Source organism: Triturus cristatus, chromosome 7 (genome assembly GCF_964204655.1).
Source record: "Triturus cristatus chromosome 7, aTriCri1.1, whole genome shotgun sequence".
In the NCBI taxonomy this organism is placed as follows: Eukaryota; Metazoa; Chordata; class Amphibia; order Caudata; family Salamandridae; genus Triturus; species Triturus cristatus.
Genome location: NC_140590.1, coordinates 27,613,547 through 27,685,635, shown reverse-complemented (window position 1 = coordinate 27,685,635; position 72,089 = coordinate 27,613,547).

Genomic DNA, 72,089 nt, shown 5'->3' with positions numbered 1-72,089 from the left:
TCACTGGCTAGTGACCCAGACTCTGTCCCCTCTGCTTTGAGATTCCTTCCATCCCAGATCCAGGCTTGTATCTCTTCGGACACTTCTCTTCACGGCAGCAGCAGTTCTTTGCAGGCTTCCATTGAAATCGACAACCCGACCCGACACCAAAAGACACCTATGCACCCGGCTTCCCTGGGTGAGGTAACTCGAGTACTCCGGTGCTCCCATGGGTGCTGGCCCTAGAACTTCTTAAGTCCAAAAGGGTTTTGTCCTGACTCGATTAGAAGTGTCCCTAATCTTTAAATTTCTAACCGTGACATTGCCCATAGAAGATAAGGGGAACCCGGGGTTGTATTTACACACTGCATACAGTCCCTGTGGGTCACCTGTGTCACTACCTTGGGTGGTTCCTTGGGGTTCCAGCGATTCTACAGGCTCTAGGCCTTGTGTCTAGTTCAGTCGTGGTTCTTATACCACTTTTTGGTATATGGTTTTGTACGCCCCTAGAGCCCAAACGTGTATTTGTGCTATTACTGATGATTGCTATCTTGTAACTTAAGTACTTCGAACTCCAGTCTCATAAAGAGACTAAAGGTACCTGAGGTACATATAATATCAAGTTTAGCTACAGTAAGTTCTTCTGAACTTAGAATTGTGTGTTAAGGGATAGCACACCCTTTCTACAACTCAAGAGAGTTTGGTAGGCCACACTAGTGTAGGTAGTGCAATACACCACACCACATTAGTAATGTTTAACCAGCCAGGAACCGGTGGGTCCCTACCAGGAACCAGTGAGCTCCTTCCCTATAAATATGAGGATCTCTCCTTTGCTCAGCTTAGGGCCTTATGTTCCATTAGGAAGCTGAAGACAGGCAAAAGACCATCCACCCAGCATCTCATAAAGATCTTACGCTGGATAATATCACAGGGCCTAGTGGGAATGATGGGATCGATAGTGTGGGTGGGGCAGCACCTGACGGTGGGCCTAGGGGTAGCAACTCCCCTGACCCTACCTCTGATGCTGACCAGACTGGTGACAATGACCAGACTCTGGTGAACCCAGATCTCCTGGATGAGGATGAGGAGGATGACAACAATGCTCCTGCCTTTATTCCTCCAGGTAGACCTGACAACAGAGCTAGAAGGGATAGATCTCTGTCAAGGGAATCTATCCAGTCTAACTTCTCTATAGGAACCTTTGTCTCTTCTCACAGAGGGAGGGAAACCTTCCAGGAGAGGAGAGAGAGACTGCTGAAGTATGAGCAAGACAAGTTCAACCTCAGAAAGCAGCAGATGGCCTTAGATAGGGAAGCCCTAGAGCTCTGTAGAGCTAGTAAAAAGGAAGGGCTAGAGTCCCTTGGTGGCAGCAATTTTCCTAGAGATAGGGAGAGGTCTTATGACCATAGGAAACCTAAGTAAGATTGTCCCTCCCTACCAGAGTGGGGATGACATCCACAAATGGATAACTGCCTTGGAGAGGGCCTGTAAAGTACAGAAGGTCCCTCAAGGTCAGTGGGCAGCAATCTTATGGCTCTCCTTTGCAGACAAAGGTAGAGACAAGCGCCTCACTGTAAGAGAAGAGGATGCTGATGACTACAAAGTCTTTAAAAGTGCTCTAATAGATGGGTTTGGCCTAACCACTGAACAATACAGGTTAAAGTTCAGAGACACCCAAAAGGCACAAAATCAGGACTGGGTTGACTTTGTTGACTGTGGTGCTAAGGCTCTGGAAGGTTGGTTATTGGGCAGTAAAGTGTGTGACTTCAAAGGATTGTACAATCTGATAATGAGGGAGCAGATTCTTAATAACTGTCAAAATCAGCTGTTGCACCAGTACCTGGTAGACTCTGATCTGACCTCTCCCCAAGAATTGGGAAAGAAGGCAGACAAATGGGTCAGAACCAGGGTGAGGCAGAAGGTACAGAACCAAGGCGGTGACCCTAAGAAACAAGATTCTAAAAACTCTGATAAGGGTGGGGACAAGGGTAAAGACCAGAAGTCTTCTCAAGGGCCCCAAAAATCTTCTCCAGGTGGGGATTCACAGTCACGAAAGGGTAAAGGCCAAAGAAAAATTGTTACTGTTTTAATCTGCTGAAAGTTATTCTCGTGTTTTTTTAAATTTAAAACAAATCACTCACTTCCTGTTGGTTCCTGCTCGAATCACTGACCTGAACCACCACTTCCGCTTTGAACGCGGTCTAGTGCTGGGAGGGAGGGAGTTGGCAGCTGCTGCACAGCAGAGCTGATTGGTTGGGGGGCGGTAGGGGACGACATTTCAGCGCGCTGGAGCCAACGCGCAGCCGAAGGCGCGCCTAAGGCAAGCCCGTCTGCGCCCGTCCGCGCCCTGCCGGGACCAGGGGTCATAAACCCTGGCCCAATGTTAATATATTCATCTAATGAGCTGTTGTCCTTCGCCACACATATTTACCCTCTCAAACCCTCCACCCTTTCAATATTGGAAGCTGAAAATCTCCTTAGGACTCCCGCTGTAGCCCCAGTCCACTCTGTTGCTCCCTCAGACCACCCGTCACCCAGTCTAGTGAATCCTCCGGGCCTGACAGTGGCCCTCCTGAACACAAGATCCTTGCACAAACATCGCCTCGAAATCTTTACCCTTCTTCAGGATGGCGATATTGACATTCTGTCATTGACAGAAACATGGATGGGGGATGCATCAGTCCCTGACCTCATCTCATCCCTGCCAGGGCACTTTGATGCCTTCTGGCACAATAGGCAAGATAATAGAAGAGGAGGGGGGGTGGCGACTTTTTTTAAATCTAGTCTCAAGGCCACTATGATACTATCAGAAAGCTCGGACAACTCTGAGATCCTAGGAGTCAAGTTTATTTTTGACTCCTCTTGCTTTGTACTTTTGACAGTCTATTGCCCCCCGGACGCCTCCCCTGGTTTTTGCGATTACTTCAGCGAAACTATATTGGACCTTAGTACACGCTATCAAAAGCTTATGGTGGTGGGAGACTTTAACTTCCACTGGGATAGTAGTCCCCGTGAGTCTCAGGCCAGTCAATTTGACATGAATATCTCTAACTTAGGATTCCATCAGTTGGTAAATGGCCCCACTCACCTTAAGGGACACACCCTTGATCTGGTTTGGTCATCTAGCCAGCAAGACAGACTTTTAAATTGTCTCCCATGTGTCTGGTCGGATCATTTCCTAATCTCATGCTGGGTTCCCTTGGACTGTCCTTCCTCCCGTTCACCTCCAGAATGGAGGAGAGTGCGAAGCTGGCATAAGATCCAGTCGGATAACCTTACCGATTTTCTTCAGAGACTACCTCCATACAGGCCAGAGGAGGGTTATACCAATATCGACTTAGCTAGCCAATCTCTTAGTGATACCCTCCAATCGGCCATTGATCACCTGGCTCCAGAACGTAGGGAAAGAATAAAGTCCAAAAATAAAGGGGCCCCCTGGTTCAATGAGGCCTTACGGATACACAGACAGAGCATGCGTAAAGTTGAGAGACAGTGGAGGAGAGCATATAACGCCTCCGACCTGATCCTCTATAAAGCTGCTCTGGCCCTCTATAAGAAAGCTATCACTTCCAGGAAAGCAGAATATTATGAGGCTTGGATTATTGATGCCCCTAACACACAAAAGGAAACCTTCAAGATCTTAAAGGAACGTAGCAGAAAGGTCGATGTCAAGTCAACTTTAATACCTTTCGACGTCGACACCTTGCAGTCCTTCTTCCTGCAGAAAGTGATAGATATTCTGCATGAGATTAATAGATCTCCTGCTGCCACTGCCCTGAGCAGCCAGGGACTGGCGTCACCTCCCACTTTACCAGCTCAATTTCTTGCCCATTTTCCTCCCCTGGATTCAGAAGCTATGGCCTTCTTGATAAATAAAATCACATCCGGCTCACCGGCTGATCCCTGTCCACCTAGGATCTTTCAGCTGGCTCGCCCAGTCTTGGAATGTCAGATCCTCTCGCTTCTCAACAACTCCCTAGCCACTGGTCAGGTGCCATCTAACTTGAAGGAGGCTAGAGTTATCCCCTTACTGAAAAAGCCAGGAGCTGACAAGGCTGAACTGAAAAACTATAGGCCTATTTCACAACTCCCCTTCTTGGCTAAAGTTATGGAGCAGCATGTCTTAAAAAGCCTATCCGACTTCCTTGACAACTTCGGGCTTCTACACCCACGTCAGGCTGGCTTCAGAGCCCACCATACCACGGAGCTAGTCATGTTGTCTGTCCCTGATGATCTTAGATTGAATGCTGACAAGAGAGAGCGGAGCGAACTTGTGCTCTTGGATCTCTCTGCAGCATTCGATACGGTCAGCCACTCCATCTTACTGACCCGACTGATGGATCTGGGACTCAGGGGCTCAGCCTATGACTGGCTAAAATCCTTTCTTTCTGGTCGCTCGCAAAGGGTCCATCTTGGTGATTGTTCCTCTAAGAGAGGTGACATCCCATGCGGCGTACCCCAGGGCTTGGCGCTGTCCCCTTTGCTCTTTAATATTTATCTGCAACCCTTAGTGACTGCACTGTCCAATTTGGACTGTCGTGTCTTTAATTATGCTGACGACACTCAGCTTATTCTGAGGATTGACAATTCAGCCCATGCCCAGGAGACGGTTCAAAGTATTTTAAGATTCACCACTAACTGGATGACAGTTAATTCTTTAAAAATCAACCCCGACAATACGAAGGTTCTCGTCATCCCAACAATTAATAACCCCTGGAGTGGCCTGTTTTGGCCCAAAGAACTTGGGGCTCCTCCTTGCCCATCCCCAGTCGTGAAAAGCTTGGGTATCAAGATTGATGCAGAACTCTCACTAAGTCATCAAGTCTCCTCAGTGGTGGGTACCTGCACTGGTATCTTGAGACAACTGAGGAAGCTGGTTCCCCTTCTATCAACTTCCTCCTTGAAATCCATAGTCTCGGCTACTATTTTATCACGCCTTGACTATGGGAATGCGCTGTACCTAGGACTTCCTCTGAAACTCACTAACCGGCTCCAAGTTGTACAGAATGACGCTGCTAGGCTGGTTTTCAGCCTTCCTAGGAGGTCCCATGCCTCACCCCTGCTTCTTAAGTTACACTGGTTGCCCGTTAGACAATGCACAAAATTCAAGGGCCTATGTATCGCTCATAAATCCCTTTATGGTCACGCCCCCAGCTACATTAGGGATCGCCTGGTTAAGTATGTTCCAGGATGCTTACTTCGATCCACAGATGCTTTCCAGCTAGTCTGCCCTCGAAGCAATCTGGCTACCAAGGGTGGTCGAGCTATATCTGTTATCTTGCCACGTCTTTGGAACCAACTGCCAGATGCTTTACGGAAAGAACCAGGCTTGTTCCCTTTTCGAAAGCTACTGAAAACGCTGCTTTTTAGAGACACATTTTAAGATCCCCGTTACCAGGACTGTCTTTGCCGGGCCAATTTGCAAATCTCCTTCTGTCAGCGCTAAGAGACCTGCCTGTATATATGCGCTATATAAATTCCCCTACAAATACAAATACAAATACAAATACAAAGAAAATACTCCAGTCCCCACCAATGCCCCTAAGGCACCTGCTCCCCCTAGTGCAGTTACAATTGGTGGTGGGAATACACAGAATAAGGGTGTAGTAAGGTTGACCCTGGGTTCTGAGATGGACTCTGGCCTAGTCAGAGTACCAATTCAGGCTGTGCTTGTCAGTGATGGGGGCATGGATATGTTCCCCGTTGTGAGTCCCAGTAACTTGGGCAAATACAGACAGCAGCCTTTAATTAATGGAGTAGAAGCTTGGGCATTCAGGGACACAGGAGCAAGTGTCACAATGGTGACAAAAGATCTTGGGGATCCTGGGCAGATTATACTTGGTGAAATGTACCAAGTGACCAATGCTAGCAATGTCAGAACAGACCATTCTCTGGCAGTTGTTAACTTCTCCTGGGGAGGGGTAACTGGCCTTAAGAAGACCTACCAGTACAGTGCTTGCTTGGCAATGATCTAGAAACCTCAGCTTGGGCTGAAGTGGAGCTCAGGACACATGCAGAAATGTTAGGGATTCCTGCACATGTCTTTGCTGTGACCAGGTCACAGGCTAAATTGTCTAAAACTGGACAGGCCCTGGATTCTGGAATAATGGACCAGGTGCCTCACAAGAGGAGGAGCAGTAGGGTTAAGGCAGAGCCTTCCCACCTGTCTCAGGATACTGATCAGTCTCCTCAGGGAGATGAACTTGAGCCTGCAGAAGGAACTGTCCAAGAGGAGCTTGAACCTGACCAGTTTAAGTTCTTGGGGACAGGGGGCCCTTCCAGGTCTGATCTGAGCCAGGAGCAGAAAACCTGCCCCTCTCTTGAAACCCTCAGACAGCAAGATGCTGATGAGGCTGCTGGGAATGCTAGTGGCACCCATAAGGTTTATTGGGATGATGGACTCCTATACTCAGAGAGTAGAGACCCCAAGCCTGGTGCATCCAGGAGGTTGGCTATACCTCTGAAGTTTAGGGGTTTCCTATTGACACTAGCCCATGATATTCCCCTAGCAGGACACCTAGGCCAGAACAAGACTTGGGACAGAATTGTTCCTCACTTTCACTGGCCCCATATGTCTGAAGACACAAAGGAGTTTTGTCGCTCCTGTGTAACCTGCCAAGCCAGTGGCAAAGCAGGTGGCACTACAAAGGCCCCCCTGATACCACTACCTGTGGTGGGGGTGCCCTTTGAAAGGGTAGGGATTTACATTGTTGGTCCCATGGATCCCTAAACAGCATCTGGGCACAGATTTATACTGGTGGTGGTGGATCATACTACCAGGTACCCAGAAGCAATTCCCCTAAGGACCACTACAGCACCTTTAGTGGCAAGAGCTCTCTTGAGTGTGTTCTCAAGAGTAGGCTTTCCTAAGGAGGTAGTATCTGACAGGGATGCAAACTTCATGTCTAGTTACTTGACTGCTATGTGGAAGGAGTGTGGAGTGAACTACAAGTTCACCACACCCTATCACCCACAATGCAATGGTTTAGTTGAGAGATTCAACCAAACCTTAAAGGGCATGATCAAAGGACTCCCAGAGAAACGTAGGCGAAAATGGGACCTGCTCTTGCCCTGCCTTTTATTTGCATACAGGGAGGTGCCTCAAAAGGAGGTTGGCTACAGCCCATTTGAACTTTTATTTGGTTATCCTGTCAGGGGTCCATTGTGTTTGGTGAAGGAAGGATGGGAGTTACCTCTCAAGCCCCCAAATCAAGACATAGTGGACTATGTACTTGATCTCCGCTCCAGGATGGCTGAGTACATGAACAAGGCAAACAAAAACCTTGAGGCTAGCCAGGAACTGCAAAAAGCCTGGCATGACCAAAAGGCTGTACTGACTGTTTACCAGCCAGGACAGAAAGTGTGGGTGTTGGAGCCTGTGGCCCCAGCAGCTCTCCAGGATAAATGGAGTGGACCCCACGCTATTGTTGAACAGAAGGCAGAGGTTACTTATTTAGTAGATCTAGGAACTCCCAGGAGTCCCCACAGGGTACTCCATGTCAACAGGCTAAAGCCATATGTGGACAGGGCTGACATTGGCTTGCTCATGGCTACTGATGAGGGACAGGAGGAAGAGAGTGACCCACTCCATGACCTCCTCTCACAGAACCCTGATGATGGGTCAGTTGATGGTGTAGCCTTGGCAGGCAGCCTCACTGCCCAGCAACAAACTGATTGCAGACAGGTGCTCAATCAGTTCAGACACATGTTCTCACTGATTCCAAGTCAGACTACCTGGTGCACTCATGAAGTGGACACTGGGGACAGTCTGCCTATTAAAAATAAGATTTATAGGCAACCTGACCATGTCAGGGACTGTATCGGGACAGAAGTCCAGAAAATGTTGGATTTGGGTGTTATTGAACCCTCAGATAGCCCTCGGGCTAGTCCAGTGGTCCTTGTGCCAAAACCTCACACCTGGTGGAAAAAGAGAGATGAGGTTTTGTGTGGACTACAGGGGTCTCAATGCAGTCACTAGAACTGATGCCCATCCAATACCAAGGGCTGATGAGCTTATAGATACTTTGGCCTCAGCCAAGTACCTCAGCACATTTGACTTGACAGCTGGCTACTGGCAGATCAGGCTAGCTGATGATGCAAAGCCAAAGACAGCATTTTCAACCCCTAGTGGGCACTATCAATTTGCGGTAATGCCCTGTGGTCTGAAAAATGCACCTGCCACTATCCAAAGGCTGGTAAATACAGTTCTCACAGGTCTGGAAACCTTTAGTGCAGCATATCTAGATGATATTGCTGTCTTTAGCTCCACCTAGGAGGATCACCAGGTCCACCTAAGGAATGTTTTGGAGGCCCTGCAAAAAGCAGGCCTAACTATCAAGGCTACTAAGTGCCAGATAGGGCAGAGTCAGGTTGTGTACCTGGGCCAACTTGTAGGTGGAGGCCAGGTTCAACCATTGCAGAGCAAAATCCAGACCATAATGGAAGGGATTGCTCCAACTACCCAAACTCAGGTGAGAGCCTTCTTAGGCCTGACTGGGTACTATAGGAGATTTGTCAAAGGGTATGGATCAGTAGTGACACCCTTAAATGACTTAACTTCTAAAAAGATGCCCAAAAAGGTTCAGTGGACAGCTAGCTGTCAAAAGGCATTTGATGACCTGAAGCAGGCCATGTGCACTGCTCCCATTCTGCAGAGTCCTGACTACTCCAAGAAGTTCATTGTCCAAACAGATGTATCCGAATTGGGGGTAGGGGCTGTACTGTGACAATTGAATGATGAAGGTCAGGATCAGCCAGTAGCTTTCAGAAGCAGAAGGCTGACCCCTAGAGAGAAACGTTGGTCAGCCAATGAGAGGGAGGCCTTTGCTGTGGTGTGGGCTCTGAAGAAGTTGAGGCCATACTTGTTTGGTACTCACTTCCTTGTTCAGACAGACCATTAGCCCCTCTTATGGCTAAAACAAATGAAGGGTGAAAAACCCAAACTGCTTAGGTGGTCCGTTTCCCTACAGGGGATGGACTTTACAGTGGAACATAGACCTGGGAGTGACCATGCCAATGCAGATGGACTCTCTAGTTATTTCCACTTAGAACATGAAGACTCAACTGGTCAAGGTTAGTTTAATGTCCCTGCGTTTGGGTGGGGGGGGGGTTGTGTAGGAGAGTAGGATCTGCTTCACATGGGTACCCCCACTTTTTCCTGGTGTTTCACTGTTTTTTTTCCCTCAGTCAGGCTGTGTCCCTGCTAATCAGGACCACAGCCTAGCTGCATCCTCTCTAAAATGGTTTCCATGTACATTAGGTACATATCTAATTGGATTCTGGAGTGCCTTATAAGCCCCTAGTATATGGTATACTATGTACCTAGGTCATAGGTACCTCAGAGGCCTACCAGGGGCTCAAGCATGTATTATGCCACCCCTGGGAAGCACTCCAAAATGGCACCACAGATCTGCTACTGCAGCCTGGGTATGGGTGTGCTTGCACCCCTTACAGTGCTATAGGCTACCTATATCCACATATATATACAGACACTTATCTATAAGTCACTGCTATGGCAGGTCTTGACAATCCTGAAGGCAGAGTGCTTGGTTTTGTGTGAGAGGGTGCCCAAGCATGAGCTGAGCCCCTCTGCAGCTTTCGGAAATACTTCCTTATGGCTGTTCTGTGATACAGCCATACCATATACTCTTAAAGTGCATTATAACCTCGCGTTAAATGCTAACTTTGGGATGGCTGCATTAAAACATGTCGTGTTTGGTGTCAAACGCTTTGGAATACTACCCCACCCCCCCCCGCCAATTCTGGCGGCAGGGGTAGCATTCCACCCTTCTAGAGGGAGAGCCATGATCACACTCGCTAAACCCGGTAGGACTTTCCTGAGCCCTGGCATCACAAAATGGATGCCTCTGCCACAGACACGGGTCTGGCCTCCTGCTGCTGACCGAAACTCCAGCACTCCAGCAAGGGAGGCCTGGACAATAGGTTTCCTGTCGAGGGGAGGTGTAACCACCTCCCCATACAGGCACATGTGTATTGGAGCTGGGCGGGAGCACTCTCTGGTGCTTTGAAGTCCTGCACTGGGGGCACATTTGGTGTCCCTGTGCATAGTCCAGTTCAAACCGGTTGCAGGGGCTACCTGCCCCTTCTCTGGCGCAAAACTGGACAAAGGAAATGGGTATAACCACCCCTCTTTCCAAGCCCACCCATAGGTGGGGCCTTAGAGTTAGTCAATCTCCTAAACTTACTATAAGTAAAGGAATCCAGTCCCTAGGACTTTAGATTACCCAGGACGAAACTCTGCAACATATATCCTGGACCTTCGACGTTCTACTTTAACTAGAAGACTGAAGAAATCTCCCTTGTGGTCAAAGAGTGACTCCCCTGCTTGGCAGGCACCAAAGATGCAACTGACCGATATGCATCACTGAAGCTCCCGCCGGACGCCGAAGTCTTTGCAACACCAGAGGTGGATTTCCAGACTTTCGAGGCTACCCTGAGTCCACAGCAAAGCTGAGGCCCGTGGCTATCGTGGGTGACGAAGAACCGAGACCCCTGGACACCGTGATCTTTTGCAGCAACAGCATCTTGCTGGTCCTCCTCGAAGTTGTGCTTTGGGCTCCGAGTAGCCCCAGCCTTGAGCACCTCCTGCACTGAAGAGTGCTGGCCTCCACTCCACGAGTGACCCGTGGGCCAGTTTCAAGTGCGACCGCTCGAGGCTCCTTCGTGATCACTAGCCCGTTGGCTAGCAGGTCCCCACGAAGGCAACTCCTTTTCTGCTTGGGCTTTCCTGCTTGCTCCAGATGTGCCCTGACTTACCCTCGCTGGGTGAGTCCCTCAGACCTTGCTAGTCTGCACCGCAGTCCTTTCTCTGAATTCCAGTGACTTGCCGTTGCCAAGGCTTGTTGGGTCCATTTTGGTCACCGACACCGCAGCACTTGACAGACTTTGTGGGACAGCTCGAATCCAGCTCTTGGCCTTCGTTGACGCCTCCTGGACTTCTTGGCTGAAGAGTCAAGACACCCATCAACTCACCTGATGCACCCGACATCTGTGGGCATTGGTCCATCCTGCCCTTGGTCACTGGCTAGTGACCCAGATTCTGTCCCCTCTGCTTTGAGGTTCCTTCCATCCCAGATCCAGGCTTAGATCTCTTCGGGCACTTCTCCTCTTCACGGCAGCAGCAGTTCTTTGCAGGCTTCCATTGAAATCGACGACGCGACGCGACCCGACACCAAAAGACACCTATGCACCCGGCTTCCCTGGGTGAGGTAACTCGAGTACTCCAGTGCTCCAGTGGGTGCTGGCCCAAGAACTTCTTAATTCCAAAAGGGTTTTGTCCTGACTCGATTAGAAGTGTCCCTAATCTTTAAACTTCCAATCGTGACATTACCCGTAGAAGATAACGGGAACCCGCGGTTGTGTTTACACACTGCATACAGTCCCCGTGGGTCCCCTGTGTCACTACCTTAGGTGGTTCCTTGGGGAACCCAGTGATTCTACAGGCTCTAGGTCTTGTGTCTACTTCAGTCGTGGTTCTTATACCACTTTTTTTGGTATATGGTTTGGTACGCCCCTAGGACCCAAATGTGTATTTGTGCTATTACTGATGATTGCTATCTTGTAACTTAAGTACTTCGAACTCCAGTCTCATAAAGAGACTAGAGGGGTGTGTTTTATCTTAAATACATATATTTTAAATACATACCTGGTGTGGTTGTCTTTCATTTGATCATTCAAGGGATTATAGACTGGTAAAACAAGCTGCTTTACATTCCTTCAAGACTTAGCCTGAAGGCTGCTCTCCATAGCAACCACTAGGATAGCTTTCAATAAAAGTTGTCTTTAACCTATTCACCATAAGGGGTTGTTTGGACTGATACAAGGTGCCCACTGGAACTAGTGGACAGCATCAGGCCACCTTCTCACATTGGTGTGCAGCGTGTGGGATTCCAGCTTGCTATTGTTTTACCAGGGAATCTCAATTGAATTGATCAGGCCACCTTCTCACAGCTAATGTCGCTGAAATTCTCAGCCGTTCACTTTGAGTATTTCTAGTAGCTTGTTCCTTCTCTGGTAACCTTTTTTAAGGCAACAACTATAATCTAGTGTTGCATGCACCCAAAATACTATGACGGTGTACTCTTACCTCAGCCGTGTGATGATGGTGTTACCTTACCTCAGACTATTAAAAAGAAATAAAAACGGTCTCATATTAAAACATTGATAAAAGACAAACTCACAATGCAAATGTAATAACGTGAATAAAGTAGGAAGAGGGCTTCCCAAAACGTCCCTCAGTTCCAGTAGCAGAGCTACTTTGAGGAAAAGTCCTGAAATGATCAGGAATTTCTCTTGAGACTTCAGTCATCTTTATCCAGATGAATGGAAGTTCGCCAGAAGTAACCAATCAAACGGATCCACGTGAATTCTACACAACATGGAAGATGCATCTTCAGGACTCCAGTTGTTCTGAAGAAATATAAGTCCCACTGGGTGTGAGCAGGCATCTCTGGCAGCACCTGGCCTGGACTGTAAGGGGCCCCTCAGTGTAGCAGCAGCAGCCCTAGATATCTATTCTGCCATTCACCTCTAGGCAGATTCTTTTACTGGAGGGCTTACATCAGTCATTTGAGAGGATAAACAAGTGGCTAATGTCGCTGAAATTCTCATCCATTCACTTTGAGTATTTCTAGTAGGTTATTCCTTCTCTTGTAACAGTATTTAAGGCAACCACTATAATCCAGAGTTGCATGCACCCAAAATACTATGACGGCGTACCCTTACCTCAGCGGTGTGAAGATGCTGTTCCCTTACCTCAGGCGTGTGATGATGGTGGACCCAAACCTCAGCTGTGTGGCGATGGGGTACCCTTACCTCAGTCGTGAGGCAATGGTGTACCCTTACCTCAGCCGTGTGGCAATGGTGTACCCTTACTTCTGCCATGTGACAATGGTGTACCCTTACCTCAGCCGTGTGGCAATGGTGTACCCTTACCTCTGCCATGTGACGATGATGCTCCCTTACATCAGCCGTGTGACGAGGGTTTACCCTTACCTCAGCGGTCTGGCGATGGTGTACCCTTACCTCATCCATGTTCCAATGGTGTACCCTTAAATCTACATAACAAACCGTAGTACAATGCACACCGATATTTAATGTTCCTTCAAGTATGCTCAAGGCTAGTTGTTGGCGTGTCATCCTGGAGCGCACTCCGTCCATGCGTGTTATACATATCCTTGATAATGCTGGAGGCTTGTCGGGTTCCCCAACCCAGGATGCACAGCTTGTGAACCATAGAGTCCAAATCAATAAAAGTTTTCATGTTTAGCTGCAGTTTGGTGAAGTAGGTCATGGTGTTTAAAAATGTCTGCATTATTGTATGAATTATTGGATACATTATCAGAGCATTTTATTTGGGTTTTGGTAATGTGGCACCTGGGTTTCTTGATGCATGTCACAATAGTTTTAAAGAAAAGTTTGTGTTGTGAGTAGAGAGACAGCATAATGATTGAAAGTGTGATTTGAATAGTAGTTTCTGCACTTGTTTTGGCAAACTATTCACAAAGGGCGCACATGTTCGAAGTACATGGTAGTCTGTGTGCAGTTCAGTATTTCATTTTTTGTTAACATAGGGTGTATGCAGTGCTCATGTGTTGATTCATGTTTATTGTGGTTCCCCTGAAGAAGGGCATCTGAATGCATGAAATGCATTGGGGCAAATATCTCCAATATGAGGAAATATGCACCTACATGTGTTTTTGGAGTAAAGCCGTCACGGCACTCATTTAACCTAATGTAAGATTTAAGAAAAGAGATTCAGGATTACTTTGGATTACTGTTTAACTAAAGATTGAGAAGATTAAAAAACTTTGGTTGATTTGGACTCTATGGTACCCATACCTCTGCCATGTGACAATGGTGGACCCTTACATCAGTCGTGTGATGATTGTGTACCCTTACATCAGCCGTGTGGCGATGGTGTACCCTTACCTGAGCTGTGTGACGATAGTGTACTCTTACCTCAGCCATTTGATGAGTGCATAGTCCTACCTCAGCCGTGTGACAATGGTGTACACTTACCCCAGTCATGTGATGATTGTATACCCTTACCTCAGCCATGTGATGATGATGTACCCTTACCTCAGCCGTGTGATGATGATGTACCCTTCTTGAGCCATGTAACATTAAGGTACCATTATGTCAACCATGTGACGGTGATATACACTTACTTGAGCCATGTGATCATAGGGTACCCTTACCTCATCCATGTGCTGGTGGTGAATCCTTATGTAGGAGGGTAGCTTAGTACATGGTGCACCCTCATTTAAGTGAAGCACCGTGCACTATTCCCAAATGTGGGAGACAAAAAAGGTGCAGTGTTGGGACCAGCAAGGTCCAAGGCACTCACCACGAACAGATAAGTCCAAGTAGGCCCCGAGCACACAGGGAAGCCCACTGGGGCCAAAGAAGATCCTCAAGAGGACCCACAAGCGGAAGGCACAGGAGTCGCGAGAGGACTTCTAGCAGCTCACCAATGATGCAGGCACAGATGATGCAGAAAACTGGTAGGACGACGAGACCAGGAGCAGCAGGACTCTTCCCAGATGCAGTCTCTGTTACGAAAGCGAAGTCCAATAAAGTCCAAAGTGCCCGGACAGGTTGAAGATGAAATGGTTTCGGATCTGAATCTTGTCCCACAACCAATCTGCAGAGCCACCCACAGGTAAGACCTTAAATACCCTAAGGAATGGGTTAGGATGATTATGGGGTCCTTCCCAGAGGAGGGGCTGGACAGAGTGGAGGATAATCCCATGTCCTTTGTCCAGTTTCACACCAGAGCGAGAGCCAATGGCTACCTGAACTGGTTCCAGCTGGAGTATGGGTTCAAACTGGAATGGCATGGTGAGCAAAAAAACGATGGATTTAGGCCCAGATCTCTGTACTGGGGTAAATGTATGTTCTGCATTCTGTCCATCAACTGTTGTTTTTTGCATTTGTCACCCCGAGTGGGACGGGTATGCTCAGACGTGAGTCCTGTGCTCTCCATGCCACTGGAATCAAGCTATCCTCGCTGAAGAGGGATGAAACCCCGAAACCGGTCCTAGGATGCTTGTTTCCAGTCCAATGAGGACCTGGCTTGGTAGTTCGGGCTGGACTGTTCCCATGAGGCACAGGGTCAAGACTGATTTGCATATGGCTGGATTCAAACTGGAATGGCATGGTGAGCAAACAAACGGTGGATTTAGGCCCAGATCTCTGTACTGGGATGAATGTATGACATTGTTCTGCATTCTGTCCATCAACTGTTGTTTTTTGCGTATGTACGGAGGGCACCAAATGTGCCCTTCAAAGCAGTCTGGTGGCGCTGGCAAGCGCCCCTATCCCAGCCCACTACACTGTCTGTCTGGGAGGTGGGCACACCTCACTGTAACAGAAAGCCTATTGTCCTACCTTCCTCTGCTTGAGCTTGGCTCAGCAGCAAGAGTGCAGAATTGTGTCTCTGGTCAGCCATAGCTTGCTGTCCAGGTCTGGAAAACTGGTACCGGGAGCACTGAGGGCTTCCCGGAGGAGCCCTACAGTGAATGGAATCATACATCCACTGTGTTGGGGTTATGATTCAAACATGTTTCATACCAAACACACCAGCCAGTTTAGAGTAAGCTATTGTGTAATGACACATGGCAACTCTATGTATCGTAATGGCACTTAAAAGGCCTGTAGAATGGACTCCAGGAATTGTAGTGGTGTTCCGCTCATGCAGGTGCAACCTCACATTTATAACCGAGTACCTTGCCTTCAGGATTGAAATGTCTGCCTTGGGGTGGCTTATAGGTTTAAAGTCTAGTGACCTCAGACATAAGAAAACATATCTTTTGTAAGCGGTGCTAGCACCAACTTAAACAGGCTGCAATTTCAGACCTGAAGTCACACTTTGAGTTGTCTCACATGGGTGACATAATACATGCTTCAGCCCATGGGGGACCACTGGTATACCTATGCCCTGGGTACCTTAGTACCCTTTACTAGGTACTTACAAGGTGCACAGGTAGCCAATCTGGAGAAGTACTCACCATGTCCAATTTAGGGGAGAAGCACAGAGAATGGGGTCCTGATTAGCAGGATCTCAGTCAGACTACTCAGGAAAACAATGACACCAGCAAAACGTGGAGGTAATCTTGAAAGCAGATCCTAATTTCCTACACAACCCCGCGGCTTAGTATATGGTGCACACTTATTTAAGTGAAGAACCTTCAACTAAGCCAGCCGCCTACACCTTACCTCAGTCATGTGATGATGGTATACTCTTACTTCAGCCATGAGACGATGATGTACACTTATTTCAAGCAATGGATATAGCCTGCACACCTGAGTATTCTATGGAGTGACGTTACTCTGTGGATAAACTAATTATATCTATTGCGTGCTACCTTAAGACCTGACCTGAAGGACTGGGTTATTCTACGACCCAGCGGTGCCAGGGAACAACACCTGAAACCTTCGTGGGTTACCTGTTCTGGCGTACAAAACACAGAGACACAGGACACTTCCAGCGACGTCAGAGATCAGCGTTTATTTACTGCAGGGATACAGAGGTCACAACGTGTAGGTTCTCGGAGACTGCTTCGAATTGCAAAAGTGGATTGCTCCTTTTATACACGTTTTTGCCATTGCACAGTATGGCGAACAAAGGTTACAACTCAGTTCCCACAATAAACTTCAAAAGAGTCGTGTTCATGTTTCAGGAGGCCGGAACATAATTACAGCAGCATTGCCGGTTCCCAACTGTAAAAACATATCTTCTCTGCAATAAAACACATTCCATCCTGACCGTAAACACATTAGGAGAGGGGACGAAAACAGATGCAAAGAAAGGACAAGGATGCACAACAGATTAGAAAAGAGTGTTGGGAGTAATAAAGGAAACTTGATAACGGGATCAAAGACCTCGTGTCCAATGTATGCATGACTGAAACAATAGACCGGCACGGCAAGATGAGCCTCGAGCGGGGCCATCTGCCTTCGCCGTGTCATTTCCCTCATCGTAAAAGTCACCCTCAAAGAAACACGTGTCCCTCGTGTAAGCTTGGGATTCCCAGGGTCACGAAGCGGACAAAGTCAGTTCGCTGGCTACTTGAGGGCAAGAAACAAAATGGATGCCGTATCTAAAATGGAACCCGAGGGTTCGGATGAACAAACCCAAAAATAAGACGAACCATACGTGGTTGCATATCGAAACTGCGTACACCCACTATACTCGTCATTTTCGGTTCGTAGACACCAAACTCATCCATATTCGTCACCACTCAAAAGTGTCGTTCCGTCTCACACGGAACCTCAGACGCTCCTTTTGCCCTCATGTAGGCAAGCACTAGTCAAGATCGGAATCTATTTCAATATTCATCAGATCGTTCAGCTGCTGCTGGAACATCATTCTATTCATCAACGTCTCCTTGGTAACAGATGGCCGTCTTATACACATTGTAGCACAGAGGCCACATAAGGCAGGACCACACTGTACACAAAGACAACACGTGAACAGAAACGTTACAACAATCCCTACGATCATCAGAATCTTCCAACCCCAAGTTGACATCAGGCCCCAAAACCATCCTAGAAGCGTCCAATTACCTTCGTCCACGTGTATGGACTCGGAAATCTTGTGCAACTTCGAGATGGCTTGGTAGACAGTTGGAGCATTGTCAGGAATGAAAATGCAACAACTCGAATGGATAACTTTACACACACCACCTCTATCTGCAAGAACAACATCTAGAACCATACGGTTCTGCAACGTCATGAGTCTATCCGCCTGAAGTTCAGCTGTTAAATTACCAAGGGCACTTGCAGTAATATTAGCAGTCGACTCAACTACACGGGTCAACTGTCTTAGGTTCCTACTATTAACCATAGGTCCCCAAAACGGCAAGAAACCCTTAAAGAAGTCTCCTGCTTCTTGACCGGCAGTATCCTCTTTGCTAATAATGCCTCTCACAACTCTAGTTTTGTGATAGTCTGAGGCAACTGTGAAAGTCGGGGGTAAAAGATTCGCAATATAACAGGTACCCGAAAAATCACGGGGTAACCATGTATATGCGCGTTCATAACATACGAAATAAGTGCCCTTAGCGGTCAGAAAAACAGGGGAAGAGAGCATCGGTAGAACATACGTGTCAGTGCAAGCACTGTTCCCAAGTTGTGCTCTCGGATTTCGACCCAAACCTTTCAAGCAGAAATTACCGAGGTGTGGTACAATCCATATTGGGGACGAGCTCTTATTATTATTATTATTATATGTTCTTATATAGCGCTCAACTACCCTTGGGCATCTTGGCGCTTGCCTTGGGAACCCGTCCTGGTTTTTCCCTGTGAGATAACCCGTACTGGGCATCCCCAAGGTGAAAGCCAGGCATCCCGCCGCGGGGGGCCGTTGTGGAGATTAAGCAAGCTATTGCCCAGAGTTGCAGCGTGGGACCCATGATTAGAATAGGCACTGAGGCGAGAATATCCAGTCCGCGGAATTTATAGCCCGAGACCCTGCCGCGACGGGAATCGAACCCTGGCCCCGGACCAGTGCTCTGCATCGAGGTCTGCCACTCTAACCATTGAGCCACACTTCTCCACTCTTAAGCTGTCTATCACCCACTGACGTACTATACTCAGCCTCACTCAGATCCTTATAGGCCTGCACCTCTTCATCTGGGATAAGCGATGCATCAAAAACATCTCTATCTAAATCCGCTATCGCTATCGCCAAAGGCTTGTGATACGGCCCAGGACCAAAATTGACAGAACGTGGCTCTCGACTGGGGTAGGAATCTAGTGCACTACGGAACATAGTTTGGAATGCTCGAGCTGAACCCTGGGAGCTGTAAGGAAGGACCAAATACGGAATACCCCTATCCATGGTATGTGGCATTAACCCACACACCCAACAGTTGGTAGTATTCATCACCAACTGATGCTGATGCAGAAGTTGAACGAAGGAGTTATTCATAAATTTCGCACGTCTAACCTGTTCATGTTGAGGCAGAGGATGAAAAGAATTTGGGGAAACAGTGGTGAGGGAGCTTAGTTTAGGAGAAAGGGTAGGTGAAACAGAAGGTAATAACGACTGTACTCCAAAATACACTCCACCCACCAATAGCATAGATACGGTCAGAAACAGTAGGAACACCTGAAACAGAAAAAATTTTGTTCGTACAACCCTCTGTAACTCTGATCTCTGCGCTGACATCCTTTCTACTTCCAACAGCTTGGAGAAAGCCATCCTCTACAAACCGTCCGTGACGTACTTGACGCACTTCGTTCTGAGTAGCGATTATCAATCCCCAGGAGTTCCCAGGAATCGACAAAAGTAACCGACATAGCGTCAGAAACCTGCTAAACAGAAAGGAGTACCCGCACGGCCCTACGGTAACCCGGATGGTAGGGTTTCCTCAAAACGTTCAGTTTTATTACAAATCTCTTAGCAGTAAAAAGCACATAAAAACTCAAAAAGAAAGGATATAATTGTCCATAATGTTCATAGCATCAAAAAGCAAATATACACAACTAATTTTTATTAGTCCTTGAACGAAGAAAGTATCGACTTCTTCCAGGTCGAGTTTGCTCTACAAACAATTGTTCAGCTGGCGCAACAGTGTTCAATGAAGTGAACGACGAGTCAGACCTTGGGTTCTCTGCTACCGATGACTCCACAAGTGGGTTTAGCAGCGACAAATCATCCCCTACAGGTTGAGCGTCACTAAACGGCACAAAGTGTAAAGGAGTCTCAGTTTCCGTTGCCGAAATCCCAGTTCTCACCCAACCGTCTGTTGGTAAGGGGATCGGTACCTTTTTCGTGTGTCTGGCGTGGACCCAGTTTTTCCGGCCCTCCAGTCGAACCGCAGTCCTCGTTGTCAACAAGACTTGAAAGGGTCCTACGAATCTTGGCTCCAAGTTACGTTTCCGACCGAAATTTCGGGTAACGACCCAATCACCTGGCCGGAGCTGATGTCCAGGACCCTCTGTCTGCGCTGGTAGAGCTTCAAAGACCTGTTGATGGATTAACCGTAGTTTAGTGGTCAAATCATGAAGGTAATCAATTAGCATTGGATACTCAAGACTATCAAAAGCCTTAGGTCTCGGGACTCCCCAAATGTTCGCAGGGCGGCCGAACACAATCTCATATGGGCTAAGCCCTACTCGAGAGTGTACAGTCGCTCTGGTTGACAGGAGAGCCAGAGGCAAGGCATCAGGCCATGATAGACCAGTCGTAGCTTGGATCTTTGCGAGTTTCAGTTTCAGGGTACCATTGTACCCTTCGACCAAACCCGCTGCCTGAGGATAATTAGCACTATGGAATTTTTAACGAATTCCAAGGCCCTTACACACACTCTGCATTACGCTTCCCACAAACTCACTTCCATTGTCCGACCACACGATCCGTGGCATTCCATACCTAGGAAAGTATTCCTTCAGCAGGATTTTCGCTGTGGACAGGGCAGTATTATCCTTAAGAGGATAGGCTTCAATCCATCTGGAGAACGCACAAACCACAACCAAAACATACTTCAGGTTATTGCATCTCTCCATATGGATAAAGTCCAGTTGGATAACCTCAAAGGGACAAACAGGAGGAGCAAAATGACCAGGTGGAGTGGGGGTGCCCTTGCCAGGATTGTGCATCAAACACACCATGCAATTCTTAACCACTCTCTCGGCACACTTAGTAATACCCTCATTCTTCCATACAGGGGACAAGAACTTACATATTCCTTTTGCACTAATATGTGACAACCCATGAGCCATCGTCACGATAGCTAATACGTACGCATCTGGTAACATCCACCTCTGACATTCCGTCAGGTCAACCCAACATCCATGCATATCCAACTTTCCCGTACTCTCTTTCCACTTGGTCTTTTCAGCTTCGGTAGCTTCGTTCTGAATGGCTTTCACACTCTCAACAGTATTTTCACACATACCAGTCTCCGTCGGCCACCTCACTGAACTCGTAACATACATTCGGGTCGCAAGATTCTTAGCCGTTTCCTTAGCAATCTCATCCGCAAACGCATTACCACGACCAACATCATCCGTCACTTTCCGATGTGCACTACATTTAACGATCGCCACTTGTTTAGGCAATGTAAGTGCATCCAAAAGATCATTCACGAGCTGCCCGTGTTGGATCTTCGTACCATGTGATGTCATAAATCCTCTTTCTCTCCACAGTCTTCCAAAGTTGTGCGCAACGCCGAATACGTACTGACTGTCGGTAAACACATTCACTCGCTTTCCCTTAGACAAAACACACGCTCTTGTCAATGCAATCAACTCTGCCGCTTGCGCTGAATTCTGATTCAATCTCGCAGTTTCCACAACCGTGCTCAACGTCACTACAGCATACGCAGTCGTCACATCGCCATTCGGCAATTTGAAGCAAGAACCATCCACATACAAAGTACCATCGGGATCTGTCAAGGGAGTGTTTTTCAGGTCCACACGACCCTTTGTTTCTTCCTCAGTTCGTAAATAACAATCATGTGGTGGTACATCATCTGATTCCATATTAATCGGCAACAATGTCGCCGGATTCAGTACATTACAGCGCTTGACCTGTATGTGACTTGCCAAAAGGGTCAGCTCGTACCCAGACAACCTTGCACTCGTCAGATGTTGAGTTTTTGTCCGATTCAAGAGAGTGTCAACTGCATGCGGAACCATCACCATGAGCATATTATCCATGACAAGACCTGCGGACTGTCGAATAGACGCCGCCGCTGCCGCTGTCGCCCTCAAGCAACTTGGCAACGCTCTAGCTACCGGGTCTAAGGTCGAGGAAAAATATGCACACGGACGCTGCTTGCCACCAAATTGTTGCGTTAAAACACTCAATGCGCAGCCTTCCCTCTCGTGGACGTATAGTGTAAATGGCTTGCTGTAATCAGGAGTACCTAACACAGGATCCGAACACAACGCATCACGTAGTTCAGAAAAACTTTTCTGACATTCCTCCGTCCATGGCAAAGGAGTCGAAACATCCTTGCACGTGAGAGCTATCAATGGCTTCGCTAACAGTGAAAAATTTGGAATCCACTGTCTGCAGTATGACGTGATACCTAAAAAGGCACGCACATCTCTCTGAGTCGTCGGCACAGTCATTCGAGCAATTGCTGCGATTCTTTCAGGGGTCAACCTTCTTCCCGGCTTTGACAATAAGTGACCTAAATAGGTAAAAGCAGCAAGCAGCAGGAATCTTACCTGCATCACGCCACGCCATGCCATTGCTTCGCCGCCACCGCCAAGAGTCAGGGGCAGTCCTCGCAGCATCAGGGAGCTCCAACTTCCGCGTCGCCGCCCCGGGTCCACAACTCCCGGCAGCACCAGCGGCGGCGCGCGGCTCTGACGCGGCAAAAGCACCAGGAGGCAGGAATAAAGCTCAGAGAGGCCGGCGGAGCGAGGGGGAAAAGCAGCAAGCAGCAGGAATCTTACCTGCATCACGCCACGCCACGCCATTGCTTCGCCGCCACCGCCAAGAGTCAGGGGCAGTCCTCGCAGCATCAGGGAGCTCCAACTTCCGCGTCGCCGCCCCGGGTCCACAACTCCCGGCAGCACCAGCGGCGGCGCGCGGCTCTGACGCGGCAAAAGCGCCAGGAGGCGGGAATAAAGCTCAAAGAGGCTCGCTTCGCGGGACGCATGCGGGACGCGCCGGGCTAAGCCCGGGCAAAGGGTGGGCCCTCTGTGGCCCTCAGAGGACCGAGTGAGGCCGGGCCGGGCCCTGTTATTTGCTCCGCACATTCTACGACCAGGATATACAGTAAGACTTTGTTTCCCCAGTTAGTTATGTCCTGGCTGAGGCTGTAAATCATATTGTGTCTGTCTGTTTGACCAAACCTGATTAATATTGTTCATGTTGACTATGTCTAAATCGAGGCCTGGTAAACAAGTCCCAAATACTGAAGCAAGGACAATGGACAATTATCTCGTCAAGGTTGTCAGTAAGATCAACAAAGATAGGAGACTATCACTAACAAGGGTTAGTCCAGATTCTTCACCTACAAGGGCATGTACCCAGTCTATCTCATCGTCTAATCGCAGTTCGGTAATGGATATTAATGCTGAAACAAATAATGAGACAGTAGAGGCCCAACAGGAGACTGTCCCTGACCTTATATTAAGTCCAGGTGTGACATCCCCTCGAAGGCTCACACCACCTCAGTCTCCATTACGGAGAAGGGTACGTGCATGTAGGAAGGCACCCGTTAGAAGAGTAGTGACCCGGAAGACTAAAAAGGCAGGCACATCCCCCACTAGTAGAGAAGATGCCCCTGAGCCAATAAATAATGTCGAGGGTAACATTCTGCACCCTTCCCAGATTATTCTCTTGACAACCATATTTGAGTCTAAACTACAGGCACTGATTACTCCACTGGTAGAAAAGTTAGATTTTGTGGCCCAAAAAGTCACTAGTTTGGAAGGTGCTTTACACTCTTACATTACACAGTCTCAAAATGGGTCAATATCACAACCTCGTCTATCGGGGGTGATGGGAACTAGTATAGGGGGCCCAGGGGGTCCGGAGGCACATCAATTGGATGGCCGAAAGGTACACGGCATTGACACCGTGGCGAATGCAAAGGCGCCTTTAGTCACTAACTCACTGACTACCCTACCAACGTTTATGCCATCTATGGGTATTGCAAATGCACAGGCAACAGTACAAACACATCATGCTCAAAATAACAAGCAGAATAAAGCAGGTGGGACTGAACTAGGTGGGAGAAATAGACCGAGGAGGAATGAATGTGTAAATCTCCCACCGGATTGTGTGCCATATACTCTTGTACTAACTAATGTACCGGAGATTGATAGTTGTCTGTCTGACTCAAGGCAAGAAACATATGTTGCCCTAAAAAACAAAACATTGGCCTGGTTGAACAGGAATTGTGGTTTTCCGTGTGCCCTTGCAGAAGATATATTATTCACCCGTCGAGTTAGCTGGATTGGCAACGGTAGGAAGAATATAAGGGGGGACTGTATTATCATAAACTTCAAATATCCCCAACACGTGGCAACAGTCCTCCTTAGGGCAGCCGTTTTGCCAACCCTGGAAAATTCGGTACGTGTTAGACCTCTGGGTTTCTTTTATAATCATTTGGTCAATATTCAACACCATTTGCCTGTACAGCATAGGTATTCTGGTCATGGGAGGGGGCCAGTTGGTTCTGTTGCAAATGTGAATAGATCTTCCTATCAAATCAGTGGGAACTTACTGGCTCAGCAGTTACCAAACAGTCAGTTGGGTAACACTTTATCTCTTCATAATCGTTTTTCTGTTTTATCATCTTTGGAGGAAAATGACTGACTGTCTGAAACACCAGTGAAGCCCGTACAGCCAACAGAATCACCCCTTAAAATTGGCACATGGAATATCGCCGGCATAAAAAATAAAAGTGGAATTGATGAATGGTTAACATCATTAAAATCTTTTGACATCATTGCCCTGCAAGAGACTTGGGACAATACGAACAGTTTCGCCTTGGATGGCTATTCCCATTTTTTTATTTCAGCAACCAGCAGTGTGGCAGGGAGGTCTAAGGGGGGTCTGTTGAGCTTATTCAAACTGGATTTGAAAGGGACCTTATCACAGTGTATGTCGGGCTCTGAAAATTGCTTGGTCGTTGAATTACTAACCCTAGATAAGGCTAGGATTTAATTTGTAAATTTTTATAATGCACACGCTAAGGAGTGTACCAGTCAAAATCTGGAAGTATTGGATAACTTCTTGTCGGTCTATAGTGCTAACATAAATTCTTTCGAATTAATATTATTAGGGGACTTTAATATACATCCATGTACCCTCCCCTGTATTAGTCAAGAGGATGAAGGCCCCCCTCTTTCCTCACCTGTTCATCTGGAACATACCAGGTCTGGGGAGCTTTTGGAAATCTTTTTGGCTAGATGGAACCTATATGAATCAGGGTGCGGGAAGGGAATACATAGAGCCCCTACTTTTAAGGCAAAGGATACGGCTACTACAATTGATTATATTTTTGTGTCTTCTTTTTTGTTGTATAATGTGTTAAATTATTATACAGAGGTTTCAGTTTTTAGTGATCATAATCCCGTTGTACTTGCAGTAATGCAAACAGATCTAATCTCACTAAATAGAGTAAAAGACAGAGGGGGTGTAAATCTCAAGGCAAAAGACCAGAATCGTCGGCTGAAATGGACTAAAATTGTGCCGGACATTTTCTTACGAGATGTGTTGTCCAAAGTAGAAGAAGAAGTAACAATATGTTTAGAGAGTAGCACACAACCGATAGATATTTTAATGGCTTTTGAAAACATCTGTAAGGAATTGAACCATGGTCTTCAGAATAAATCGAGCCAGAAGCCCTTGATGGGAAAAAGATGGTTTGACAAGGAATGCACGAAAGCACATGGAGTCTTATTAAAAGCACTTAAAGCGACCCCTACGATTCATGCTGATATAATCAGTGCAAGGTCCGTGTATAAAAAAACCATCTTAGAAAGAAAGAGGGTCTTAAAAGAAAATGCGCTGGTCCAACTCCTTGAACCAGAAACTTTAAAAAATAGTAGTTTATTCTGGAAAATAATAAACCAGACATTTTTCTCTGAGGACTCCAACAGCCCCTTGGGGGCAAATATCCCAGATGAAGACTGGATCAAATATTTTATTCAGATATATTCAGCAACAATGAGTGTTGCTGCAAATGATGGGATTCCGGAAACTGACGTAGGGGCCCCCTCTACTGTTGACAATGCTGTCTCCTTTGATGTAGTAGACGTTGAAAGGGCGATAGACTTAACTCTAAAAAACAAAGCCCCAGGCCCTGACGGGGTGCCTGAGGATGTCTATAAAAGTGAGCCGAAATTTTGGGCAAAAATTTTATGCAATGTTTTTAATGCTCTCCCTAATGCAAGAATCCCAGATTCCTGGAAAAAATCCATCATTATTCCTGTCTTTAAAAAGGGTAACAGGCAAGATCCTTCTTGTTACAGACCTATTTCTCTGATTGATACCTCAGTGAAAATATTGGGACGAGTTATCTTAACAAAATTGAATGAGTGGCTTACAGAGAAAGGGGTTCTGTCAAATGCCCAGTATGGTTTTAGACCACAAAGAAGTACAATAGACCAAGGGCTCAATTTGCACTTACTAGTTGAAAAATATACAAGGGCTAAAGAGGGTTCTATGTACCTGGCGTTCATGGACCTCTCGTCAGCGTTTGACCTGGTAAATCGCTCTAAACTATGGGAAATTTTGCTAGACATTGGACTAGATAGGGCCCTTGTCAATCTATTAGTAGACTTACATACTGATCTAACAGCCTCGATTAGAGTAACTTCAGAAGGGCGCTGCACGAGTCACTTTAAGTCGGATAGGGGCGTGCGGCAGGGGTGCATTCTGGCGGCGCTACTATTTACCATTTATATAAACGCCCTGGACCCTATTCTCAAAGATGCAACCCTAGACATCCCACGCGTAGGAGAACTTGGTATTCCAGTTCTCTTATATGCCGATGATGCCGTCCTGCTCTCACTCACTGGGGTGGGTCTACAAAGATTATTGGACGCATTTGAGACTTTTATGGGATCATTGGAATTAAATATTAATGCTAAAAAGTCCCAAATCATGATAATGGGCGAGAGTAAAAAGAGTAAGATCTCAAAGATATTTGTTTGTGGGAAGCAAGAGCTGTGTAAGGTAGCTACTTTTCCTTACCTGGGGATCACATTTGATGAAAGAGGCACTTGGAGCCCCCAGATAAAAAATAGAAACATTGCCCTAGCTAGATCATCTTCAGCCCTTTGTGGTGAAAGTCACAGAGATGCTGCAACAGTGACACAGTAGCAGTCTTGCAAACTTGTTCAGTGTCTGCAGCGAACAACATAAGGTGGTATATCCAGCAGGCCCACATCATTGGGACCTGTCGCCCACAAAGAAGCGGGAAGAGAACTCAATTCCGGTGGGAGCTTATCGATCGATAGATACATAGGGGAAATCACACTCTCACCCAATGTAAGCTCCACACCCGTAGGAGAGCAGTACAAAGTCGCATGTAACCTCTTCAACAAATCCAAGCCCAAAAGATTCTCACCACAACCAGTAGTCAAAATCAAAGGAGCTTCTAACTCATGAGACCCAATCGTAAGGGGCAAGGGGCTAGAAACTGGATTGCTAACGGGGGCGCCAGAGAATCCAACGGAAACATTCGTTAAGCCAGACAAAGGCGCGCCAGGGAGTTTCGAATGCATAATGGAACTTTTTGCTGCACCAGTGTCCAACAGAAAAGGCTCAACGACGCCCAATGTGGCAACTGCAACATAAGGCCCTCTCTGATCAACCGGAACTGATACTTCTCCCTTCCTTTGTCTATGGCTGTCCTAGTAGATACCGTCCGTATCAACATCACGCTCGACGTAATAGTCATCCACATGATACTGTGCAGATCTACCAGACGAGAGGTCGCGTCGATCGAAACAATTCTGCGAGTCTGAGGAAGTGGCAAGACGCTCGGCCTGATTCTGAGTAACTCCACGACCTCTACCACGTGAAGCTTGTTGAGGACCACTACGACCTCTTCGAGCCGACACACCATTGTTCCTATCACGGAGAACTGGACAATTAAACTTCAAATGGCCCTCCCCTCGACAATATGCACATTGATTATATCCCAACACAAAGCGAGGTGCGGGAGAGTCATTTCGCGCCTGCGATCTGGAAAACTGTGATTGTGATCGATTTGGCTGTTGCGAGTCACTGAAATTCGAGCGCGGAGGATACGCTTGCTGCAATAAGACCTTAGTTTTAAGATCCTTCGTTTTCTTATCTGCACGTTCACTTTCTTCCTTTTCTCTATTTTCGTAATATTGGGCCGTAGCCAATATCTGAGCAGTGGTAGAAACAGCCCACGAACTCTCAGAATTCTTCAACTTGTTGCTAAGTTCGGGCAACAAGTTCGATACAAACTTATCAACGAACAACCGCTGACCACCCTCCGAACTCATGTCCTGACCACTATGATCAACAAATGCTTCCTCAAATCTCGTAAAGAAATCGGAAACGCTTTCATCCCTCTTTTGCTTGCACGCGGACAACTTGTCCCAATTTACGCGCATCGCTGGCATAAGCGTTTTCATAAGAGTAATTATCCTCTGGGGCAGCTCCACAATAAGCTGTTCAGGTTTAGCCCCACCAACTTGCTGAGCGTCTGCCGCCGTAAGGGCAGCCCAGTCGCCGCCTAACTCAGCCGCGTGATTCTCGTGACGAATTTTCGCCCAAATCGGCTGAGGCACTACATTGCCAAACAACATGTCAATATCAGCAAGGTTCATAACAGTAGCATCCACTAATTGGGACAACTCTTTATAATAACCTGCAGGATTTTTACGGGGATCAGGCAAAGTTTGCTTCACCTGTAAAACTTCCGATCGTTTCCAAGGGAGGTGTATCCACACTCTCTGAAAACGGCCTGGGACAGCAGGGTTAGCATTAGGATCACCTGGCATCCACATTGGGGGAACTTCCCGCATAGGATATTAACCAGGTTTTGCCATCCACTCTGCAGTCTCTTCTTTAAACAATGCTCGAGGTTGCACTGTACATCGAAAGGACAACAGGCGTTCTAGAGCATCTCGAACCTTATCACCTACAATCACACCAGTTGTGAATTGATGCTGGAGCTCAGAAACCTCAGACGGTACATTATCGACTACATCATGATCCCACTCCTCCTTCAACCATTTACACATTTCCTCAAACACGAATCGTTGCGTGGGCGCATTAAACTGAGAAAATGTTTCAAACACTACACGCGAAGTGTACTTAACAGGATTACGAATCCATTTACGTGCCATTTTTACCAACGATTCACGTTCCCTACCATCAGGAAGCTGGCTGCGCCTCTGGGCAACATCCGAAAGAGTCGAGCCGAGTATTGGCCCAAAAAGCGGAGAATAAAGAGTAGCAACAGCATTCAGAAGACGGCTACGAACAGAAGGAGAAGAAGAAGAAGGCACAGGAGCAATAACAGTAGGAGTGGAAACAGTAGAAGTGGACGCGGCACTAGGAGTAACGGGAACAACAGGCTGAGAAGGGGCTGAGAAAGGTGCAGTAGGAAGAAAAGCCGGTAAAGGAGGATGCACGATTTGCGGCACAAGAGGATTCGGGAGAGCGGGAGGAACGGCGGGCTGACCAGCAGCCGCCAAACCAGCAGGTTGAGGAAGAGGTAGAATCACAGGACCCACAGTATCGGGAGCATAGGGAGGTGGTGATTTCAACAGATAAGATAGTAGCGAGTCCTCTATCGCTTCTTCTCCCGTCTTATCGGCATTAGACGGTAACGCCGGATAACACTTATCCACCGCCATATGATGAAGTCGAGCACTAATTTCCTGCTCTTTCTCATCTTTGTCTCGCTGATACTGTTCTGCATTACGCATCACCGTAATGACACCTTCTCTTTTATTTTTCTTACTCTGTTTGATTTCTTTCTGCTTGGCCTCTTTACGCCATAACCGGAAGGAATCAAACATGGCCGGCCTAGCCTTCTTTTTAAACAGTTTAGCTTCTAAATTATCTAAGACGGCAGTTTCGAAACTACCATGTGATGGCCAACTAAGAACACCATCATTTTTAGTGTAACGGACCCAATATTCGTTATATACAATAGGACCCACGCCATGGCGACTATAGAGCTCGTAAATTGGAGTTCCAACCGGAGGTATCGGACACGAATCCTCCAGCCGGGAATCCATTCTGCAACATTTGAGAAACCCAAACAAAGTACTACGGCCAGGCATCGTGCACACTAACCGAGTATACAAACTTCAAGGGCTATCGAATTATGATGTCCTCGCACAAAAATGCAAGACCCTCGGTTTTTGGCAATTGCAATCGTCAAATAAAACCCAACAACTAAGAACCACGAATGCTATGGAACCATGCAAACAACAAAGGAACACTGGGAGCGACCCACAAATACTTAACTGAGAGAACAATGGCGTCACCAGGAAGGCCCGTCTATCGTCTCGCCGTACAAAGGACTACGCCAGGCGCCAAAACAGGTCGACAGTCAGGGCATCAGTCCGTCGCAGCCATCAGGAGGCGGGGATCTTCGCGGGAAAAGACGTCGGGCCACTTATTTCGACAACTGGATCGATGAAGCGGGGTGCACCTTCCCTCGGAGATTTCACACGAAGTTCCTCACGATCGTCGGGCTTTGGACCGGTAAAGTTGATGTCGCCCCACGTTGGGCGCCAACTGAAGGACTGGGTTATTCTACGACCCAGCGGTGCCAGGGAACAACACCTGAAACCTTCGTGGGTTACCTGTTCTGGCGTACAAAACAGAGAGACACGGGACACTTCCAGCGACGTCAGAGATCAGCGTTTATTTACTGCAGGGATACAGAGGTCACAAGAAGTACACAACGTGTAGGTTCTCGGAGACTACTTCGAATTGCAAAAGTGGATCGCTCCTTTTATACACGTTTTTGCCATTGCACAGTATGGCGAACAAAGGTTACAACTCAGTTCCCACAATAAACTTCAAAAGAGTCATGTTCATGTTTCAGGAGGCCGGAACATAATTACAGCAGCATTGCCGGTTCCCAACTGTAAAAACATATCTTCTCTGCAATAAAACACATTCCATCCTGACCGTAAACACATTAGGAGAGGGGACGAAAACAGATGCAAAGAATGGACAAGGATGCACAACAGATTAGAAAAGAGTGTTGGGAGTAATAAAGGAAACTTGATAACGGGATCAAAGACCTCGTGTCCAATGTATGCATGACTGAAACAATAGACCGGCACGGCAAGATGAGCCTCGAGCGGGGCCATCTGCCTTCGCCGTGTCATTTCCCTCATCGTAAAAGTCACCCTCAAAGAAACACGTGTCCCTCGTGTAAGCTTGGGAGTCCCAGGGTCACGAAGCGGACAAAGTCCGTTCGCTGGCTACTTGAGGGCAAGAAACAAAATGGATGCCGTATCTAAAATGGAACCCGAGGGTTCGGATGAACAAACCCAAAAAAAGGACGAACCATACGTGGTTGCATAGCGAAACTGCGTACACCCACTATACTCGTCATTTGCGGTTCGTAGACACCAAACTCATCCATATTCGTCACCACTCAAAAGTGTCGTTCCGTCTCACACGGAACCTCAGACCTGCTTCTGTCAGGTGAGACTCACTGCAAAATGATGTGTACAAACTTTGTCACATACTTCACGGTGCACTACTCATGCCCAAAAGGTGCAACTAAACTTTGACTTTTTTAGAATGATACTTCATTACTGATTTATTCCAATTAATCTCATTTTTTTAATGCACAAAAAATTATCACTAATGATATCAACTGTATAAACTGTTGATCTTCAACAATTCTTATGTCACATACAATGTTCATATTACATTCTTCACATTGAATCGAATTGAATGTACAATCAAGGAAATAACACAGTTTCCAATGCCGTGCTCCCAATGCATTTCGGGAAATCCCTTTGTCAGGGCAACTCTACAAATGACAAATAATACATATATTCAAACGTACTATAAAACTAGAAGTTCATGAAAATAATAGGCGGTTCCATTATTGTCAAGTTGATGTAATTGATGCATGCTTCTGCTCAAAAGTATTCATGTGCTTAAATGATGCATTGTGGAGAAGTTCACCGTGGCTGCTAGTCCCCCAATGTGCTCTCATCTGGTTCACAGTGTTTGTAAACAAAGTCATGCTTCACCTTATAAATCCTGAAATATGCTAGTCAACAAAAATCCAAACCCAAAGTGCAACCACTTCACATGCTCTCGCCCCTGTGAAAGGATGCATTCCAATGTGTTCGAAACACCTCTAAAAGATTCAAATCCTACTGGTCATCACGTGACCTCACGTCTTCAGCATTGAAACCGTCCCTGGGAATAAACAGTTATGTGTGTCAATGCCAACAGTGTTATCTAAGCTTTGAAGTGCCTAGAATATGAAACTCCTGATGTGTACTTACTCGAAGTGGCAATGACCGAAAGTACGTTACTAATCCATCAATGGAATCTAAGGTGCAGCAGCGTTTCTGAAAGAAATCTGCATTTACTAATGTGATATGGGCTACCCTCCATAACTATCCAACCAACGGCTGTCTCACTTGTTTCCAGGACTGCTAACTCCTGTACCTTGCTCTCGTCCGTCTGGTTAAAATAGTGTAGGCACCTTCTATCTAAATTCTGTCTAGCGTAATTATGTCAAAACCTACGTGACGCGGTACGAAATAAACATAGAAAACAGACTCCGCTGCCCAAATCTTCTGAAGAGTGAATAAAGTTTTCCTCAAAAATGCGATGCAAAAAACATTATGTAACGAAACCTGAATTCAATACAAAAAAATATGTTCTTGCATACCCAGTCCTCTTCTGCTTTACTGTGTGACTTGTGTGTAGTTATAATTTTGAATGGTGAAAGCACTTAGAATTGTGCTTCATTGTGCCCTTTTGTACTTGAAAGTTTTTTTTGATCAACCGCATGAATCATGATAGGACCTGTTGGTCCTGATGCATATAAAACAACAGTTGAAAATAATAAAAAAAATAGGAGATAAACTATGGTTACATCAGCTATTACTTGTGTGGCTAAAACTTGTTGCTAAAAGGAGTCAATGTGCCGTTTTATAATACTGGCAAAAATACTGTTATCAGTGCATGCAAGAACATATCTCTAACATCGATGTAAAAATATCCTCTTTGTTTAAAGAAAGCAAACCATTTCAATTTTGTCATTTAACCCATGTGGTATTAAAGTGTTTAAACATTTTATCCAAATTGTTTCTCTCTGTGCAACTGTTGGTTGGTGTATTTGTGTGGTGTTGTTAGTATTCTCTCTCAGATTGTGAACCTTATTTGTGGTATGGTATGTTTTTTCTCCAACCAGTGTGCGGCTAGACATGAATATTTGTTTGCTGTTCTAATCATGCCTTGATGTTCTACCCACATACACTAATCCGCATGGGCATTTTATCCCGTAGATCACCATGTCGGTGTTACAGTCCGATGAATGTGTAAGTTTAATCTTCTTGCCTGTGTGAGGGTCTGTGATTACATTTCTGCAATGGCTGCAATTAAATCATTTCTTCATGCCTGACATTTGATCCCTGTGCTCGGAAGTTGGACTTATTTTCAGCAGTTCTTTGAGGTTCTTGGAGGGCGAGTGAGAAAATATGGGTTTGGATGCAAACACATTCTTAAAATCTGGTTCCTGTTCGATTTATACAGTTGATATCATTGGTGATAATTTTTTGTGCATTCAAAAAATGAGATTAATGGGAATAAATCAGTCATGAGTTATCCTTCTAAAAAAAGTCAAAGTTTAATTGCACCTTTTGGGCATGATTAGTGCATCATGAAGTATGTGACAACGTTTGTACACATCATTTTACAGTACCCTTATCTCAGCTATGTGACGATGGTGTACCCTTACTTCAGCAGTGTGAGAATTGTGTGCCCTTACCTCTGCATGTGCCGATTGCATACTCTTAACTCAACACCATTGTTACACAGCTGTGGTAAGGGTACACCATCGGCACACTGCTGAGGGAAGGGTACACCATAGTCACACGGCTAAGGTAACGGTACACCATTGTCACGCGGCCCAGGTAAGGGCACACAATCATCACATGGCTCAGGTAAGGGTATGTAATCGGCACACAGCTGAGGAATATTGCACTAAGCCAGTCTCCTACACCTTACCTGAGCCATGCAATGGTGGTGTACCCTTACCTCTGTCATGTGATGATTGTGTACCCTTACCTCAGCCGTGTAATGATGGTGTACATTTACCTCAGCCGTGTAATAATGCTTTTCCCTTACTTGGTTACGGGGTTAGGATTTGCTACACTGAGGGAGGACTACAGGCAGACCCTTAAGATGAAGGGGGAGGGGGGCTAATCCCAGAAAGGAAGCACTGAGGAAGGACTAGAGGCAGACCATGCAGATGAAGCGAGAGGGGTGTTAATCCCAGAAAGGAAACACTGAGGAATGACAAGCGGCAGATCATGAATTTGAAGAGGGAGGGGGTTAATCCTAGAAAGGAAACACTGAGGAACAGCTCGAAAGCATTGGTGTACTGAAGCCACAGATGGAGATATCTTTGCACAAGCCTCTATGCACGCTTACCCTGAATCCGGCTTCTTTGTCACAATGATGAAAACCAGCATACATACAATGACGACCACCGCTAGCACAGCAATCGTAATGCCAAGGACAGTTCCAACTGAGAGACCTAGACTTTTATGTGGAAAAGGGGCTTTTTCTGAAAAACAAAGAGAGAGGGAAGGGTCAGAAAATCATATATTGCTATTTTATCATATGGTTGTGTCAGAGAGCTCTGTAAACATCATCCTTCAGTGTATGGGGGCTTCAGGGCTCTCATGTGCATCTACTACTCTGTCCTTTTTTCCTCCTTTAGCTACACCGCCTGTCACATAACCATTAACTTGACACATTGAGAGTGTAGGGAATGTACACTGAGATGCTTTATATGAGTGGAGTACAAAGACTGCATACTCTCCCTTGCATACTGGTGAGAGTGCATGTGTTGAGCCTTATGCTAATCCACATGGGTGGGAGTACAAGGACAGCGTACATTCCCTTGTATACAGATGAGAGGTTATGAGCTGAGCCCTGTTGTGCTCCACATGTGTGGGAGTAAAAAAAAAACATAATCTGTCTTTGTGTATTCGTGAGAGCGTATGCTCTGAGCCCTGTGGCACTCCACATGGGCTCAGAGCATACACTCCACATGTGTGGGAGTACGAAAACTGCATGCTCTCCCTCGTATGCTGGTGAGAGTGTATGCGATGAGTCTAGTGGCACTCCACAACGGTAGGAGTACAAAGACTGTCTACTCTCCTTAGTATACTAGTGAGAGTGTATGCTCTGAGCACTCTGGTGTTCTGCATGGGAGGGAGTGCAAAGACTGCAAACTCTTCCTTGTATACCGGTGAGAGTGCATGCAAGAAGCCCTCTGGTGCTATACATGGGTGGGAGTACAAAGATTGCCTACTCTCCCTTATATACCGGTGAGAGTGCATTCACGGAGCCCTGTTGTGCTCTACATGGGTGGGAGTACAAAGACTGCATACGCGCTCTTGTATACATGTGAGAATGAATACGCTGAGCCCTGAAGCGCTCCACATGGGTCAGAAAACAAAAACTGCATACTCTTCCTTGCATACTGGTGACAGTGTATGCACTGAGCAATGTTGTGCTTCACATGGGTTGGAGTAAAAAAACTGCATACTTTCTTTTGTATACCGGTGAGAGAGTATGGGCTAAATACTGTGATGCTCCACCTGGGTGGGAGTACAAATATTGCATACTCTCCTTTATTTACAGGTGAGAGTGCATGCGTTGAGCCCCGTGGCGCTCCACACAGGTTGGAGTACTGAGAATGCATACTATCCCTTGTATGCTGGTGAGAGTGTTCCAGCGGTAATCCCACGGTAATCTCGCTTTGGAAAATCTAGGAAATGTGACACCATTACCTCTGATTACCGTTACCCTGATTGCCGCTAAAGGTCAATGGATCTTTGCCACCGTTTATGACCAGGGAGCTTCTACATAAACATGAGCAATTCGTAAAATGCAAATAAACATTTTAGCCAATAATGAGAGTTATGAGCAGTTTTAAAAGGATTTATTTTCCAATCAAAATTTAAGAATCTCTGACTCTTCATTCAGTAGTCAGGTATCAATCAGGTTACAGAATTGATAACAGAAAAATTAAGTTAGCACAAAGCATCATAATTTGCAAACAGCGCGTTCCATAAAGGAAATAATCCCTATTCTAAGACAATGGGGCTCAAAAGATGTCAGTCAGAACTCCTGAAAATTTCCAGAAGCAAGAGTGAGTTAGCATAAGCCAATCAATAATTAATAATTGCAGAAGGGAAACAAAGAATAGAGCAAATAAGCCTTGGCAAAACAAATTAGTCAAAGCAAAAATCAGAATGGAATTAAACCTACATCTAATCTGCCTACGTCTGCCTACGTTCTGCTCTCCATCAAAGGTCTGCCCTCTCCTTCACTGTATCTATAAATCACTTCTGCCCTCTCCTTCATTTCTGCATCGGAGTCTGAAACTCTTCTGCAGCTTTGCGTCTCTAAATCTCTGTCTGTCTTTCTCTCTCAAAGGGCTCTGAAAGTCTTCCCGCCTGTGTTCTGGAAGGTGTCCAGTCTCCTCTTCTTCGCTCAGCTCTCTCCCCCTCTGCTCTCTCAAACTCCTAACTAGGAACGCGTTTATCAAATAATAATGTTACAAAGCATGTGGCGTGACTTTCTCTTCGCCAACTGTAATCAAGCATTCTCCAAAAGGATGCCTCCACCCATCTGCAGATTTCATACGTCATCTCCCAGACAGGCAAAGATACTTCCCACGTTACATTCTGCATCTTATTTAATACAATTTCATCTCCTAACCTTCCTTTTAAAAGACATTTTATTTCTAACTACACACATAACATGAACTGCAAAATAACCTTTTTTTAACTAAGCAAGAAACATTAAACTTGGTAATGCACTTTTGAAATACGTGATTTTCTGTTCTCACTAAAGCAAAGAATTAAATTAGGCTTTGTTCAACATTTCCAGCAACTACAGAGATAAAGCTCGGACCAAGGTTACAGCTGTAAATCATGCCACTGTTCTCTTCACACTGAGAGAAAACATTCCTTTGCTTATCTTTAAGGTGGACAGAAACTAACAGACCAAGCTAAATCACGAGCTGGTTCTGTTTTCTACATTATAAAAATGTCGTGCTAATTCAAATGCAAGTTATTTTCTACTAATAAACATTTAACAGTTTTCACAAGTTAGAGTCACATTTTTATAGTGAGAACAACATCTAACTAAACACATTCAAATCAAACTGTGAATTACTTGCACATGGGTTACATAAATTGCTAAATTAAAGTGTCTGGCTGAAGTCTGTGAATTTCAAGAGCTCATGTTTTCACTCTGTGGCACAGAAATGTGCGTGTCACCTTTCAAATGCAGTTCTTTATTTCTGAAGCAAAGGCAGGGTTCCTATTAGTAAAGAAAGCACAGGTTTAGGCTCTTTCAGAGTGTATGCCTCAAGCCCAGTGGCATTCCCCAGGATGTGTGTAGCTACATGATGGCCTTCAGAAAACAAACTGCCCGCTTCAGGATACTCGCTTAGCCGAACCTAGAAGCCAGCTAGAAGGAGATGAAACACTGTGTGGGTTATGACCCCAGTACAGCCTTATGATCTGCTGGATACCGGGCTGCTGCCTGCACTGCAACCTGAGGGCACCGCATGCTGCACCGCTGCACTTTGCACTGCAGCCCCAACGCCTGCCGACACCGGCGCTCCCGACTTCAACCATGAGGATTTCAATCTGCAACGCGTGTGACTTCAAGGGCTGACGACTTCTGCACAGACCTTCAGGACCGACACCTGCCGACACCAGCTCTTCGGACCTCAATGAGAGGTTGCTGATGCCTGCTGCTTAAAGGTACTATTTTGAGGGGTTTTCAGATGTTGTAACTGGCTCGTAATGCCACACTCTGCCAGAACTGTTTGGAAATGTTGTTAACGACGTGGTGATAGCCCAGGATGGAGCTATCAACGTCAAGGAACTGCATTTTAGGTCTATTTTGCCTATTGATGTGCCTAAGAACTGTACAGTGGATTTTTAAATCATTTTTGGCCCTATTTTGCACAGATAAAATATTGGATATTTTTCTAAAACTGGTGTGGTGTCCATTTGATGGGTTTTTACTGTATTACTGTTGGTTTTGTGCAGATACTAGTTTACACACTGCCTCTGAGATAAGCCTGACTGCTCATGCTAAGCTATCAGGGTGTTGAGCAGGGGTTATTTTAGAAATGTATCACCCTTATCCTGACTAGGAAGAAGGGTCCCTACTTGGACAGGGTAACAATCTGGCAACTAGAGACCCCCATTTCTAACAGCCCGTACTCTCTCTTGTATACTGGTGAGAGTGTATGCACTGAGCCAGGTGGCGCTCCACAAGGGTGGAAGTGCAAAGACTGCATACTCACCCTTAAATACAGGTGAGAGTGTATGCGCTGAGCCCTGTTGGGCTGCACATGGGTGGGGGTACAAAGACTGCATACTTTCCCTTGTGTACTGGTGAGAGTGTATGCGCTAAGCACTGTGGTGCTCCACATGGGTGGGAGTACAACGACTGCATACTCTCCCTTGTATACTGGTGAGAGTGTATGCCCTGAGCCCTGTGGCCCTGCACATGGGTGGGAGTGCAAAGACTGCACACTCTTCCTTGTAAACATGTTTGTGTGTAAGGCTGCACACTTGGGGGCGCTAGAGTGCCAGCTGCAAGATGGCTGCCACTTAGTGACGCTCTGCAGGCTTGACGTACTATCCGTCATTTATCCAGCGGATCAGGTCACTGAAAGAGCCAGGAACATTCCTGACTTGTCAGGGAAGTCGCTGAATGTAATACCGATGGCGGTGGCGGATCGAGAGGCCAAAAAGACGCAAGTGTGCAGACCCGCAAGCTAAGCCTGCAGTGGCAAGATGGCGGGCTGGACTGCCTAGACTGAGAGGAGGACGCCGGCCTTCCCTCCCCTCACCCTCCCCTCTCTGGCCTTGTATTTGCAAATGAGGGGGGATGACCAACTGCCCGCATGCTCCGACCTCTGAGGATGCTTGCTGGGGGGTGAATGCTATAAATGTAACAGCTCTGAAAGCGGTGACTTGGAATGTGCATGGATTAAATGACTGTAGAAAGATGCAACTGGTAGAGGCATACCTTAACCGCCATGAGATGGATATTGGTTTTCTAAAAGAGCTGCATTTAATAAACACTAGCTGCACGCTTCTGCGTGCGGGTTGGGTGAGGGAAAAGTTCATAGCTGGGTACTCCATCTACGCTAGAGGCACAGCCATAATTCTGAGGCAGGGGCTCTCATGGCACACGAGAGCTGTAATATGCGACCCCCAGGGGTGCTATGTTGTGGGAGCAGGGGTGCTTGGTGGCCATCTGGTCAGACTCATATACGTGTATTGCCCCGACACAGATGACCCTTCTTTCTTCGCAGAGGTTTGGTGACTTGTCGGAATCCCTGGAACCGGGTGCGCCACTCTGGGGAGGAGATTTTAATGTGGCTCTTGATCTGGACAAGGACAGATCAGGCAGTTACCGGAGACCTCATCCTAGGGCGTCAGAACGCCTGTGGGTCCTCATGGATGATCATGATTTGGTGGATGTCTGGCGCCGGTAACATCACCCCAGCAGGGAAGACACCTGTGTATCGACCGGCGGCCCTGTACGGTCCAGAATCAATTACTGGTTAACGTCCCGTGACGCGGACACCTGGGTGTGTAACAGCACTCATCTCGCTAGGTCTATCTCGGATCACGCACCGGCCCTAGCAGAGCGTTCACTTGGAGGCTCCCGGCTGGGGTTCTCCAAGATCAGGTCTTCCTGGAAGCAGTGGCAGAAGTGCGCGGGATCGGAAGGGCACGGCGTGCCCCTACTTAAAAAAATAATTTCAGTGCGTTCCCCTACTTCTTTGTTTTAAAAAAGCGTCCCAGGACGGCAGGAATAGTCCTACTTAAAAATTATAACTTTTTCATTCAGCCTGTGTGGTTCACATCGAGGAAGGCCTCTGCAGTGCCCACGGTCTTCCTCCCTTACCCTCTGTATCTGGGGGCAGGGGCCTGCAAAGCAACACTTAAAGGGCCATCACTCTCAGGTTAGCGCAAAGTGCTACCTCTGATGGCCCTGCTGCTGCCGTGATTCACGCCTCATTTCGTGAGGACCCTACCTGCCTGCCCTCACTGTGGCCAATACAATGGTCACATCAGGATGCTTTGGTGGCCCCGCCCTTGACCTCCTCTACCCTTTATCTTCAGGCTCACGCAGACTGATGGACGCCACTTGTAAAAGAAGAAAAGGGCTTCAGTTAGGAATTCGTGGCTTGCTGCAAATCTGCTCTCCACCCAGCCAGAACTGGAAGATAGGGGGATGACGGCTGCTGTAGAAGCCCTCCACTGGTCAGTCTACCCACAGCTGACCCAGCCCCACCAGCCTCTCCTGGAAATTGTTCTGCGTGCCTGCCCAGAGGTCCCCAGCACCTCCTTTACAGTTCTGCTCTTTTCTCTGCACTGGGGCCTGCAAGAGGAGCCTAAACTGTCTCTGAACTCCACACTCTTAAATAAACATCAAGTAAGTTGGGAAAATGAAAGAATACCCGGTGCATTTTATAAAAAAATAACTGGATTATGTGTAATGTCTTATCAGCTGTTTTTATTATGTTATTTTTTTTAATGTGTAGCACTGCTTTGTCTGTGTTCAGGGATGTGGTCTTTTAAAACACGTGACACACCCTACCACAACGGTTGCACAGATACGGAAGAGCGCATTTACTCAAGTAGAGAGGGGCACAGGGGTGGAGCTTTATTTTTCTACCAGTCGGAGGGTCCAAATATTGGTACAAATCTTCCCAGCATCCTGGCAAAACTACATGCCACTTGTGCAGATCACGAGGGCTGGTCCATAGTGTTTCATACCTGAGCCTCTGCGCTCAAGACAGCCAGTAAAGTGACTGCAGTGTCCCTGCTCAGTTCATGATGAAGCCTGCAGCCAGTGCTTAATTTGAGCTGGTGGTTGCACGTGCAGATATTCAGCAGGGTGGTTCCATGTGTTAAACACTCACCGCTGAGATCTGCGGGCCATTAGTCGGAACTACAGAAAGGCTAACTGAGACCTCGATCCTTCCGAGGATGGTAAATTAAATATCATTTCACAGAGTAACAGTCACATATATTGTTTACAATGCTTGGAAGCGCAGGTTGAAACTCAACATGTAACAGGTTATTACCCTTAAAATATGGACAATTATAGGAAGGGATGTGAGGAAGGCAGACGAGAGACGAAGCCACCTGCCTAATGTTAACTTCATTTTTAGAGCCACTCGTGGCTGAGCACGCTGAGGGGGTCCATTGAGACCCACCCCCGAAAGGAACAGTCTTGCACATTCTATTGACCCCCTCCCCATCCCATGTTACCCACTCAATTCTCAGAGGCCTGGATGCCCTCACAGTCTCAATTAATAGTCCTTCCTATGTGTAAATGAAGCCCTGAATAGTAAAGGGTGGCACGCATAGAAGAAGGGTTCCCTTCTGCTTCCCTGTTACCCCTGTTCGCTTATGTTCTTTCTCTCACATACCTACGCTTAATTCTCCTTTTCTCCATCAGTGCTTCGAAGTGGTGTAGTCAGCCATAAAGCTGATTCTCGCCACCAACTCCATACAGCACTCTTTTATCCCCTTGCAGTGCTGTGAAGTGGCCAGCAGATGACTTGTACTTCTATGAGCTACTGCATACGATGGCTCTTGAACGCCGTGATGCCGTGCCTGGCCACGCCAGAGATCCATTTATAGTTTTATAAAACGCAAACTCCGCACAAGCAGGTCTCTGAGTGCTGTGCACAAGAGGGTGTTCGAACACAAGACAACTGTGAATTAACTGGTGACACAACAAGGCAGATATAGTCTACAGTATAGTTCAGTCGGGCAGTGAATAAGTACTTTAGACAAACAATCATAGTACAATCATTCAGCAAAAAAAAAGATTTTTTTTTAACAAACACACTATAGCAATTTTTGATAAAAAGAAATGTATATATTCTCCTTTTCAGATATATATATTTATATCAAATCATATTCATAAAGAGTGGTCTGTCAAACAATACAAGAAAAAAAGTGGTTGAATAGTGACTGTTGTGACATGAACTGAGTATGGTGAGACAATGGAAACAAGAAATGAAAACACTAATTCATGGATAACACAGATTGATGGCCAGTAAATCTAGATCTCTGTCCAAATGAATAAATGCTGTGGTAACCGGAGCCTTCAATTATTTATGGCAGTGCTTCCCAAACATTTGACTTCTGGGGACCCCCACTTAATCATTACTGGAACCCGGGACCCACCTGAATCATTTCTGGAATCCGGGGACATCCCCACGAGTCATTACTGGAAGTCTGGGGCCCCAGCCAAAGCAATGTTGCTGATTTGAACCACTAAACAATACACAAAAATACAGAAAAAAACATTCATCAAGCAAATACACAAATTACATTTTATTTGAGAAACCACATATAAATAAAAATAAATCAAAATGTAATTTTAATAGCATGGTTGAAGCTTTTCTAAATTCAATTGAGGCCACTCATCATCCACACTATATTCAGCTTGATGCACTTGCACCGCTCCCGCAAATCAATCTGAGGATACTAATTTAATTTTTAGCCTCCAGTTTCAAATTCCTTCACATTTACAGTATGTTTTAAAACGTTCAATCGTACAATTGTACATTTAGCATCTTTATATATTTACACTTAATTTTTCTGTTAATATTATTTGATTTTTAAAGTAGTCGCGGACCCCCGGAGGAGGCTTCGGGGACCCCCAGGGGTCGGTGCCTTAATAAATGTGAAGGAGAATGGAAATCCCTCCGAGTGTGGCGTGAGATTCAACTTACCATAAAAAGGACCATGAGGGAGTGTTCCTTTCCGAGAGTAAAAAAGTCGTAGGTGCTTGCATCTAGATCTGCCGAGGGAGCTGGTTCTTCAAAGAGAACGCCGAGCAGCAGAGGTAGGGAAACCGGGACCGATCAAGATTCCAATCAGGTCCTGAAGTGCGTCTCTCAGAACGGGGTGTTAGTTACAAATCGTCGGTAAGGCCCTCAATAGTAAATATATCGCTGTGTGTGCAACTTGCGGCAGGATTGGCAAATAATCCTGCCGCAGTGTCCCCCAGTGTCGTCTCAGCCAAGTGACAACAGAGCAGAGCTAATTGCTGAAAATGCAATACTGGCCCTTGATTAGCAGTGGATTCCAGTACAAGGAGTGGAAGATCGTCAGTGTAGAGGATGCCGTGGTGCGGGGAGGGCACACAAACTAGTTTATTTTAACAAACTGACTACACTGAACGAGGTACCTGTGCACCCTATACTGGAAACACGGTGAATAACACAAGAGACGTGGGATTAGACAGTGCCGCCAAATCTGGGACTAGTAGAAAGGCCATGAAGAGGCAGGACACACGGCTCCTACCCTGAAGAGCTGGGTGATCCTCTGCCTTGACAAAGCACTGGCTGTGCCACGCAGCTTCCAATCCACTTATGGCAGGCGGGTCTCTGAACCAACGAGAGGAGAGCTTAGCCTCTGGCACAACACAGGAACCTCTGCCTCAGTAAGGGTTCGGTTGGGAGTTACCCCGGCCTGGACCCAAACCCATCCCTGCACAATACAGCTTCTCTTCAACTCAAAGTCACAGGACTGCAGAACACATGATTACATTCTGCCTTTACTTCTATTATGTATGGCATGGCCCTAAAAAATTTACAAAATTGTCTAGAAGTTAAAAAAAGATTATTATACTGCTAGTTAGAAAGTTTATGTTAAAGGCGCAAACTTTAAAACATCTGCCAAAAAGATTACGCATAGTAAAGCACAGGCAGGAATTGTACAGGTAGGTCAAAAAGGTAAGTGGTCCTGTGTGAGGGTCCTGAGGAATTACATTAATGTGCTTACCTTTGAGGTCTACACAGAGGCCTTTTTTTGTGTACCGAACTGCTCATGAGTATCATTCAGGCAGGAACAGAGATCCGTGACGTTTATATCAAATAAGCATACATATCTGCAGTATTGCATTGAAAAAGGCTTTACAGTAACTAGGCTGGACTGGCCGTTCCAGGCATCAGGCGTTTCCCGGGCGACTGGAAGGGTAGGGGGCCGGTTTAGTTTGTGGGGGCAGGTTTTGTGGCAGTGCAGGAGTTTAAAAACACTGCAAAGTTCTTTGTATATTCAGCAGGTTTCAGGCAACAATAAAAGTGCTAAGATAACTCTGGTGATCAATGTACCTGCTGGAGAGAGATGGGAGGGCAGTTTGGTCTAATGGTTGTTTTGACTCATCTAAGGTAGTGCAGAGGGTTAATGCGCCTGCTGCAAAGAAGGGGCACCATGCATATCAAAGAGCGATATTTTATGTGCATAGCTCAGTGGTTTACTGTTTTTTGTTCACTTCCCAAATGAAAATATAATTTTGCCTTTTACTGTCATTTTATGTTCAGAAATGGTTAGAAAAAGGGAGAATTGATGATGAAAGAAACTGCATGGCTCGGAGACAAATGTCTTATGATTCCACTTATAAGTGTATTTGGGACATTCTGTGATTGGAAACATGTCTCACATTGTAAATGTATTTTAATGTAAAGAACTTATATATTAAACCTCGAATAAACATGTTTATCCATTGTTTGAATTAAATAACGTTATAAGCTGTAACTGGTCAGTGAAAAGCCAAACGTACTAAAAATTGGTATGTTTTGCTATTTCCAGCCACACCCTCTGACTCCGCCCACTGATCCAATCCTCGGGTATTCCTAACCCCCTGATTCTCCTCCCACAGTTCCCCTACTTTTTTTCCCCCACTTCGACCACTGCCTGGAAGAGAAAAGATCTGCAATCCCTGAATATTTCAAGATGCCTTCAAGACTGTTATCAGAGGCAAGTGCATTGCCAAGCAGGCAGGGGTTCTGCGAGCTCTCAGGGGTGACCTTCGACGTTTAGAAAAGGAGATACAGGAACATGAGTCCGAGTACTTTGCATCCAACCAGCTAGCAATCCTAAGCCAAATCAGGGTCAAGATGGCCGAATTTGAAGAAGCAGTCCATAGAGAGACACTTTATTTAGGTAAGGAGGCCCGAGCCCGCCAGTACAGCGAAGGAGACTGAGCTGGGAAGACACTAGCGGAACTTCTCAAAAAGCCATGGGCAAAAGACTATATCAATGAGTTGTGGACCGGCGAAGATGCCACAGTCATAGGAAAGGAGTCAGTACAAACCAAAATGATGTCCTTTTATTTCTCACTGTACACCGCATGCCAATCAAAGGCACACCCCGATCTGATCTCTTTCTTTGACTTGATGGAACTGGTCTTGCTTAGCGATAACCACTGTAAGTACCTGGACAAGCCATTCTCTGAGGAAGAGGCGATTTGTGTAATCCAAGTGATGCCTGGCTCCTGTTCTGGACGGACTCACGTCCACATTCTACAAGAAGTTTGTGCCACTACTTGTGCCCATCTCCTCAAAATGTATGAGAAGGCACTGGAACAGGGATTTCTCCCACTCTCTCTTCGAGAAGCACTGATCATAACTGTTCTACAGCCGGACAAGGATCCCCTGTGGCGAGCCTCTTACAGGCAGCTGTCCATGATCAATCTTGATAATAAAATACTCGCCAAATTGCTTGCTTCTCGGCTACTCCCCCGGCTTACCACGGTGCTCAGACCCAGCCAGTATGGCTTTGTTCTTGGCAAGAGCACGTCCCATAATCTCCCAACCCTTTTCGCCACCATGCAAGAAATCGATCCCTCTCTCCCAGCGGCTGCCATCTTTCTGGATGCCACTAAGGCATTTGACACCTTTGAGTGGTCTTATCTTTTTTAACTTCTCGCCCATATCGGCTTGAGTCAGTTCTTCCTACAAAAGATTGCTTTTCTGTATATGTCCTCAACCGCAAGACTGCGGATAAATGGGGCGATCTCACCTCCTATCAGAGTAGCGCGTGGCACGCGGCAGGGCTCCCCATTGTCACCTCTCCTGTTTGCTGTGGCTATAGAGCCACTAACGGCCAGGTTGCAGCAACATCACGTGCACCGCGGCCTCAATTTCACACGGCGGGTGGTCTTGTTGTCACTGTATGCGGATGACGATACACTGTATGTCAATCATCCGGCAGCAAACCTGGACCCACTCATCCATGAAATCACTAGGTTTGGTATTCTCTCTGGGGATGTATGTCGTTACAACGCACACTTTTACAACGCATGCACTTACAACGCATTTTTTACAACGCAACATCCACTACAACGCATTCCATTACATCGCAGGACACTACAACGCATTTTTAAAAACTACCTTTACAACGCATTCCATTACATCGCATACTACCTTTACAACGCATACCATTACAACGCATAATATTACATTGCATTTAAGGTAAGTATTGGATAGTATAGGGGTAAAAATTACTAATCTTACTCCAGGGGGTGCAACAGTAGAGTAATTGTTGGATAATATAGGGGTAAAAATTACTATTCTTACTCCAGGGGGTGCAACAGTAGGGTAAGTGTTGGATAGTATAGGGGTAAAAATTACTATTCTTACTCCAGGGGGTGCAACAGTAGGGTAAGTGTTGGATAGTATAGGGGTAAAAATTACTATTTTAACTCCAGGGGGTGCAACAGTAGGGCAAGTGTTGGATAGTATAGGGGTAAAAATTACTATTCTAACTCCAGGGGGTGCAACAGTAGGGTAAGTGTTGGATAGTATAGGGGTAAAAATTACTATTCTAACTCCAGGGGGTGCAACAGTAGGGTAAGTGTTGGATAGTATAGGGGTAAAAATTACTATTCTAACTCCAGGGGGTGCAACAGTAGGGTAAGTGTTGGATAGTATAGGGGTAAAAATTACTATTCTAACTCCAGGGGGTGCAACAGTAGGGTAAGTGTTGGATAGTATAGGGGTAAAAATTACTATTCTAACTCTAGGGGGTGCAACAGTAGGGTAAGTGTTGGATAGTATAGGGGTAAAAATTACTATTCTAACTCCAGGGGGTGCAACAGTAGGGTAAGTGTTGGATAGTGTAGGGGTTTTAATGTAATATTATGCGTTGTAATGGTATGCGTTGTAAAGGTAGTATGCGATGTAATGGAATGCGTTGTAAAGGTAGTTTTTAAAAATGTGTTGTAGTGTCCTGCGATGTAATGGAATGCGTTGTAGTGGATGTTGCGTTGTAAAAAATGCGTTGTAAGTGTAGTGCGTTGTAAAAGTTGCGTTGTAAAGGTTGTATACCCTCTCTGGCGTTACAATCAACTGGGGGAAGTCCATGATCTTCCCGCTGACTGCAGCACTGACGAGTTCCAATCGGAGTTTCCACTCAAACAGGCAGACTCCGCAGTGAAATATCTGGGAATCTGGATCAGTCGGGACCCTGAAGAGCTCTGGAACTACAATTACAGCAAACTGATGGAGTGGCTTGAGAGTTGGCTTCACCATTGGGGACCACTCCTTTTATCTCTGGCAGGCCGGATTGCTATAGAAAAGATGGTGGTATTGTCCAAATTTGTATATGTTTTTATCAACCTCCCGCGACCCCTCACCATGGAGCTCAAGAACAGACTTCGATCAAATCTGAGATCCATTGTCTGGACGGGCGGATAGCTGTGAATCGCATGGGAGACACTCACCCTTCCATTCCAGCAGGAATGACTGGGTGCCCTGGACATGGAACTGTACTACAACTGCGTGCAGGCCCAGTTCGGGTTTCATTGGGTCTACCCAACTCAGTTCATGGCACACACCACCCCAGAGAGTGACCAGGCAGAGCCGGTTCCATTGCATATGGCACTGTTCCAGCGACGACACCACCCCGGCCCGGAATCAATCCACTGGGAATCAATCTTGGTGAAAGAGGCAACAAAACAGGTGGGCACACTGACACAGGAATGTATTAACTTTAAACCTGTTCCGTTGCTTGAGAAAACTATTGATGAAATTGTTCCACCCCTTGCATGTAAATTATTTCTGCAGTTTGGATATAAGACCCCACCCACCAAAGAGTTTTGCAGAAAGTGGCATATTAATGTTCCCTTTGATGTCAATTTTCCAGCTTGTAAAGAAAGTCCTGAATCCTTATTCCAGGTGCTATTTGTTGTGATCTTTTGAAATGAGCTGCATGCGCCTGTTTTATTCTATCTCCATGGTAGCATTCTGTCGTACAGTTTGCTTCAGGAGTAACAGCAGGCTGGCAGCAGGAGTTGGTGGCTTACCTTTTAAGCTGAATAAAAGCTTCAAATCTTACCTCACAGTGTCTTCTTTACACTGGCGACGAGGGAATCTTGCGGGGGACAAGTGGCCACCAACTCTCCCCATTTTCAGCGAACCCACGGATGTCTTCACTTCACAGAAAGTTACCATGAAACTAGTGAAGCAGTGTCGTTCCGCCATCCTCGAGGAACCTTCTCCGGCATTTCCGGTTGATTTCCGATGATCCCTTCTGACTTTGCACATTTTTAAAATATTTGCCGAGTTTTAATGGTGAGTAGTCAAGATGCAGCTCGAGATGTGTTGAACCTCGTCATCTCATCTTCGTCATCACGCTCGTCATCACGCCCGTCACGCACGTTGAAATTACGTGCGTGCATGCGGCCATTTTGTTTTTTTACAGTTACCCTGGCAACCCCCACACGGAGACACATCGGAACTTCAACGCGCTGGACAGATTATCATACACTGAGAAAAACGAACACTTTCAGGTATGATTTCGGCGATTTTACAATAAAGCTGCCTTTTTGCCTGCACTACGATTACCAATTGTTTTGGAAGCATATTTTATTGGTTTTACCTACAATTATGTTAGTGATTTTCATGTCACTAGACCTACCATCACCATTATTTTTAAATCTGACCTCTTCGACCCACTAATAACAAACTACTCTCACAGTTATTTGCTTGACAAGTCTGCCATCTAGTGACCTACTGGCTGGAAAAGTGTTTTGCTTGTTTATTTCATACATAGATTTCCACATTGGCCAATCTGCAAACTGCTTCCATACATTTATTTTTTTTCTTCACTACAAATCAAGTGAACATTCTTTCCGACATGTCTGCAACTAGCATGAGTCAACCGCCTCCTTTTCTCTGTGAAAAAGGTGAACCGCTTCTACCCTGGAAACGATGGAAATTGATGTTTGATTCTTATCTAGTTGCGGTAGGTGGTGAGAAATTCTCAGCTCACAGAAAAGCAATTCTACTCCACAACCTAGGGATTGAAGGACGTAACATTTATGAAAGCATTGATGTAATTCCCATTGGTGAAGGTAGTGGTGAACCTTCAGATGTGTTTGATATGTCCATGAAAATGTTAGAAAAATACTTTGGACCCCGTATCAACGTTGTTTTAGAAAGACATACATTTTTTATGAGTCCACGAACACAATGAAAACGTTGGCAACTATGTAGCATCTCTCAAAACCCTTTCTCGTACTTGCGAATTTGGTGACTTAACTGACTCATTAATTCGTGACCAGTTTGTTAGATGTACTAACAGCTCCAGAGTGCAAAAAAAGCTTCTTTCAAAAAATCCATCGCGCAAAGAAGCTGTAGCTATTGTCGAAAGAATGGAGAGCACCTCTGGTTGGGTCAAAGAAATGAAAGCTTAAAAAACCAATTCTGATGATACTCCTACACCTAGTAGCATTCATGAAGTGACTCAAAAAGAAGCAGGCCCCAGTCATCCTCGATAGTTCGTAGACAACATCTCCAAAGTTGTCCGTGGTCCTAAACCCAAGACACATTCAGACTTCTCGAAAATGAAATGTTACAGATGTGGCAGTAACAATCATTCATCCAATTATCCTCAATGTTATGCCAGAAATACCACATGCCTTAAATATGGAATCAAAGGCCACTATGCAAGAGTATGCAAGTCTGGAGGAAGGGTACGCACTGTTGATGTCACGCATGAGAATGTGGGAACAAGTGTTTCAACCAAAACGACAATGTTAAGTGTACGTAATGATGGTGCTGTAGATGCTGAGCAAATTCACATGCTAGAATGTGACGTTGTGATTGGGGATAAATTGTTTGTCGTTTTAGCTGATTGGAAATGAAATTTGGGATAAGACTTTTCTTGATCTCGAACTTATTCCTCCTGACATTAATCCTGTAAGTTATGGTGGTTCACACATAGATGTAACAGGTTATGTCATTTGAAAATCCATTTTAAAGGAAGAGAGACAATTGGAAAAATTTATGTGGCAAAACGCGGTGACAACCTCCTAGGATGGAGACACCAAAGAGACTTGGGCATAATTCTGAACCCTAATGCTCGCTGTCCTTCAGAACAAGTCATGTTAGTGGATCACAATTTATCGTCGAATAAGTTCTTTGATGAGTTTCCTCAAGTTTTCTCTGATAATTTAGGTCTACTTAAAATTTTTGAGGACTGAATCATACCTAAGGAAAGGGCTCTGCCTGTAGTAGATAAAGTCAGGATAGTTCCTAATATGATGTTAGAACCTCTTAAGTGTGAACTCAAAAGATTAGTTTCTCACAATATCAATGATGAAATTGAATCATCAGAATGGTTGGCCCCAGTGGTTTTGGCTCCTAAGGATGGAGGGAAGAGTATTAGGATGTGTGTTGACTTGAGAAGCCTAAATAGATGGATATGGGTAGATCGTCAACCACTTCCTAATATCTCTGAATCAATTACCATACTTGATGGTGCAAAAGTTTTTAGTGTCTTAGATTTATCTTCAGCGTATCATCAAGTTTCCCTCCATCTGGATTCCAGACACCTCACATCGTTCGTCACACCACTGGGGGCCTTCCGATTTATTAGAATTCCATTCGGATTAGCCTCTGCGGCTGCATGTTTTTAACGGATAATGAAATTAGTTTTGAAAGATGTTCCCAATGTCATGTTTTTTCAGGATGACATTTGAATTTATGGTAAGGATAATCTTGAACATGATGCAACCTAGAGAATCACTCATCGTAGACTGGCTGACAATGGTTTAACTGTCAATCGTATGAAATGTAAAATAGGTGTATCTTCTGTAACATATTTGGGCCATGTGATATCGGGGAAGGCATTCAACCAAAATTAGACTTAGCGAAAAGTATTGTTGATGCACCTGCCCCAACAGACAAAGATCAAGTTAGGTCCTTTCTGGGTCTCGCGGAATTTTATTCTAAATTCATCCAGGGTTTTGCCTCCATTGTTGAACCTATCAGAGTTCTTCCAAGAAAAGGAGTACATTTTGTTTGGTTCCCTGAATGTGCTTCTGCTTTCAATAGTATTAAACAAACTATTGGGAAAATGCCAACCTTGGGTCATTTTGACTCCAAGAAGGAAACAATTCTCACAACTGACGTCAGTTTGAGTGGTCTTTGGGCTGTGATGTCTCAAGTGGTGTGTGGAGAAGAGAGGGTTGTAGCATTTGCCTCCAGGGCTTTAAAAAAACTGAACAACAGTACTCTTGCAACAAAAGGGAAGCTTTAGCCATTGTGTGGGGTATCAAACACTTTAAGTTTTATTTATGGGGCATTCCTTTCCTAGTTAGATCAGATCATCGGCCCTTAGTGCAAGTGTTCTCCTCCATGGAAAGTGAAAGACTCACTCCGAGACTGAAGCGGTGGAGTGAAGGTCTTGAAGAGTATAACTTTTCTGTGGAGTACCTCCCTGGTACTGCTAACAAGGTGGCAGATTGTTTGTCAAGATTACCTGTTGAGTACACTGAGAATTCCCTTGACAATGACACCATCAGTGTTGCTTGGTTTAAAGAGTCTACTATTCCTGAAAGTGAATGGGAAAGTTTCAGACTTGAGGATCCTTTGTTTCCTACTTTAACACATTTTGCTATTGAAGGTTGGCCGGATAGCAAAAGTATGGACTCTGATTTACTTCCCGTTTGGGCAGTCAGGTGTGAACTCACTCTTTCTCATGGACAACTCATGCGTGGAGAAAGAGTAATTCCTCCTGAAGGACTGAGACCCAAGCTAATTAATTTGGCCCATGAAGGACATCTTGGAAGAAGACTTACTAAGTCTCGTTTACGAAAAAGGTATTGGTGGCCAAGAATGGATGGACAAGTCGAGAAAGTAGTTAAGGAGTGTCATGAGTGTGGCTCTTGTGACATGTCCCAAGTCATCAACAATCCTCCGCTTTCTCCTGTTGATGTTCCCAAGGAACCATGGGTTAAACTAGGTTTAGATCTAATGGGTCCTTTTGAGCTATTAGGCCCTGGAGACAGGTTTGTGATTCTTTTGGTGGATTATTCGTCGAAATGGGGTTCCACCAGGTGTGTCAGCTCAGTAAGTACAAGGGTGGTTATTGATTTTCTTAAAGAGCAATTTGCCGTTGAAGGTGTTCCCAAATACATTGTCACAGACAATGGACTCCAATTTGTTTCACAGGAAATGCATGAATTTTTGAATGAGTATGGCATAGTGCATCAAAGAACTGCTCTATATTCCCCTCAAGCCAATGGATTGGCTGAACGCATGAACAGAGTGATCAAGGCATGTGTACAGAGAGCTGTTGTGATGAGACTTCCTTTGAAAGGAATTTTGAGAGACACATGGTGGGCTCATCGTACCACTGTTAACTGTGTTTTGCAAAGGTCCCCATTTCAGATATTGCTTGGTAGGGTTGCTTCCTCTAAACTCAATTCAAACTGGTTACCCCCTATCGAAAATCCAGTTTTGAGTGAAGAAGAGGTGAGTGATAAAATCAAATCGTATCAAAACTTGTATAAACAAAGATTTGATGAAAAAAAATCCACCAAGGTTGTAAAATAGGAAGTTGGAGAATGGGTACTGGTCAAGAGACCACGCTGGCACAGGAAAGGAGTCATTGATTACATGGGACCTTTTGTTATTATTGCAGTAGACAAAAATGTAGTCACTGTACATAATGGTGGTAAATGGGGCATGTCTCCATTGGTGAAGTTTCAAGGTGATAAATCTTCATTTCCATCATGTCCAGATGTTTCACCTACTTCTGTGGCACTTTCCAATGGAGACTCTCCATCTCACCCTCTTAGAACTCACCGTCTCCCGGAAAGGTATGATGATTATGAGATGTCTTAATTTCTTCACCTAATTTTTTTTTTTTGTGTGAAGTTATAATTGAATTTGCAATGTTCTGATAGATGTACAACCAGTTTATGAATTACCTACACGGTTTCTCTTTGTTCATTTTGTTTCTTCCTTCCTTTTATTGTTTCCTCTGTAAGGGGGATGTGTTGCGATCTTTTGAAATGAGCTGCATGCGCCTGTTTTATTCTATCTCCATGGTCGCGTTCTGTTGTACAGTTTGCTTCAGGAGTAACAGCAGGCTGGCAGCAGGAGTTGGTGGCTTACCTTTTAAGCTGAATAAAAGCTTCAAATCTTACCTTGCAGTGTCTTCTTAACACTATTCTTTTGCCCCCAGTGCAAGTCCTTGAGGGGCAAGTGGATAATTCCATTGTGTAGGCTAATTGGCCCCGGCCACTGTTTTGATGTATTGAGAATTCTATCCACAGATATTTGTGGAGTAATAGTGTTTGGTTTGGACAAATATTGGCAAGCTTTATGGATCAAACGCTCAAAATATATTGTATGAAATATTTTTTATGTATTTTTATCTGTATCTATGGAAGACTTGTTTCCTTTTAATTATGGGTTTTAACCTTTTTATCTATCCTAATATGTCTTTTTTCGATGCACTTTTTAAGATCTTTCTGATGAGGATGATGGTAGGCTTAAGAGCTGGGGCCAAGTACAGTTTCCTTTCGCTTTACAGGTTATCTGTTGTTTGGAAGAACGTTTTTCCTCCTGCTGACTCACCACTCCAGGGTGCTCGTCCTGTCTTGGAAACAAGGCTGCGTCTCACACGTCACTGGTGTGGCCGCCTGGGAGTAGGGACGATTGCAGTGAGTTTAATGAGCTCAATTTAGATAAGCTATTTTCACTTTTCAGAATGCTCTGCCTCGGTGTCTCTCTGGCAGCCTCGTGTGTCAGGGAGAGTCTCTCAGCTGAAGCTGGCGACAACTGCTTTGAAGAGACCGATCCGCAAACGAAAGCTTTTCGTCTTATAGATAGAATATGGCACCTCGCCCTTGCAATCATCTTCACTAAGTGACGTATGTGTTTTAATGCGTATCTCCAGCCCAATCAAAAGACACTGAGAATTTCCGAGATTACTTTTCTTTATAATTGAAACGCTTTCCTTGCTCATGCCATACAGGAGTGTGCCTGTAGTTGGACTGCCCCACCGTCTGTCCATCTATTCTCAACCATTTCCTTGACTCTGTCTTGTTCTATCTTTCTATCATTCTCTCTGCCTAAGGTTGTCTTTCTCCTCCCACTATTCATTGCCTTGGAGCTGAATGAACCCCCTCAAGAGCTGTGGGGCCCCTTTAGCAGGGGCCGTAGTGACCTGCCTTAGACTAGCTTTCCCTTTTGCGACTCGTTTCTGTTTGTATTTTTCGGTTTACTGTTCGATGACTAGTAGCCCGGCCTCGGTGTCCTTGTCGGGCTCCTTTTGATCCGGTCAGGCTTTTCAAATTAGGGGCAGCTGGTCCAAATTATTGTGGTTTGACCAATAGAGTGCACTTTTCAATTGAGTACCATCAAATTGTCTTTTACCAACATCTTTTATTTACAGTTCTTAGAAACGGTAAGAGTATGGTATTTTATGCACTTTGTAAGAAAAAATTGTTTAGAGAAACTTTGCAATACTGAAGAAGAAAACCCATTGCACTGTGCTTTCTCCTTCTGTAATCGGAAACATGCAAATGGTATTTGCACTGAGGCAAAATATGGAGCAAGTAGCTTGCATACAATTTGACAGTTTATTAAATATGGTAAAATATGGAGAGAGTGCATTTCCCCAGATTGTAACGCAAAAGATGTGATTAAGCTCGAGAGAAATCAGCTGTCTTCATCCCACACGAGAAGGAGAAGTAGGGTAAAACCGATTTGCTTCATTTTAATAAAAAGTTGTTGGTAGACTAGTAATTCTTTGTTGAAACCTCTATGCCCTCTTGCAACAATTTCTATGCAAAAGCACATCTCCTCCATGTTCACCGCAGTACACAAAATATCCACATAAAAGGTTCAACATGGGTTTGCGCCCTCTCCAGGCATAAAAGCAGCGAAGTGCTGCAAACTGACTTTCTTTTTTAGGTATCGCATAGCGTTGCAGCGCAACGCGCTGCACGCTTTGCGAGGCATGCATTATACACTATAGCGGGGGGAACTCTGCCCACTTTCTGGCAATATTTTTGATTCGCTACAATCATAAATTGAGCATTGTGATTGGTGTTTGACTTGTTAGTCCCGGGTCCTTTCGGCTACGTCGTCAGTTCCTTCCGAGGCTATCGGCCCCTTTTCTTACAAAACAGTTTTGTTCCCCTGCCTCTCCCAGTTCCCTCCCATAGTCCGTGACTTCTTGGACCATCACCACCCCCCCAACCCCTCCTGTTTGTGCCTTCTTTCATGCCTGCACTTCCGTATAAAATGCAATAAGTCTTGCGTAAATACGAGTCGTATTGCATTTTCAATGCTTGTTTGTCATTTTATTGGTGGGTGAATTCGCACTCTTTGTCTCGCATGCGCGCGATGCCTTACATCGTACACGTGTGCGGCAAAACAGTGGCGTTTTCCCAATTCATGGTGGGAGGCAGAGACAGCACAAGCAGCGAACGACTACCGAGTGTCTGGACCGAGGCACAGCATCGAGCCCGAAGGACTCAGACAGGACGGTGACTTGGTGCCTCTTCCAGGACAACTCTCCCTTGATCCCCCGCATCTCCCTCAAGGTCCCCTGTTCCGCCCGACCTACACGCTCCTCAAGCGCTTATGGACCCTCGAGGCTCTCCTGTGGGCCGTGGAATCAAAGGAGCTATGGTGGGGGGCTGTGTCCCGCTGCTCCCTCGCTTGGCTGAACTGCGGGTGGGCGGCTTGCACACGTCCCCCCAGTGGCTACTCTGCAAGTTCTTCCTGCCGAGCTCAAGGTGCTATTGTGATGTCAAAATTTCAAGAGGTCGGAGGACAGTGCCTACTACAACCCCTACCACTACAGTCATCTGTGTGGGCCAGGTGAGCTGGTGACGAGGGTTGGGTGTTGTGGAAGAGAGGGACGTGGTTGGGGGAAGAGACTAGAGATGTGCATCGACTGTCCACAAACCAGCTACCTCTCCTGTCTCTCCGTCTCTCTCTCTCTCATTGACTCCGTTTGTTGGGTGTTTATTAAAGTGCAGCATGAGTGGTGTGTAACTTGACTACAGTGGGGTTTAGTAAAATGTTAAAGTCCAATGGGTTGTATCACATTGACCAGGGTTTGCGAGGCTACAGTACTTCATGGAGGCTGGTGTCAGTCATCCCAGAGCAGGCAAGGGAGCTCCATGTACCCTGCTAGTATCTGAATAAGGAGAAGTATTTCTTACTTGTTTCCGGCCTTACTTTTAGTTTTTCACATCAATTTGGGGACAAGTTGTCTGCCTGAAACTGACTCACCAGCTGCTGTTGAGCTGAACCCATGTTTGGCCCATCATTCTTTTTTACGCCATGATGCTGGTGCATCTTTGAAGACCCACACAACATCATCCTTGATAACCCCCTTTGTGATCGATGCTCTGTGGGCATCGCATGTCTGATAAGGCACAAAACGGTTTACATTCATACAAAGCACTAGAGAAAGCACTGCATGGACAGTGCTTCCGAAGATAACACTGGGAGAGTAAGGGACAGTGCTTCTCTGGGTAGACGTTGTTGCTTCGGGGTGGGCAGTTTGGAACAGAACTTTTCAGGATGGGAATTGTTTGCTGGCAAGAGAGTATGGGACTGTGCTTCTCAGGGCAGTGTTGCTCTGGAGGAGAGTTCAGGTTAATGCTTGTTCCTTCATCCATCCCTCCTTCTCTTCTTTTCAGTCATATCCGATCCTTCATACTCGAGTACCTTGATACCACACTAATGGGAGCTGACCGCTATACAACTGACATATAACACTTGCCTTCCTTCCCTTCCATAAACGATCTGACTTTACAACGATCCCCACCTCCGGGCCGGAAGCCCTGCCTCCGGGCCGGAAGCTCCGCCTCCGGGCCGGAATTTCCGGCCCGAGTGCGGACGTAAAGTTAGTAGTCGTAAATCCATTCTGTGAATACCAAAAGTAGTAAGTGCAGTCTGTGAATACCAAAAGTAGTAAGTGCATTCTGTGAATACCACAAAGTAGTAAGTTTAGGATTTAGTCTTAAGTTAATTCTGTGAATCGGGCCCACGGTTCTTATATACACACCACCGTAGTCAACAGTTACAGTTAATTGCATTACTAGTGTTACTTATTTACATTTAATTTAGTTCTGTTTTTATAAATGCAATGCTAAAATGAAATTACCGAAACAGACCACAGGCAGCATAAAATAATACTTGCACACATTAAATTGTAGAGGCCCCCCTCTTTCCCACCACTGCCTGTACCCTCTCTTTCTCACACGGGCTTCTTGGTATTGAATAATCAATGTTTATTGTGACCCACGTCAACGGTACTCATTTTGAATGTCATTGTGAGATGTAAACAAGCAATCTTGGTGTGTAGCTAGTTGGGAACTGCAGTGGTGGACTCGATTAGAGTCCTGCAATTGGTCGGCAGTATTTGACTAATTGTAAGTTGTTTATTAGTTAAAACACCAAATTCAGCATAACAGGAAGCTGCAATTGCCTTGACTCTGAACAGACGTGACGTCTTTTCTAGTAAATAAAATATAAGCACTCATATTATTAATTGCCATTTTTGAAACCATGCCTGTTTCAATGTACAGGGAAAGACCGTGAAGCAGATAGAAGCAACAACCCCGTCAGGTGGACAGGCCCACCTTAAATTCCGTCACTCCGCCTGCAGCAAAGTGCTGCTGCCCTTAAAGTCTTGCACCTGATCACGTTCTCGAAGTGTTCACTCAAGTGAACTTGGGAAGTGCCTGGTCAACCTGAGCAGATGCGTTAGCCAATAGCTCTGGCTAAACACTTCTAAGGTCCCAAAGGCAAGACCGATTGGCATTGCCAATGCTTGTTAATTACTTGGAGTGTTTATTTTCTGTGGTTCAAGGTGAGTGTGTTCGCTAAATGACTATTGACAGAAATGGTTAGTTGAGAGGAACAGCATGGTGCAAACTGCCAGCAGCATCAGAAAAGCAATCCTTTCTTAGTGGGATTAAATGCAAAGCAGATACCTGATTATCAAGAAAGCCGCAGTGACATGGCAGCTTTCTCTGAGATCAAGTGAAAAGCATTTTAATCACTAATTAAGTAAAGTCTGCATGTAATTTCCCCCAGAAAGTGTACTTTTGCGTAAGTTTGATCATGGAAAGATTTAGTAAAATATTCAAAGGGGGACAGCGAGCAGAGGCTGGGAAATATTGGAGGTGATGTCAGTGTATAGGAGGGTTCTTAAAAGTAGTATTTTGTAATTTAAATTCTTGGTCTACCCTACAGCAAAAACAAAACATTGGACGAATTCTCACTAGCTGAATGTGGAACTACATCTACTGTCTAAAATTGGCTAGATTGATGTATATCTAGAAATTGTGCCCATTTATAAAAAAGGTGATAAGTCTTTAGCAAGCAACTATAGGCCTATTAGCCTGATCGACTCATTACAAAAAATAATGGGGCGACTGGTCCTGGAAAAGATCCAGGACTGTATGGAAGAGGGGGATATCCTCAGTCCGTTGCAAGCCGGATTTCGCCCAAGGACTAGCACGATAGATCAGGTTTTTAGATTTATTGTCTTATATTGGCGTGTTGTGATTTTGGGAAAAGGTGTACTGTATGCAGTTTTTGTAGATCTAAGGGCAGCATTCAATCTTGTCCCGCGAGGGAAGCTCTGGCAAGTACTAGAGGAACTAGGTATGCCTCTGGAACTGTTAACTTTGATTGCACGCCTTCATGAGGATACTTATGCAAGGGTAAGATGGGGCAGGCAGGGGGAAGTTACAGATGTTTTCCCGGTTAAAAGGGGAGTGAGACAGGGTTGCGTGATGGCGCCTACCCTGTTCTCACTCTTTATAAATGGAGTGGCAAGATTCCTCTCCATGATTCCCACTGATGCCCCATGCTGGCAGGAGAGTGCGTCCCGGTACTTATGTTCGCGGATGACACTCTAATAGTATCTAAAACCCCAAATGGGTTGCAGAAGGCACTTTAGCACTTTGTGGAGTTCTGTGACATGCGAGGGCTAGAAGTGAATAGTGCAAAAACAAAATTCATGGTCCTCACTGAACCGAGATGTCAAAAACAAACAAAACGGTTCAAGGGAAGTATATATATGGGCAATTGTAGGCTAGAGCCGGTTGAAGCTTTTACTTACTTAGGGGTCAACCTCCAGAGTGATATGTGCTGGAATACGCAGCTAATTACAAGCACATTGAGGTTTAAACAACAAGTAGGCGCACTACTGAAAAGGTTTAAGCGTTCCTTCACTAAACCGATTAGATCAGTTTTAGAGATCTACGTCCTGTATGGTGCTGAGTTGTGGGGATTTTCTAATATTAAGCAGTTGACCATTTTAGAAAATGAGTTTTTGAGGAAAGTCACCTATGCTCCTCAAAGCACCCCTATAGTTCCTCTGTTTTGCGACCTCGGCAAGAAGTTTGTGTATGATCTTGCCTTGCTGCGACCGGTTTTATACTGGCGCAGGATATGGACAACACAGGAACTGTCTCACTATGCAAGAGGTCTTAAGGAAGTTATTGAGAAGGATCGCTTCCATAAAATTAAGTGGTTGAAATAAATTAGATCTCTTCTACAGAGAATGGGGTTGAGGGATCTGTGGGATGACCCAATTAATACTGCTTTTCCTTCTAAGGCAGAAATTAAGAGGATCTATTGGGAGATGATATTTACCGAAAGGTGTTCTGTAAATGTTTCTGCTCATCTCACAGAGCGTTTCCTCGAATTTAAATCTTACTTACTATTGGAACCCTATTGGGAAGTAATTGAGAAACCACTAGATCGGAAGCTTTACTTTCAATTCAGGATAGGAACCCTTCCTATTAGGGCATTTACGGCTAGTTGGGCGGGAAATGATGATGGTGATAAATGCCCTAAATGTAAGGATAAGAAAGAAACGATGAGCCACTTTTTGTTTTTTTGCCCATTATATGCAGCACCAAGAAATAAGTGGGTTAAACTATTATGCCGCCTCATTGGCCCAAGGAGACACGAGGAGGCATTAAGAATACTATGTACTAATCCTTGCCTCCCAATAGCACTAGCCATGGCAAAATTTCTGAAATGGGCATGGTTGCTTCGAGCTAAGGAAGATGGCTAGGTATTCGAAATCCGACCAGCACTAGGATATGGAGGCCGCCCTAGGCTTATAAATTGAGTTATGGTGATCTTCCTTCCATCCCTATTTTTATGAAATATACCTTATTCGACGATAATTATATGTAGTTCAATCACTTTTTATGATTTTAGCTATTTATAACTTGTTTTTACTGATTTGTAACATGTTTAATGTATATATGTGATACTTTTATGACTTTTTGTCGAATAAAGTTTATGAAATATGAAATATATGTAAATCTAGTAAACAGTCTTGGAAAACATATATGGCACAGTATGTATAGCTCCTAATAGGAACAACCAGACTGTCTGATGAGTTGATCGTCTCCTCCCACAGCAATTTCCAAAAACCTTGAACTACTTTGCAAAACATGTCAAACAAAATAAAATACTCTGGATGCGCACACCAGATTTCTAGAGAAGGCAGTGTCAATTCCAAGAGGGTTATAAAATTTCCCTTATTTCTGGTAAAAAAAACTGTTGAATTTTGTGAAAGACCAGAGCTGTATGGGACAGCTATCATGCCACTGTGTGCAGTTCTGATCTGTGCAAGGAGGTAGGGGTGTCAATGGTACTTGGCATAGGACTATCTGTTATCGATGCAAGCCATGCTTAATTAAAGGCTGGTCTAGTTTTAAAAAACACCCTCCCACATGGCATCACAGATGGCATTACAAATAATATAATTTGGCCAGAAAAGTGAAATCATGCTTTCTCTTAACAAAGACAAACTATTTATCAGGGGCAATTAAAACCAAGAACTCATGCTAGGTTTGGGAAAACCCTTGGCACCAGAAGGCAGTGTCTCTTGACCGCTGTCGCTAACCTGCAGCTTCAGGAGGATGAAGGAAACATACTGCTCCATGTACCAGCATGGTAGAATACAACAAAAGGTATATGGCAGGAATAAAGTTTAAAGAGTTGTTGCAAACTGCGTCTTGATACAAATGAAAGGGGTACAGAGGGGATTTTCCTCAATTAGATTCAGAACTGCAAGAAAAGAAATGGCTCACAATTAACTATCTCCTTATGTATCTGATGAATCTTTTCTACACATACCAAGTACAGATGGGGGAGGGAGCACACAGCCTTGACTGCCCAGCACCCAGTCCACTCAGATACATACTGGTAAGTTCAGTGCATGGTAACACTTCCATTAAAAGATCTTGTTTTCATATTGGTTTCTGCAGCCAGTGCTGAACATCTCTAGACAGAAGCTCTAGTGTCAAGATAGTTGTCCTTCTTCAGTTGAGAATAAAACATACATTCAGAGGATGTGGAAAAGCTGCTCAATTGTTTCTTCAGCCCACTGTATTATTTCATGGCTTGCTTTCTCCATTTTGTGGCTCTTACTCCCCTGGCGCATTCTTAATTTACTTGTCATTCCATTGCTTTCTTTTAGAGGCCTGCTTTCTCCATGTCTTATGCATTCATGAGAATGCACATATTTTCAAGCTGTCCCCCTACTGTGCTTCTCTTTCCTACTCCAGACTCTGTGTTGTTTCATCTCATCCATCTACCTGCACCTCCTCGGTGATGCATTTAAAAAAATTAATTAGGTGAATTTCCGAGGCCGGATTTTCAATATTGCAGATTTCTCAATCACAATTTTTGCAGTAAGTTTGTACTATATGTATTATGTACAATTACCTAAACACTCGGCAAACCAAAACAAAACCAATTATTACTCTTTTTTTTTATGACCACCCATTAAACATATCTGGGGCTTAGCTCCTACCAATTATTTTTTCATCACTAAAAAGGCAAAGAAATCCACACAGTTTCACACCACACAATTCAACTCAACATATTTCCAATCTACACGCATAATTCAACACCAAACTGCATAATTCGACACAATAACATAATTACACAACACACCACATACATTCAATCCTCACCACAGAATGCCACACCATGCCATAAAATTCAGCAGCACACCACATAATTAAACTTCACTACATACCACTTCAAAACACAAAATACCATTCCACATTATTCTACTCCATAACTCACAATACCAATCCATATAACTAACACACTAGCCACCAGGCTCCACAACACCGGCATCCAAGGAGAGGCCTTAGACTGGATACAATCTTTCCTCTCAGGCAGAACACAGAGAAGAATACTCCCACCCTTCCACTCAGAACCAACAGAGATCGAATGTGGAGTACCCCAAGGATCCTTCCTCAGCCCTGCACTCTTCAACGCCTACCTGGCCCCCCTCGCAACCATTGTCAGAAACCACGGGCTCAACATCATCTCCTATGCCAATGACACCTAGATCATCCTCTCCATCATCAAGGAACCCAACATCACGAGGCACAACTTTCAAGAAGGGATGAAAGCCGTCGCGACCCAGATGATATACAGCTACCTGGGGCTCAACTCAGAGAAAACAGAAGTCCTCATCCTCGGCTCCACCTCCTTTGCATGGGATGACACCTGGTGGCCCCCGCCCTCAGAAACCCATCCACCCCAACGGACCATGCACGCAACCTCAGCATCATGCTTGACTCATCACCCACCATGAATTGCCAGATCAAGGCCATATCCTCTGCTTGCTTCAACACCCTCCACATACTTCGCAACATGTTCAAATGGATCCCCTTTGACAGGAAAACCGTCACTCACGCACTCATCACCAGCAGACTGGACTATGGCAATGCCCTCTATGCCAGAATTAACAAAAATCTCCTCTGCAAACTCCAGATCATCCAGAATGCCGCAGCCAGACTTATCCTTGATATCCCAAGACACAACCACATTACCTAACACCTCTGCGACCTCCACTGTCTCCCCATCGAAAGAAGAATAACTTTCAAGCTGCTCACACATGCCTGCAAAGCCCCCCAAAACACTGGAACCAATACCTCAATGACCGAATCTCCTTCCACACCCCCAAGAGAAACCTCCACTCAGCCAACCTCGCCCTAGCCACGATCTCATGTTTTTACAGGGCCAGAGCAGGTGAAAGATCCTTCCCCTACCTTGCAGCCAAGACCTGAAACAAACTCCCCCTTCACCTCCGACGGAGCCAGACACTGCACCAATTCAGGAAGGACCTCAAGACCTGGCCCTTCCAATGACCCCAATGGAGCTGCTCACACCCATCGCCAGCTCCTTGAGACCCTCATGAGTGAGTAGTTCCCTTTACAAACACTGATTGATTGATTGAAGTATAATTCCAATACACTCCATACCACATAATTACTATCCACATAATTCCACTACACACCATATCACATAATTCCACTAAACAAATACACTCCACACCACACAGTTCCACACCACAGAATTCCACAAGAAACAATTCCAATCTAAACCACATAATTCCACGACAGACCACAGATATACACTTCACAACACATAGGTAAAATACATTCTCATTTAGAACACTAATAGCCCTAACTCAAGCAAATGCGAGACCTATTGCATTTCCAGTGCTTGTTAATCTTACAACCTTTGAACAAATTACAAATCCATCTATCATAAGATGTCAATAATTATTGTAATATGTTTTAAGTATTGTCAGGTGCAACACACAAGTTCAATAAATAAGCCTATACATCACTCCTGGGGCTTCTGGCACAATGCAGACAGGCTCTTAATTTAAAAAGAAGTGTGTACAGTATTCAGCATTCAGTACCAAAACAATTCCTTTATCAAATCAGAATATAATAAGAATCTTACAACCAATTTCTAACAATAGAGAAAGCTGTGGGTGAGGTACAACTTCTGTACAAATTAATAGCGAGTGGGTGGAGAGGACTACTGGACACTTCCAATCAATGGTCACAGAATTCCTAGGGGCAACCCCTTCCTCTTGTGCAGTGCACTCTGTTTGCTGTTCTTCAAACTTTCCCAAAGTACACTATTCTGAGTTAAAACCAACATAGCAGACCCTTGTCCCCTTGAAGGTGCCTTGTGTTTTAGCCAGAGGCGAGTCTAGGAAAATGAGCAATACTCTCTTTCTCAAATTGCTCTGGTGGGACTGGTTCTGGCTTTCCTAGTGGAAGGTGCAAATCCGGTTTCACTGTACTCGGGTATCAAAGGTTTTCTCTTCCCCAGCTCTCTCTTTACAATTACCTATGAATGGCCAGGCCTCACTCTGCTCCTGTTCAAGTTAATTACGTTCCGGAATTCTCCCTATCTGACTTTCCTGAGCTAAGTGGAGTCATATACCTCTCACCAAGGTCGTACAGCCAAAAGGTCTAAGTTACTGTCTCTGCTCTGGGAGCAGTTTTCACACCTCAGTAAGGGCAAAACACTGACGGGAGGGAGCTGCTGGTACACTAATTCTAATTAGTCTACTGGAGCTTCAGGGAGGCATTAAGGGTCTGCAGATTTGGCAGAGTTTGATTCCGCAGAATCACACAGGATTACATTAAAATGACATAAGATTCCGCAATGGAGCGGAGTGGGAATGTGGCACTACTGTCTTATGGTAAAATGCACCCTTGCATCTACAAATGCGTGCAAGGATGCATTTTGTGCTAAGAAAATAGCGCAGCCAAAAAACATCTGGAGCTCCTGCACACTCTGTAGGGATTAAAACTTTTAAGCACTGCAGAGTATGTAGGGGCGCTGAGTGGTGTGCAGTGCGTTCTGAAGTTTAGAAACCACTGCATATCACTCAGCACCCTTACATGCTCTGCAGAAATTACAATTTTTAATTACTGCAGAGTATGTAAGGGCAAGGAGTAGTAAACAGTGGTTTCTTACTTTAGAAACCACTGTATAATTTTGAATTCAGCTGGTAAGGTGGCCGAATTTTAATCTATCAATAATTCTGCTTAACATGATTAACACAGAATTATTAGAATTCCTACGATTTTGCCGGCGGAATTGAAAATTCTACCCAGATTCTTCTGCCAAAATATGGCTCCTGAAAGCAGATGTTTGACAGGATTTTCTGCCCTTGGCATCAATGTTGACATCTGTCCCAAGGCTATAAAAACAGCCCTGGGCTGTTCTCCGCAAGAGCGTCAGCGCTATTACAAACTTGTGATGAGGAGGCAGCATCCTACATAGATGGTATTTATCTGAAGGACAAATAATTACTTGAACACTTGTGCATAATTGTTGGTTTTGCCAATTTGGGCAACAATTTTAACAAAAAAATCTAAAATTGCCCATCTCAGTGTCCCATTTTTGGGATATAAGCTGTCAAGTGACGGGAAAAGTCTGCCCGCAAATTTTTTAGAAAAATGCACACTAATCCAGCCTCCAAAGATTTTGTGGGGTTTACAATCCATTTTAGGATTTCTAAATTTTGGCAGAACATATATTCAAGACTACGCAGAAAGAGCTAAACCTTTCTACGACCTAATCATACCAGATTTCACAGCAAACAAGTGGACTCAAAAACATACAGACACTCTACGTTCAGTTCATGCTGACATGATAGCTTCAAAACACTTGCAGACACGAGTAAATGTCCGGGACCTGGTAATATGGGTCGGCCCCGAATTATCAGGGTATGCCTATATCACATTCAATGAAGATGAGACACTTCCAATTGCATACAAATCTCATTTGTACACGAATGCTGCAAATCAATTTGCAGCTACAGAAAAAATGCTTACGACAGTACAGGCTGCTGGAAGGAGAGAAAGAACACAAACACAGGGGAAACGCGTCATTGTGGTAACCCCGATACTGACTTTAGAAGCAGTAACCAAAGCCAGCATTCCAAATACAAAGGTATTGCATCCACGTTTTTACAATCGGCTAATTCTCTCACTGCAACAGATGTAGTATATAGATATGATCCTACACCAAGAACACAAGCATTTCCGCAGTACGAACAAGAATACCCTCACCCGGATGATATCTTGCCTCTATATCAGTATGAATACATCATTTACACTGACGGTTCTGCTCAACCTGCCATTGAAAGTAAACAGCAATATAGCGCTGCGTGTGCTATAGTGAAAGGTCGTATGCACAATGGTAAATTACATCCCAGCAATACGACTACACAATCTCAAGAGATTGTACAGCACCATTGGCAGAACTAAAAGCCCTGATACTAGCACTACAGTATACAGATCGGGAATTCTTCACACTGATTGTGTGCGATTCAGTTTACTGTGTGCAATCTTACAATGAATATCTTCACTATGGGGCCAGAATGGGTTTAAAGACGCCAAAGGTGGCACGATAAAACATAAATTGTTATGGGAACAAGTGGCAAAGCTGAAATCATGCCTGCCAAGGACTGAAGTTATTCACACCTTGAGTCATCAGCGTGTTGGCATACACGTTGAAGGGAATTCACTGGCTGATGAAGCCGCCAAGGTGACAGTGTGAACTGCTGCCGTTGTTGCAATCATTTGTTCACTCACAAGAATAGACAGAGATATACTCGTAGCTATCAATGCCACAAAGAACGGCTCTGCCGTACTACCAAAAGGCTTTCTACACCAGTACTCCTACAAGTTAGATGCACAAATCACACTGTATGCTCAGATTCCAGGAGTGGGAGATAGAGTAATACCGAACAAAGATCGCAGATTAGGTTTAATTTTATCTGCACCCAAGGGTCTGGGCTTTGCACACGCAGGAGTCACTGCAACTATTTAATTATTGAAGCAGCGTTACTGGTGGTCGGGGTTGACAAAACAAACAAAGGACTATGTCCTGAAGTGCAATATTTGCCAACAGATGAAGGGCTCCCCCGTTCAGAGGCCACTACAAACACCACTACTGATTTTACACAGACCCCTCGCATGTGTCTATTTAGACCACTGTGGCCCCTTAAATTCAGACAAGGGCTTACAAGTACATCTTGGTGACAGTGGATTCATGCTGTAGATTCCTATGCGTTTGGTCCCAGCGCTCGGCTAATGCTCAAACGGTTATAAAGGATTTATGAGTCTTCATCAGGACATATGCAATTGACACATTACATTCCGAACGTGGCCCTGCATTTAGCTCTTCGGCTTTCAAGGAAGCAATGGAAAGCATGGCGTGGCCTTGCGGTACCCCTCCCCCTACCATCCAGAGGGAAATTCGGTGGTAGAGAAAAGAAACGGGACCTAAAGCAAACCTTAACAGCTAGGGTATTAGGTGCGGGTGGTCGTTGGGTCAATCACCTATACGGGGTCCAGAGGGCACTCAATACTGTGTCAAGAAAATCCTAGGGAGGCCATACCCCTCATGAGATCCTGTTTGGGACAAGAATGTGGGTACCTGATCTCGATTGTGCCAGCACACTGGCGGATGCAAAGTCATTTGAACTGAATGACCGTTTGGCTGTTTTACAGGAATTCAATGAATTTCAGGTGTTATAAAGCAACGTGCAAATCAAACGCACCGGCACTGGGGAAGTGAAACCAGTTCCGACAAGACCTGCCTGGGTCCCGCAGATAGGAGACCTGGTCAGGGAAAAGATCGTGGACAGAAGAGAAATTGGACCATCTTACAGAGCACCTGTGCCTTTCCTGGCGGATGTGGGAACATGAACAGTGCTTCTTCCGCCTCTTGCCGGCAGAAAAGAGAAAAGATTTGTCTCCATTGATCTGATCAAACCGATTCTCAACAGTAGGCCGCATGAGGTCCTGAGTAGCCTCAGATCTCTTCTTTCTACTATAGAGGAAGTTGAGATGGAAAGATTAATAACATTTGAAGACTCCACTACACAAAGTGAAGGAGTACCAAATACTGGAGCGCAAATCATTCCAGTTGATATTGAAAAACATCAAGAAGAAACAACAATGCAATTTGCAATTCGGCCCAACAATGTCTACATTAATGTGCCTTCAAACGACACATCTGCCAGTTCTACAAAATCTACAGAGATACAAAAGATAGATCGAACTGCGTCTGGCTACTTCATCAACTTCGATGATTTTTCCTCAGCTCCAAGTGAACCTGATCAAACGCCACCCATTTCAAAGTAAGAGAAACTTCTACAATTCTGTATTTTGCTCAAAAAGACTTACTTAGTGTCACCTTGGTTACATATTTGGTATGCAATAGGGGTAGTATACCTGTTTATTTGGATCGGCACAGTAACTGTCTTTTTTCTGCTTCTGAATGGACTTTATCATCCAGAACACTCTGCAGTACAATTTGTAAACTTGGTCCTGAAACCACATATGTCATCACACCGTGAACAAAAAGACTTGTCCCTGGTGAACATTACACAAATTCCAATTCCTGATGGCATAGTTTGGGATAACATTTCATATGATGTATTTGGTCCCACTGAACATTTCAAAATTCCACATTTCTTTAAAATTCCTTTAAAGGATTTCATTAAACCCAGTACACTCTCTGATGAATGGGACATTGAAACTGTAAATACTATGTGTTCAGATTTAGAACAGTCTGCTGCCTTTTCCTTTAGGGAATTGTATGAAGATACAACTGATTACGATATCATGTTTTGTTACCAGCATTATGGTCATCCTGTTTTGCATAGAGCAAGTGTACCACGCAGTGCTAACACTCACCATCAATGGGAACATTGCCTGACACCACCAAAAGGCAGTTCTGCACATTCGCACAGACATTTGCATACTTTTCAGGGTTCAATACATCAGACCCAGAATCGTTTTACTACAAACTTGCGCAGACTGATGCAACAACGAAGAAGATTATGCTGACTAATACTAAACTGATATTCAGCACCTTTTATCTCCCAACTGTCTATACAGGGTTTCGACTACTGGAGAGAACATAGACACAAAATCCTCTCACAATAGATGGATGACAGGTCCCTGGTTGGTGATGGCGCTTGCCCTTTTCCAGTATATATTAGGTCTAAGTTATTTTATAGGTGCTCAAAGGAAGAAGGGTCATCTACCCTTCGCAGTTCGTAATCCCTAGAGATCACACACAATGTTATTTCAAGACCTGAGCACAACTATCATATTACACACTACTGTGTTATCAGCAAATGCACAACAATTTCATGATTTTTTCATTTGATTGTATCTTCTCTTTATTTTCTCTTTCGTTGGTCCAGCCAACACGTGTTTCGTCGCCCGGGAGTGCCCGCAACTTCCTCAGGGCAAAAGGGTGAATATGATTCAGGATTATAACCTTGGGACCAGTTATATATCCGTCCTGGCCACTTAGAACAGGAATTATGATGAATCAGTTTCACAGAACATAAGTAGTATGTATGATATAGGTGAATAGCGGCTTCCGTATCCGACTTTAGCAATCTTAGCTTCAGTGATGTGAGTGTACGTCTGACTCTCGGTCCCCAGTAATCCTGATTCATATTCACCCTTTTGCCCTGAGGAAGTCGCGGGCACTCCCGGGCAACGAAACACGTGTTGGCTGGACCAACGAAAGGGAAAAATAAGAGAAGATACAATCAAATGAAAAAATCATGAAATTGTTGTGTATTTGCTGATAACACAATAGTGTGTAATATGATAGTTGTGCTCAGGTCTTGCAATCGACACAAAATCCATCTGTGGGACAAGAGCCTGGCAGGTTGAGGGAACAGAGGCTTTATCCAGAGCTTGCCTTATACTATTACAGAGTATTTTCCTAAACAGAACAGTACAACAGACTACCTGTTACGGTTTGCAAAAATCAAAGACCTGAAGAAACCGAGCATCCCTTCACTCACACCTATTAAGGGCATCTCAAATAACACACTAAGAAGTGAAGGGGCACATGGTACAAGTACATACAATTCATCATCTCCCGATTGGAAGGGTTTTTTGATTTGGTCTGTAGACACGAGTATATGTAACTCAAGATTCAAGGGTACCACCGAAGGCTATGTACACACAGATGACCCTGGGGTAGTGACTTTCTATAGTGTCGGGAAGTTGTGCCTAGATTGGCCAAAGACCTCAACACTATCAAAGGTGAAACAACACTTGTCTCTTTTGTTAGACAACATGGACCTGAGGGTTTCTTGTTAGGTCCCAAGACACCAGGTAGGAAAAGCTTCTTCTATACCATCTACAATGAAGTCTGGAAAGTCTCCCAACAGGAAGCTGCTGAGAGACTTCGTAAAACCAATGGAATTAATCTAGAAAAGGCCTTAGCTGTGGTAGACAATGGCATGACCACACTCTTGTCTCGTATTTATTCACTGGGAAACATTGTGTCCTCAGCTATCAATATAATGTAAAATGATGTGTCTATTCTACATGGGCAATCTCAGCTGCGCGCTATAATGCTTCTAAGCTGGGAGCTTCAATCATTGCGTTCTGGCCACATTACATGGCGATATATTAAAGACAGCAATCTGTTTTTGGCTTACAATCTGACCGAAAGACAATTGACCATATCAGGCACAGATGCCAAGTACACCATGCTGCTCATTGAAAAACTAAAGAAGTTACCTTTTACTGTAGCAGAGCCACCATCTATGGAATGGTTGATCCATGGCTATATAACACTGCCAATCACGACATTTCAATTCCAGTACTGCCTGAAATATTACCCAGTAGGCAGGTATGAAGCGTTGGGTGAAGGGTTGCCATACATATATAGGTGCAGGAACAAGGACAAGGATGTTTTCTTGAGTGGTTCAAACTGCGAAAAGGCCTTGAGTGGGTCGTAAGTCTGTAAGGAAGTGTCACTTCAGGGAGCGTGTAAAGTGTCGATAGCGAACTTGTCCTGCTACCTGAAGGGTTCCCCAGCTGCTGTCATTCATCCAGATTTTGAGTTACTTTCCAATGAGAGTTACTTGGTGATGAATGACCAAGGCTGCTGTGTAATGACGCCAGGCATTGTTTATCTAGTGACTGTAAACTCCAGGGTTATTTGTTGTAAGCAAGTATTGTTTCTCCCAGCTCGCATAGTTAGGGACACACCACTGTGACCTTCAGTGAATGTTTTCAACATAGGGTTTGATCCTCTGAGCAGACTGAAAGCCATGTTGTTTCAGCAAAATGTGGCCTTAACGCCAACCCAAGAGATCTTTGATCTCCAAGTTGCAAGGTCCTCAGCAGAGATACAGGCTCTGGTCTGTACGAATTTCCAACTCAATTTCGGAGAAATGGTCATCATATCTTCAACATGTCTGATACGTGGGGAATAGTACAATTATTTAAGAGTATTAGATCAGATCTGTTAACCACCTTTCAAACCATTTTCCGAGTGATTCCATTGTTCATACACTTAGTACTTGGAAGCGTTTTTGGAGGAATTTCGTTGGTCCTGCTTTCAGTGGCGGGCATCCTAGTTTTAATTCTATAGCTTTGCAATGGATGCCAACATCACTCGAGACATGGAGAGAACAAAGCTGGAGCGACATTGTCATGAGCCATTAATGTTCTTCATGGGTATACCTTGACTTTGAGAGCTGAGTGAGCATTGGTTCCTGTCTTTCAGAACGGCCTGGCTTGACTGCATTTTGCCAGTATTCCGCTGCCTCTTTTGTGGATTTGGACACGTCTTGGACCTTTGTCTGACACTTCCATCGGTTGTGCCGCCAGACATAGACATGCCCCTGGCGCCTTTGCGGGCCCATGTGCACAGTTGTCCACAGTATATTCCCATGTCGATGATGGCGTTCCTAGAGAATCCACGGGACGCTTCAGCTCCGGTTGGAATGGAGATCGGCTCCACTACAGATGTGCAGGCATCAGTCTCAGGCACACCAACATCTATATCTTCCCTGACGGCTGCCGTGGGACTCAGCGATGACCACTTTTGCTCACTTGATATCATACTGGAGGTACTAGACAGACTGCCTCCTGCGGATGCCATGTACAGTGATGTTGAGTTTTCAGCGCAGGGGTCTTAAACAATCTGGCCTTTCCTGTGCTGGGAACTGTTTGGACAATTTTTAAACATGTAGCAAAATGAAGGTCGAACTGACTTCATTTTTCTTATCTGCTCTATCTGAACATAGTGGCATTCAAGGTGCTCACACAAATGATGACAATATATTCAAACATATAATGGACCTTTTTTGAACGTTTTTCAGGAAAGAAGGCTTTCACTACAGACCTTGCTTTTATGAACATCTTTTAAGACTTTTCAAGTCCTTTTTAGTATGTTTTAATATACTTGATTTGGGGATCGGACAATAGTATCCTAAGTTCAGACTCATGGGGTTTGAATGAGTCAGGATGTCCTAGTGAGATCGACTAGGATTCCGTGTTACCGCATAGCCTGAGATTACTTTCATGGAATGTAAATGGGTTGGTAGGACAAACAAAGGTGGATAGTCTAAAT